Source organism: Salvia splendens, chromosome 6, assembly GCF_004379255.2.
Source record: "Salvia splendens isolate huo1 chromosome 6, SspV2, whole genome shotgun sequence".
Taxonomy (NCBI): domain Eukaryota; kingdom Viridiplantae; phylum Streptophyta; class Magnoliopsida; order Lamiales; family Lamiaceae; genus Salvia; species Salvia splendens.
In genome coordinates, this window is record NC_056037.1 from 13058645 (window position 1) to 13128959 (window position 70315).

At 37.9% G+C, this 70315-nt stretch overlaps 8 protein-coding genes and 2 pseudogenes across 12 annotated transcripts; 5 read left to right on the forward strand and 5 right to left on the reverse strand.

Moving 5' to 3' along the window:
- Window positions 1-1437: 1437 nt before the first annotated feature.
- Window positions 1438-4544, forward strand: LOC121809821. 2 transcript variants are annotated; one of them, XM_042210626.1, is made up of 5 exons: window positions 1438-2306; window positions 3140-3192; window positions 3391-3557; window positions 3649-3800; window positions 3884-4544. In XM_042210626.1, exons 1-5 carry the CDS (start codon window positions 1505-1507, stop codon window positions 4312-4314), a joined length of 1605 nt encoding a protein of 534 aa, XP_042066560.1. In that variant the 5' UTR covers window positions 1438-1504; the 3' UTR covers window positions 4315-4544. The 2 variants fall into 2 exon arrangements, with proteins under 2 accessions (XP_042066560.1, XP_042066561.1); XM_042210627.1 differs by having other exon boundaries at window positions 3140-3177.
- Window positions 4545-9402: 4858 nt separating this feature from the next.
- On the forward strand, window positions 9403-10727 carry LOC121806855. Its single transcript, XM_042207019.1, has one exon. The coding sequence runs from the start codon at window positions 9550-9552 to the stop codon at window positions 10552-10554; it is 1005 nt and encodes a 334-aa protein (XP_042062953.1). The 5' UTR covers window positions 9403-9549; the 3' UTR covers window positions 10555-10727.
- Window positions 10728-14520: 3793 nt separating this feature from the next.
- LOC121807432 (protein EFFECTOR OF TRANSCRIPTION 2-like) lies at window positions 14521-15879 on the reverse strand. Its single transcript, XM_042207664.1, has 2 exons — window positions 14947-15879; window positions 14521-14881 (listed from the first exon to the last, which is right to left on the reverse strand). Exons 1-2 carry the CDS (start codon window positions 15223-15225, stop codon window positions 14672-14674), a joined length of 489 nt encoding a protein of 162 aa, XP_042063598.1. The 5' UTR covers window positions 15226-15879; the 3' UTR covers window positions 14521-14671.
- A 2747-nt stretch (window positions 15880-18626) lies between these two features.
- LOC121806649 (inactive protein kinase SELMODRAFT_444075-like) lies at window positions 18627-22229 on the forward strand. The gene is made up of 8 exons (XM_042206765.1): window positions 18627-19232; window positions 19344-19498; window positions 19591-19685; window positions 19797-20737; window positions 20939-21099; window positions 21191-21418; window positions 21507-21656; window positions 21897-22229. The coding sequence occupies exons 1-8, from the start codon at window positions 19064-19066 to the stop codon at window positions 21933-21935; spliced, it is 1938 nt and encodes a 645-aa protein (XP_042062699.1). The 5' UTR covers window positions 18627-19063; the 3' UTR covers window positions 21936-22229.
- A 415-nt stretch (window positions 22230-22644) lies between these two features.
- LOC121806276 lies at window positions 22645-26946 on the forward strand. Of its 3 annotated transcripts, none has more exons than XM_042206264.1 (8): window positions 22645-22817; window positions 23712-23853; window positions 23930-24266; window positions 24591-24681; window positions 25185-25345; window positions 25996-26023; window positions 26226-26337; window positions 26685-26946. In XM_042206264.1, exons 3-8 carry the CDS (start codon window positions 24045-24047, stop codon window positions 26764-26766), a joined length of 696 nt encoding a protein of 231 aa, XP_042062198.1. In that variant the 5' UTR covers window positions 22645-22817; window positions 23712-23853; window positions 23930-24044; the 3' UTR covers window positions 26767-26946. The 3 variants fall into 3 exon arrangements, with proteins under 3 accessions (XP_042062198.1, XP_042062196.1, XP_042062197.1); XM_042206262.1 differs by having other exon boundaries at window positions 23950-24266; XM_042206263.1 differs by lacking the exon at window positions 23712-23853 and having other exon boundaries at window positions 23950-24266.
- Window positions 26947-27436: 490 nt separating this feature from the next.
- On the reverse strand, window positions 27437-38908 carry LOC121806680 (annotated as a pseudogene).
- Window positions 38909-40964: 2056 nt separating this feature from the next.
- On the reverse strand, window positions 40965-42235 carry LOC121808817 (annotated as a pseudogene).
- A 13191-nt stretch (window positions 42236-55426) lies between these two features.
- LOC121808818 lies at window positions 55427-56365 on the reverse strand. Its single transcript, XM_042209392.1, has 2 exons — window positions 55534-56365; window positions 55427-55476 (listed from the first exon to the last, which is right to left on the reverse strand). Exons 1-2 carry the CDS (start codon window positions 56363-56365, stop codon window positions 55427-55429), a joined length of 882 nt encoding a protein of 293 aa, XP_042065326.1.
- A 4581-nt stretch (window positions 56366-60946) lies between these two features.
- On the forward strand, window positions 60947-65323 carry LOC121806386 (potassium channel AKT1-like). Its single transcript, XM_042206404.1, has 11 exons — window positions 60947-61161; window positions 61368-61733; window positions 61817-61874; window positions 61957-62274; window positions 62357-62602; window positions 62696-62794; window positions 62899-62931; window positions 63003-63188; window positions 63322-63516; window positions 63616-63691; window positions 64392-65323. Exons 1-11 carry the CDS (start codon window positions 60947-60949, stop codon window positions 65273-65275), a joined length of 2676 nt encoding a protein of 891 aa, XP_042062338.1. The 3' UTR covers window positions 65276-65323.
- A 60-nt stretch (window positions 65324-65383) lies between these two features.
- Window positions 65384-68668, reverse strand: LOC121806387. Of its 2 annotated transcripts, none has more exons than XM_042206406.1 (12): window positions 68548-68668; window positions 68404-68460; window positions 68284-68335; window positions 68107-68180; window positions 67880-68010; window positions 67547-67643; window positions 67258-67409; window positions 66852-67154; window positions 66167-66766; window positions 65963-66079; window positions 65786-65853; window positions 65384-65715 (listed from the first exon to the last, which is right to left on the reverse strand). In XM_042206406.1, the coding sequence occupies exons 1-12, from the start codon at window positions 68570-68572 to the stop codon at window positions 65619-65621; spliced, it is 1773 nt and encodes a 590-aa protein (XP_042062340.1). In that variant the 5' UTR covers window positions 68573-68668; the 3' UTR covers window positions 65384-65618. The 2 variants fall into 2 exon arrangements, with proteins under 2 accessions (XP_042062340.1, XP_042062339.1); XM_042206405.1 differs by having other exon boundaries at window positions 65384-65718.
- Between the last annotated feature and the right edge of the window lie 1647 nt (window positions 68669-70315).

Consider the following 70315-nt stretch of genomic DNA (forward strand, 5'->3'; position numbering starts at 1 on the left):
ACGAACTCCCCCCTAGCCAAATTACTGAATACCTGCTGGGGCCAGAAGAGGTTCATATCCCTCAAATTCAGAAGCTGATGATTGAAGGACATGATCCTTCTTTACTGAAGGCTTTGCAACAAATTTGTAACCCCATAGAAACTAAAATAGGTAATAAACTGAAACCACTTATTCAAGTTCATGTTGCTTTTTATTTCTTTAGTCAATGCTTTTTCATAAATTTTCCCTGTTTCTAGTATTTGAATAGGAATATGAGTTTTTGTTGAAGATTGTTGTACACTTATCATTTGTTTAATAACTGAAACCACTCATTCAAGTTCATTTTACTTTTTTAGACATTGCTTTTTTGTAAAATTTTCCCTGTTTCTAGTATTTGAATAGGACTGTGAGTTTTTGTTGAAAATAGCTCTACAGTTTTCATTTTGCATAGCTAAATAAAAACTGTATGCAGGTGTGATGTAGATGCCATGGAGGACAGAATTAACAGCTGCACCAGTGAGACTTATATTGCAATGTTAGGTATATACCAATATTTATGTAGTATACTACAGTCTAACTTTCTAGTTTACAGTTAGCTTTGCATGCTTATGATCTGTTTCTGTTACATCTTTGTTAGACTCAGGTTTTAGTGAGGTTAGGGAATTGTCCCTCCAGCATCATGAATAATTATAACCTCACCCAGTGTCAACCAATACCAAAGTTTTAATGTATTAAACATTCATACTTTTTCAACACTTCCATAAATATGATTTTTAATTTCATAGCATGTTATTGTTAAATTTCTTAGATTGCATGAATAAAATACAATAGATTGCAGGGCTCCCACCACTGAACTAAAGGTGTATGTAGACTAGTTCAAGGATCCATTGGAAAGAAAAAATGCCCTAAAAGCCATCACTTTGATATCCAGGACGCAGAGAGTTATTTTAAATAAACATGCCATTTCTTCACTTAACTCTCTGTTGTAAAGTGAGATATACTAAGACATGATGCGCATCAAATGATTCAAAACAGATATCAATTCGTCTATATATTTGGGCTTCAACTTGGTGGTAAATTTGAGATGCCAGCTTCTCACATACTTGACATTTTATATATGGAATGTCTTCTTTTCTGGCAATTCCTACAGGTTTCTTGGCACTGTGCGATAATGGAATCAGTGAGCATACTATCATTAATAAGTATAACACTAGCAATAGTGATGAATTCATGGATTTCGTCATTGTTTCGCCCAACAGTTCTGGTTATGAGTTCAAAATTGCAGCTTTATTTGTTTCCTTCATTAATGTGCTATACGACGTCGTTAGTTAGCTGAAGTGAGTTACGTGTTACGTGGTTTTTGATTGGTTAATAGGAGCCACGTGTACCACCACGTGTTCACATTTTTTTCTAAACAGTAGACTGTGATGCAGAAGATCTCCGCCCAACTTCCTAAACCCTAATTTCTGTAGATGAAATTCAAATATAGGGGTTTAAGCATTTCTCCTTCTCTTCAACCTCAACCATGGCGTCAACCCCAACTGCAGCCCAATCTGACAATCTCCTCCGTTTCGTAGGCAAAAACTACGACGTTTCCCTGAACCAATCAATCGAAACTCTGTTAACCTCTTTACGAAAGTCCAATTTCCAGAATTCCGCTAATTTTGTAACCGAGTTTCAACAATTTATGCACTCCAAACCTGAGCCGCCTCTGGAAAGCATCTGGGTTTATGCAGCTCTGAGTTTTAGCTCGCAAAAAACCGAACCTTTTAGTCGTCTTTCAGAAATTAGAGACTTGCTTCAGCTTATAGTTTCTTGCTCCGCGTCTTGCAATTCGATAAAGTGCATAGCTTTAATTGCGCCGGTTATATACAATTTGCATAATTTTATTCTTGATTTGAAGGCCTTTCAGTTGGGATCCAAGAAAGAGAGGAAACTAAGTGGAGAAATCAAAAGTTTAGTGGACTCCGTTTTAGGGTATATAAATGTCTGCTGTAATGGGTTTGATCAAAACTTTGATGAGTTGGAGAGCTTGAATAGGCCGCTTGATGATTTGATTAGTGTTTGGTTGGTGGATAATGGTGACCAGGATATGAATGCAGAGTCTTTGCGGGTGTTTTTTCCACTCTTGAGTGATGACATTGCGAATATGGGTAGTGTTGAAGGATGCGAGATGATTGATCTTGCAGGTTTTGTGGTTGCCGAGGCTTTTCTCTTGGAGTTGTGCTGGAAAATTCGAGAAGAGGGTTTTGGGGAGAAGGTGCAAAGTGACCTCAGATATTGGATTGTTGGCTCAGTTACTGGATTGCACAGCTCATATTTATATGGTTAGCATTATCATTGGCATTGGAATTACTTGATTGTTCAATCTACGTGATTTATATATAAGTTTTATGTCTTGTTCTCTTCAAGTTTAATGTTATTCAGCCACATTCGTTTCAAAGGGGGTTTCATTTGATAGAGTTATAAACAACTTCAGGTTTAATGTTATTGAGCTGCATTCGTTTTTAAAAAAGGGGTTTTATTTGATAGAGTATGAACATGATGATGTCTGCTTCATTTCGAACTCATATCTTGTTCTGCTTGTGGACTGCCATCGGCTTATTTCTAGGGCCATTATGATAGTTTGTACGATAATCATTTATGCTAGAAATCCTTATGGTCCTTTACATCTGCATTTTGCGTATGCCCTGGCACACTAACTGAATGCTTGATGATGATAGCTTGGTGTCATGCTTTGCTATTTCATTTCTTACGTTGATGATAACCTTATTTCTTAGTACTTCATATTTTTTTGCCTATTTGACTGCTTGATAAGAGGATGAACTTTTCGCTTGCTGTCCAAATATTTGTATAGATGGACCAAGACAAAAGTTACAAGAATGGCTGAATATTTGTATACTGTATGGGAACCAAAAGATATAGCACTAGTATTTTAGTATGTTTGTGAATATTATTTACTAAAAAGATAGTGCTTATGTATAATATTGTTATCTTTCATTGTTGCATTTATAGTAGGGAATGTTTTTTAGATGTTTTATTAACTTGAAATCCTTTTATTCTGTATTTTTTTTCTAACTACTGCGATAATAGTATTTTCTAAATCTTTTTTTATGACGTGTTAAGTTAATAATCTGTCTTCTTTTTTTCTGTTCTGCAGGGACTCTTCTAAGAATGCTTTTGGAACCAGTTTTGCCAGTAAGCTCCCTCGTGGTCAGTTTGTTTATTCTTTATCTACTTTCTGCTTTATCACTTTGTAAATGCTAGTGTGGCATTCAGATGCTTTTCTAGTTACATTTAGAATCTTATATTATCTCTGACATCTATGCTCCAAAAATTGCCTTTCACAAACAGGAACTGTTGTTTCCTCTTGCTTCTCACTCCTTTAACTATATTGTTAAATTCATGCAGAACCTTGAACATCCGGATGATTTGAAGAAAGTTCTGTTTGATGCTCTTTTGCTGGTGGAGTATTCTTTCCTCAATCCGGAAAGCTTAGGTAAGCTGCCAGCAAAGCATGCCAAACGCGTCATGGTTGCCAAATTGATTGCCAATCACGAAGCAATTGAGTCTTTTAGGTGCGGGTTCATGATGTATACTGTCTTATTGCCAAGCAAGTCTTTTTCGCTGTATGAGCTTTACATGAACGTATTTGCTGCTATGCTGCAGGGAACAAGGAAACCAGATGAAAACTATCGCCTATCTGGATGCATTCACTAATTCTAGCTTGCCTAGCTTAATAATTAAATGGATCAGGAATGAGCTTGGCAGCGGCTTCAACACTAGCGAACCAACGGGAACATCACCACGGGCATTTCTAAGTAAGTAGTTACATTTTCATGGATCTCTCGTTTAAATGCAGGAAGTAACTTGTAATACTGAAAATGAGTTTGTTGATGTTCAGGATGGATGTTGAACATAGAGAACAAAGGAATAAAAATATTCGATGATGATATGTCGAAATTCCGTAGTGCTTTTAACTCTAAGGAGCTCTCGGAGCAGCTTGCAGACATGGAAGAAGGGAGGAAGCCTGATTCTGATCTGCTCTTTTATATGGACTACAAGGGCCGAGAAGAATGTGGAAGCGAGGAAGATGAAGCAATGGGCAGAAGAATGAACGCTGCGTTTACTTCTGCTGCACAGTCCATGGGGTCGTCTGAGCAAGGAGGAAGAAAACGGAAGACGGAAGACGGTAAAAAGAGAAAGAAGGTGAAGTTTGTGAAGTATAATGCTAGTGAACAGGCGCCCTCGTCACCAGGGGGAATTGGAAACGACGATTCAGACGGTGGGAGTGACCTTGAGAATCCATCCTCGGATGTGGAAATGACAGATTGAAGATTTCTAATCTGTTAGGAAGAAAATTGAACCTCAATTTTCAGCTTATGGATGCTATCTTAACTCCCTTGCCATTTGTATGTTGTTCACTGGCAATAGGAAGCTCATTTTTGGATTAAATTTACATGTGTTATAATCTTTTTTTTCTGAATTGGGAAGGATTGATTGTTGAAACGTGAAACTTGTGGAGAAGATGAAATTACATTCAACTTATTGATGTTTTATCACAACCACCAAAAGAATAAAAATGCAGCAAGAGAAGTATTAAGACATCAGCTTTGGATACAAAAGCAAAAAGTTAACAGACAGCTCGCAATACATTTTGGCAATATAGTTTCCCATTATAACAAACAAATGTACTTAAATCTGAGAGTTGCACCATCTTTATGTTTAGCATTTATTAATTGTTGTAATGAAAGTGAAAATAGTTGGTGAGTTGGTCATACATAAGATATTAAGATTAAAACATCATCATCACCTCTAATGATTCAAGGACACCATCATTCCCCACATCCACATTATATGCCATCCTATATTTTCCAACACTCTACCAACGTTGTCACTTTATTGGACTTTCTCAAAACGAAAAGGCGTTTTAGTTCAGGGCTGATTAAACACTCCTCAATTTAGGAGATAAATTAAAAAGTAAAGTGTGACGTCTATTACTAGAGGGAAGAGGGAGGGAGAACTATCAAAGTTAATTATCGCACATGACGGACCCAAAGCTGCAATTTTCACTTTAATAAAATTATCATATGTTATAAATTTTGATTAATAGGAGTTGACAGTATTTCATTCAAGAGTTTGTTTGTATTCTGTTTTGTGAATAAACTATGACGATTGGACAACCCCACGAGTAAAATCAATCACATGACATGGCCCATAATCCTCAGTCACTTTATTATTATTATTGTTACTATTATCATTATTAATACTGTTCTTAAATTGCAATGAAATTATACTGACAATTTAATATATATGCATAGTTGGAAAGTAGGACTGGTTAGAGCATGAATAACCCCGTCCCCATTTCCGATTCCAAGTCCCCTCCACGTCATCATTCCTCTACAGCTGCGGCCCAGGCCTCAACTGCTCTAACCCTGCAGGCCGCAACTAATAAATAACACTATTCACAACTTCAACATATTTAACTCGTAAACGCAATTCGTTGAACAATTTAAACCGGGAAAATGCATTGTTCATTAGAAATTAACATTACATTACTAGACGAAGCAAATTTAAAATACTAGAAACCCGGGCCACGACTACTACTTCTTCATTTGGGTGCGAAGGTAGGCGATCATCTCACGGTGCAACTCGAGATCGAACTCCGACATCGTCGAAGTATCCCACGATGCCAACTCCGTCAGCTGGCTCATCCGCCATGTAACACTCATCTCCGACAAAGATTCTGACATCTTATCCAGAGACGGATTGATCGGCGGTGGCACCATAGCGGAGTTGCTCGCAGTTGCCTTCCCCTTTGCTTTCCTCTTGGCCGCCTTTGTTCCCATCGGGCGGCTCTGAATGCTAGGAGAAGAGCCGAAGACGTCGTCGTCCGTCACATTGAGGTCGATCACCGGACCTCCTTCGCTCGAAGAGTAGTTTCCGGAGGCGGAAACTTTGGTTCTCTTCGCCGCCCAGTTGTTGTCGGCTCCGCACCGCTGGTGTACTTCGGGCTCTTCTCGACGAGCTTCCAAACCTCGAAGTACTTGAAGGCCTTCTTCCCATCAGTGAAGAAAGCATCCTTCGCCTTCTCGACGAGGTCCGCCTCGCTGTGCCCGCTCGGCCACATCCGGACTACGTTGGCCCACTTTCCATTCCACTTGCTCATATCCGCCTGGACCCGGTCCCAATGCTTGCACAACTTCACGTAGCTACGCTCGATTGACCCTTTAGGACGGCCAGCGTTATACTTCACGGCAATCCGCTCCCAGATAGCCTTGCCGGTCTGCTGGTTGCCGATGATAGGATCCTCGGCGACGTCGACGTAGTTCCTCGCAAGCCACATTGTCTCTTCCGGACTGTACTTCTTCGGCCCATCCTCCTCGCCGACCTTGCCCTTGCCCTGCTCTTGGGTGGCCTCCATCTCACAGAGCTCGAACTCTTCGGTGTTGACCGGTGATGTTACGTCGACGTTGCTACCGACTCCCGGACTAGGTGTCGGCTGCGATGGTGGCGACCCCGGTATGTACCAATTTTGCGAGTTAACGAACTCGTCCATCTGACGTTCATCGCTGTTGAACCAATCCATTGACGCCGAAACAAATGGTATAATAGAGGGTTGAAATGGAATGCACGTAAGAGTGATGCACAAAAGGCTCGTATTTATAGACATAAAATTTTGAATTAAAAAAAAATCGGTTTCGGCCCGGCCCGAACACAAATAACCCTGTGCCGGGCCGCAACGCGTCACGTCCCGCGCCGTGTAACGCGCGCCCAGGCCGGGCCGCGGGACGGTCACCAGGCCAGGATCGCGGCCCCGGGACCGGCCCAGGCCGTGCCGCTTCTCCGTTTAACGCGTGGCCGCGTGGGACGGGCCGGGACTCGCGAGTTGCGGCCTGGCCCGTAGCGTTATTCATGCTCTTACAAGCATGTGTGCCTCTCATTGTCATTATTATCCTCGATATAAAATCATGATTTATAGACACAAAAGGCTCGTATTTATAGACACAAAATTTCAAATTTAAAAAAAAAAATCGATTTCGGCCCGGCCCGAACACAAATAACCCTGTGCCGGGCCGCAACGCGTCACGTCCCACGCCGTGTAAGGCGCGCCCAGGCCGGGCCGCAGGACGGTCACCAGGCCGGGGTCGCGGCCACGGGACTGGCCCCAGGCCGTGCCGCTTCTCCGTGTAACGCGTGGGACGGGCTGGGACTCGCGAGTTGCGGCCCGGCCCGTAGCGTTATTCATGCTCTTACAAGCATGTGTGCCTCTCATTGTCATCATTAATCTCGATATAAAATCATGATAGTCCAATTAAGAAAAAATAAAAAATAAATAAATTTGATAAGCTGATGACCCACTAACTATTATGTAGTCCCTTCACTGTTCGTGCTTCTCATTTACTTCTTTTTTAGTATAACTAACAAATAATCTAATTAAAGAAATTTAAAAAGAATTTCAGTGCATGGAAGAATATATTTATCTGGTTAGTTCAATCTTAGTATATCAAAACTGAGGGGAAAGGGTGACTAAGCATCAAAATGACAACAAAAAAAAAGTAAAATACGTGCATGTTATTACCATGAAATTAAAAGCCACTAATTCTGTAAATTAATCTCATTTACAAATTGGTGTAATTTCATTTCTTTATCACATATCATCCCTACACCGACAACCATGATTTCATACATTTTAAGTGTGCCCTACATTAGTAGCGCGCCAAAAAAAAACATGCATTTATTAATCCTCATTAATAATTAATTATCTTAATTAAATCATTATCATTTTAATTAAAATCTAATTCCTATACTTAATGTGAGTTAATGGCAGCGCGCGCCCACACAAGTTTTGTTCAACTAAGAATTCTAAATCGCCACCCACGAATTTAATAAAAGAGCAATTCTCATATCTTGTTTTTGTTAACTATTGCGTTCCAATTCTAACTCTCCACTAAATTAAATTTATTGCAGCAAAAAAGGTGATTATGTCGCCATCGCGGTCCCCACATTTCTACCCGACATCATGTGAGGGGTTATTGGAATCATGCTTGGTCAAATGACTTTGACTAATAATAAATGTGACAAGACATTTAATTTTGTGAAATTAAATGTAATAGCATCGATCTACGTTCCGAGTAGATGACCGTAGTATATTCATTTTCTCAAATCCGATTCCCGGTGAATGAGAAATAATGTATTAAAGTTGGTCACAATAAAGCTAAAAATGAGCTATGAGAAAAACTAAGAGATTAATTAACTGAGTGTTAATTATCCCACATCGAGGATGATAAACTTCTTTGATAAAGTATTTAATAAGAAGAATTATTATGTGTAATAATTATCGTGGAATAAGACGGGTGACAGAGCCCCGCCCGCGAGTCACGCACCGCGACCTGTGACCCATGCACTGGGCGTCGGGTGCCGTGTGTCTTGGATCTTGGCAATTGATATTTGGGTGGTCTTTGGGCTGTTCTTTGGAGCTGGTCGTTGAGCTTGGTTCAAGCCCCGCTTATTCTTTTTAGACCATCTCAAACTCCACGCTATCCCCGACGGACCCCGACTCATGGTGGTCCTGGTCCACGTCATGTCCCCGACGGACCACGACGCATAACGGGAGACAAAAGGTCCCCGCTGGATCCCGACGCATAACGAGAGACAAAAGGTCCCCGACGGTCCACAGTGTATCCCGTCGTGTAGTGTGTCTAGATGCATCGTATCTCATCAGCTCCCAACGGCTAGTGCACCAGTCAGTAACCCACGGTAGTTACGGTCAATGGCCTTGATGACAGGCATTATGTCTGTTGACTCCAGCAACCCCTGTGGGTGGACTTGGCTTATAAATAGACATGCATCCATTGCATTTTTTACACAACAAACTCAAGCATTCTTGCATACACACGCTCTCCCTCTCTGCATAATCTTCCCGTCGAAGCTCTGCCCCCGCCTTACACCCGTTCGCCGGAGCTCTGCTGCTAGCGGTGCTGCTACTTCAGAGACGAAGCCGTTTTATCTTTGGGGACGACACGCCAAACCGAGAGCACTACCGGGGCGTATCTCGTCTTGCGGAAAGAGGACTCCTCGACTCGGCTTACCGTTTTCCACAAGTTTTCCGAGTAATTTTTCAGTTGTTTCCGTGTAATTTTCTCCTTATTTTTTCCATGTAATTTTCGCCCGGCAAGTTTGTATCTCAAATTCAACAAGGGTTCAATCAGGATATGCAATATCCCATTAAGGGGAGGTCTAATCCATTAGCTGCCAGAAGCCCATCTCTCAAGACCGCATACTTGTACCTGAGAGATGGAAGCAACTATACGGGATTTATCATTATATAAGTAGATTCTAATTAACATATACTGAAACACATATCTATATCCAAATAAGCAATATTAGTAGTAGTATATAGCAAGATTGATGATAGTACCCTTTATATACTAGTATGACGCAATTGTCGTTGAAGGAAATAGGCATTGAGCCACCTACCATTGTTCCATGTCCCTACTCCATTAAACATATAGTATAATCATACCACTTTAATATCTCCATATACCTTGACTCCTCATTCCATATTTGATGCCAACACTAATCCACAAAGCTACGATCATGCCTACCATCATCCCCTCCTCCTTCTCCAATCTCTTCCTCCTCTTCTTCCACTTAGCCTGCTTCTGCTTCTCCTTCTCTTCCCACCACCACCACTCCCCCTCCTCTCTCCTCCACAAAAAACGCTCCCCTCCCAATCCCAATCCAAAACCCACCCTCTTCTCCTACCTCAAACGCCTCTTCACCCCCTCCTCCGCCACCCACATTCCCCCACCCCCGCCTTCCATCCCCTCCCCCTCCTCCTCCACCCGCTCCCTCCGCCTCAACCCGCCCCTCCTCGCCCCCATCAACACAAGACCCCACCACCACACCCACGCCGTGGCCACCGCCGACATCCACCCATGTACCGTCTGCGGCGAGCTCTTCCAAACCCCGGCCTCCCTCCACAACCACCAGTCCTCCACCCACGGCGTCTCCCACCTCCCCGACGGCGACAACATCATCCGCATCATCTTCACCACCGCCTGGCCCCGCAAGCCCCCCTCCATCCACCGCATCCTCAAGATCCACAACACCCCCAGAGTCCTCGCCCGCTTCGAGGACCACCGCGACCGCGTCAAATCCGCCGCGGCCGCGAACGGGACCAAGAGCTCCAGGTGCGTAGCCGACGGCAACGAGCTTCTCAGATTCTACTGCACCACGTTCCTATGCAGCCTGGATTCCGCCATCTGCAGCCACCAGTTCTGCGGCGCGTGCGGGATCATCAGGTACGGCTTCTCGAAGAAGCTCAGCGGAATCCACACGCTTCCCACCGCCTGGAAAGCGCACGCCGCCGTGCCGGAGGACGTGGAGGAGGAGTTCAGCTTCATGCACGTCAAGCGGGCTATGCTCGTCTGCCGGGTCATCGCGGGTCGGGTCGGTAACGTCGACAAGGATCGCGCCTTCGATTCACTAGTGGGCCCCGGCGAAGACGATCTGTTGGTTTTCAGCCCGAAGGCAGTCCTTCCCTGCTTTGTCATAGTTTACACTCTATAATTAATTAATTAATGCAAACCAAAATTCTTCATTTTTGAGTTATTTTTAATGACACAATATATATGTGGATCGGTAAAGTATCGAATCTACGATCTGGTAGAAGTTTTGGGTTTTGGGAGTGGGATTAATTGTTAGAGAAGTTTTGAGGTGGAATAAGTGCTCTGTTGTCTAAAGTGGGAATCTCATCTGTGTGTTGAAGCTTTTGCTTTTCTTTTTGCCCCCACAAAGTGTGATTCTTAATTAGATGAAGAATCGACTTTTTGTAAAGCCGATCGATTATAATGTGTTTATTTATTTAATACTACTATGTAATTGTGATAAAAATAATAAAAAAGTTAATGTATTAGTAGTATAAATATAAAGAAGTGATAGATGGTGGATTTTTGATGATATGTGCGACGGATTTATGGTACTTATCGATGTTGATTTGATGCAGCTGGGGCACCATCATAAACTTACTTCAATATATAGAAATCGAACATAGAGTGAGTGAAAATAACTATTATGAATATCAATCGGGTCAATCAGTTCGGATTTAAGTCAATTCGTGTGGGTTACTGGACTATTCAGTTACCTGTCATTTTTGATACTAAAATTTTTTGGGTTGTATATTGTCAGTTATAAGTTATAACCCTAAATTTTTGTGTTTTAAAATAACCTTACTAATCAGACTCAGAAATTTTAGACTATTATTAATTTTTGTAGTCTAATTAAGTTGAGTTTGCTGGCATTAATATTAAGTCAAAATAAATAGAATTGCCAAACTTCAAAATTAATCGTTTAAGTCAAAATAGTTTTAGAATTTTCAACTTTGTATAAATAGTTATTTTGATAAAAAGAAACCTAATAAAATAAATTAGATACTTAAAAGAAACACATAAATATACTTTTTTCAGAGTCTGTTAATTATTTAAAACTCTCTACTGCCAATTTTGATTAGATTTTTGAAAAGTTCAAATAATGTGAATTTAGATGTTTTCAATATGGATAAACAAGTGGTTGAGTTCACTTGTCATCTCTTTTCATAAAAATAACAAGCAATATTGGTACTTTCCTTTACCAGAAGAGGGATTATTTAAGCAATCTTTTCAACTCATTAGCAACATAGTTTTTGTATGGTTAACATAAACACATGGAGCTTCTTATACGATGGAATGAAATGAGGAGGGAATGGAATGAAGATGAGAATGGAATGAAGGTGGAAATGGAATGGGGATTCCATTCCATTCTTGTGCTTGGTAAACACAAGGAATGCAAAAGGAATGGAATTGTTATTCCTTGATTGATTACATTCCTATATTTGATAACTAGTACAAATTAATATAGAAATAAGTTTAAAACTTCATACACTACACACATTTTACACACACTTCACACATTACACATATTACAAATGCTACACACAGTTCACACATTTCACACACCACACATTTAACACACTATACACACTACACACACTACACATTTCACACACTACACACTTCACACAATTCACACACTACAAACACTATTCACATTTCACACATTTCAAGCATCCTATTTTTGAATTTTTTTCAGCTTTTAGATTATTTTTTCGATCTAAACCAAACCGAATCGAAAAACTGAAATTTTTCAAAAGTTTAAACTGAATCAAACCGAAAAACTAAACTAAGTTTGAAATTTTAGATTGTGTGAAGTGTGCGTGTGTAGAGTGTGTATTTCGTGTAAAAATTGTAAGTGTGTGTAATGTGTGTACAATGTGTATATTTTGTGTAGTGTGTTTATTTTGTGTGCAATGTGTGTATATTTTGTGTATAGTGTGTGTGTAGTGTGTGAAGTCCATGTAGTGTGTGAAATGTGTGTAGTGTGTGAAATATGTGAAATGTGTAGTATGTGAAGTGTGTGAAATGTGTGAAGTGTGTGTAGTGTGTGAAATATGTGAAATATGTCAAATGTGTGTAGTCTGTAGTGTGTGAAGTGTGTGTGTTGATTTTTCAATTATTAAAATTTTAAAATTTTAATTTTATTATAAAATTGTGATGATATTAAATTTAAATATAATATAAAATAATATTTACATAATTTTGTTAAAATTTAAAATAAGAAGAAAGGAATATGAAATGGAATGAAATGATCATTCCTTAGCTAAATGGATGGAATGAAATGATCATTCCTTGGATGGAATGACTATTCTCGTGTGGAGTGGAATGGAATGGCCATTTTAAATGGAATAGTGATTCCTAAGAAAAAATTTTACAAATGAAGGAATTGAATGAAGGTAAGAATATCATTTCATTTCTCCATTCCATTTCATCATACCAAGTAGGGTAATAGCAAACACATAAAATGTATATATAGCAGAATAGTTGAATTTGAACAGTTATATGGTTGAATTTTAATGTTGTCCAGAATATCAATTTGTTTTATTTGTTTAATATACTCATGGTTAAGAAAGGTGGCTAATGTCCAAATAACAAAACCTATCTGCTTATTCCATCCTCACCACTTTCTCCTCCCTCTTATTTGCATACTACTGAGTACATGGTTATCTAACAAACACGGATTTTGCATGTTTTTAAGACCTTGATTTGGTTTGTTTTAAATGTCAATCATGCAAATTATGTTCTTAAATTGCATATATTATACATTTTGATATTTTGACGTGTTTGTTGAGAAATTACAGAAAAAGGTAGAAAAAGGTGCAAAAAGTCCAAGGTGCAGCATCCTCAGTTCAAGACGAGTTTCATTGCAGTTTTGGAGTCCAATCAGTGATTAATTCATACCATTATATTCCTCTTCGAAAGAGCTTCGCGTGGATACCTTGAACGTCTCAATCGGAGTTGTGTGCAGAAAGTTATGATCATTCTACGAATATTGCGCAATGCAGTCAAAGCTGACGGAAATTTGGGCGAAAATTCAAGGAATAAAATAAATTGTTGCCCAAATCTCTCCTATTTCTTGTAGGGCACGAAAAACATTGAAAATAAACCTTTCTTCAGCCTATAAATACCCGGACCTAATTCATAATTTCATGCCTCCAATCCTTCTCCTCTCTACACATTCTTCCATCCCATCTTCCACACATTATCTATCCACCTTCCATTGGAGCGGAGCTCTGTAGATCAAGAGAAGACTGAAGACTGAAGATTCAACCCTGTGTTTTATCAATTTCTTTCATGTCTCGTACTTTATTTGTAGTTTTTACTTGTCTATAAGTAGAACATCAATTGTGGAATTTTTGGCGAAGATATTCAATTGGTTTTCCTTGTCAGCTCTTGTGGTTATTTGATTTATCCTTGTGCCTTCTATATTCAATTGATTAGCTACCTCTTGGATGCATGTTAGAGTTGATTAGAGTACTCGGGAGACGAAATAATTGACTTGGAAAATGGATAATTCACACTTTAATTCAATAGAACTCGGGAGAGTTGAGGTTTCATGTGAGGTCGTTGGTCTTAACGATCTTTTGGGAGTTAGATGTTAGTAATTTAAAGGGGACTTTGGTTTCAACATCTAATCTACAGGTTTCTCGCATCGGGAGGGGGTTTAATCTAGTATTGTGACCGACTTAATAACTCTAGAGACCGTAATTCAAGGAAGTCGATTGGATAATAGCACGTGACTGTGTTTTTGGATCCTAAAATTCTACATTCTTACTCCTGTTTGTATCATTGTTTATATGCTTTCTTTTTATTTATTGATAATAGCACGTGACTGTTTCTTTTTATCATTGTATCATTCTTACTCCTGTTGTATCATTGTTTATATGTTTTTGTATCATTGATTAGTTTAATAAATCAAATTTAAACCTAACTGTCTCTAAATAGTATATGAAGCTTAGTATATGGTAGTCAGTTGTAATCTTATTCCGTGTGTTCGATATCTCGATACTGACCTTTAGCTATACTAGATCTAACATGTATAGATGCAAGTATTTATAGCACTAATAAATAATGCATCATTATCAAGTGTTTGTGCTTCAACGGGATTCCCTACTTATTTGAAGAAGGAACTACGGTAATTGGATAAGGGATTTACAAAATAATTTTCTATGGTTACAAAATTACAACACATAAGCTACAAACTTGTGAGTGTAAGACAGTAATATTATGAGTATAATGGGAGTGGAAGTATTCAGTTAGGTGGCCTGCAAAATCAAAAGTATAGAGCATTTAAAATATAGTAAAATAGCGAAAAAAGTGGAGAGTTGAAATTGTGATAGTTTGTGGGTGAGAAATAATTGTATATGGTGAGGGCGACGATCGCCATTGTTTCTCTTATTCCAGGCGTAGTCGTACGAGTGAAGCAGCTCAGCCTCCATCCTCTGCGCCGCCTCCTTGCTTTCCATCTACCAAAATTAATTATGAGCACAATTACCTTACCGTTATTAGAATTGCAATTGAAATTCCTTACAGGGGCCCAACGGTAAACGATTGAAAGGCCTCGAATGGCAAATAGCGAGGCTAAATGAGCGCCGCTGCGGCCGTAGCTCTGCAGCCTCGCCCTCACATTGTTGGCTTGTCCGGTGTAGATGGGGATCACGGAGGCGGAGTCGAGGTTGCGGGAAGCTGAGGTGGCGATGCCGAGCTCGTAGGCTCCAGGGCTTGTGCGGTTCGGGAGGTTTTGACTTCTGTATCTCTCTGCTCCTTTTCCCGATAACTGCTCTTTCCAGTCCGAACCTCTTATCATCATTCCCACTCTTTTAACTCATTCTCATAGATCATACTCCCTCCGTCCCGGGCTACTCGCCCCTTTCCTTTTCGGCACGGAGATTAAGGAATGAGTGTATATGAAAGTCAAAAATGACGGTTGTAGGTGAAAATTTTTACTAAAAATGGAAAGAGTGCAAGTAACTTGGGACGCCCAAAAAGGAAATAAGTGCGAGTAGTGCGGGACGGAGGGAGTATTTTTTTACATTACTATATTACTTAGTCGATAAAAGAGAAATATTTAAATATTTAGTAAGAGTGTTAGTATATTTTTAGATGAAAAACTGCCTATCATACTATACTTAGGAAACTAACTCAAAAAAAATAGGAGGGAATTTTGAAAGTACTTTTCATGAAAACCACCGCCCTCTTTAATTTGGATAGTGTTTTGACCATTCGTCAACTAAAGGAATTAAACAAATGAGATATGAGATCAAAAGAACTTCCACATTTACAAAATAATCAAGAAAAAAAATGTGTGTTGAGAGAGAGAGAGGGTGGTGACCTTCCATGGAGAGAAAGAGGAGTGGTGTAATATATATGGGAAATCTTCTCTCTTGAGGCGTGGAGTTGTGGAAGAAGATGATAAAAGCCTCTTGCATGTCAAACTCAAAATACATCCCTGTCCATGCCCATTGTAAACTATTTGCTTACACTTGAACCCCATCATTTTCATCTCCCTACATATTATATAAGTACTTATGTATTCAACTCTTATGCACAAGATTACAATATGAACAAACATTTTAAGACACAAGGTAATCATGCAGTCTCATCATCAATCACGTGTTACTTATACAAATATTCCAAACAAAATACTAGGAGTCACTACTAGTACTTAATTTATTTACAGGATAAAGTGAGACGGACAAACCACGATAATGTTGAGAAAGATAGAAATGGAAAGATTACTTTTGTGTTTGATGAGGAAGAAAGGGAAGAGAGTGAATGAAGAAGGATTTGACGAAAAGATAATATTTCTCTCAACACAAACAACCGTCCAAATTGAGATTCTCACGGACAGTTTTTTTTTCCTTCTTTTTTCCCTATTTATCTTTTAAATTTTATTTTATAGGATGCCACTATTCAAGCCTAACCAGTAACCACGAGTGATTTTCCCTACCTACCAAACAGATTTCGAATTTCATAATTTTTTCATTTCCTTATTTCCACATTTCAAAAAGAGAACGAAAAGAAATAAAATCTAGATCAATTCCTTTTTCCTTTCTTTCTTTCTTTCTAGATCAATTCCTTTTTCCTTTCTTTCTTTGGATTTCAACAAATTTCGGGTTTTAGGATTACTAGAACAATGAGTTAATATATTGTCTTCTTTTTTGAGGGAAAATATATTGTCTTCTTAAATAGTACTTATAAGTATATAATATAATCATCTAACCACTTTTAAGTCTTCCATAAATTAATATATCTCATTCGCATGTTTTCATAAATTATTAGAATATGTTGCGAGGGGAACGATAGTCTCACTTTTAAAATAATTTTAGAGTGTTGTTAATTTGGTTTAATGTAGGTCAAGTGCATATATTACATGTTACATTACTAGTTACTAAAAAGAATGAGATACTACTAATTTGTGGTCCACAAATCAAAAATAGCAAGATGAAAAACTAACGTGTGGATGGATGCTGCATAAAATCGATACTTACGCACTCAATTCAAAATTAACTTTGTTTGATCACGAATTGGCTATATTTTGTCTAAAATTCCCAACTAAAATAGTACTTGAATGAAATCATAATTTGTATACTCGTCAATATATTAAATGCTCTTTACTAGTAGTTCTGATTTGTGGACATTTCTTGCGCTGCTGTCTCTTCCATATACTAATATCGTTTTTCTTTATGCTTAGACATTACATGGAGAAAGGAGACGAAAGAGATAATGCTGATATATAAAGAGGGGGCTAAGTGTCGCAGTTAGAGCCCAACTCAGAAGGGTATATGGTCATGGCCCATGGGGAATTCCAATGATCCATGACAAGATTTGAAGTCAATTTTAAAAAAAATTTGCAGTTATTTCAACTAATTGATTGATTAACTGTAATAAAGTTTTGAAACTGATTTCAAATCTTGTCATGATGTAAGAAGTATTTAGTGAGTTAAATAAAATAAATTAAAGTAGATGAGAGAATAAAATAAAAGTAAAAATAAAATAGGTGTGATTAAATGTTTTTATTTTTAGTTACACAGATAACGACTTAAATAAAATTGGACAATGCAAAATGGAATACAACTCAAGTAACTTGGGACAAATGGAGTATGTTCATTATAAAAAACGATTAGGAAGATTTTTTTTTATTTAATTAAAGATGCTAATTGTGTTTGCTTGGAATAAAAAAATAAACTTGATTTTTGAGGAAGAAATATTTAGATATTATGTAATTGAAATATATAAATACTGGTTTTGATCTATGCAAAACTTATTCTTAATACAAAAATGCAAAACCAAGCATATGAAGGTCATTTATATGTCATCGTAAGCTTATTTTTACGTTATTATAGTAAGACAAAACACATCCTTAAGTCCTTGTACTTTGATCGTTTATTTCAATAGGTCCTTATACAATTTTTTCGTTTTAGTAAGTCCTTGTACTTTCTATATTCGATATATTTCAATCCTTATTTAACAGAACCGTTAACTTTTTTGTTATAAAATAACACATCATTTGTTAATTATTTAAATATATTCCGCCTAATATCTTAGTTGGAAAATATGAACATAACATAAACAAAAATAAAAATGATAAAAACAAAAATTAAAAAACTCAAGAATTCCAAATCGTTAAAAGAAATTTGTTGTTTGATTATTTGAAGTTTGTTGTTGTTTGATTATTTGAAGTTCCAAATATAAATTAATATTCGAACTTCAAATAATCAAAACAACAAATTTCTTTTAAAATTCTTTAGGTTTTTTTTGTTTTTATTTTTTCTCTTTTTTAATTTATTTATGTTATGTTTATATTTTCCAACTAGGATATTAGGTGGAATTTATTCAAATAATTAACGTATAATGTGTTATTTTATAATAGAAAAGTTAACGGTTCCGTCAAATAAAAATTGGAATATATCGAATATAAAAATATAAAAACTTACTAAAACTAAAAAACTTATATAATGATTTATTAAAATAAACAATTAAGTACAAAGACTTAAAAGATGGTCCTATAAATATCTATTATTACTCCGTATTTTGGATATATATGTTGATGGTCCTACACACAACTATGCCAAATAAGAGTTGTACTGTAATTAACAATATTAAAGATATGAAATAGTCAAAAACATGGACAAAATTGAAACATACGTAAGTAGCAGTGTTCTGTTTCAACATATACTACTATAGCTATACAGCTAATATTATGACAAAATATAAGCAATCATACCTGTCTGTCATCCGCTGTGGACTTCTCCCTCGCAAAGAATCATCATAAATTTCTTGAGTAAAGCTTTCATGATTACTGAATCTCCTTGTTGTTAATTAGGTAATTATTATAGAGGATTCATTTCTCCACATAATAGCAATCCTTGTGTTGCGCCACGCAAACCTGCAAAACCACAACTGCTCCAATTTCGCATCTTTTCAACTATACTCCAAATTCACTTTTTTCCTTCACTCTCACACTTCCTACATCATAAAAATCACTTTCTGTTATTGACTTTTTTGCATCATACTTCTCTCCTTGTTAGTCCGAGATAGGTTGATTTTTTTTTGCTGTTGGTTGGCCCTATTTCCGCCCACTTATCCTCTCTTAATCATTCAACAATCTCAAAGTGAGAGGAAATTAAGAACTTGATGAAATTGAGATGAGTGTGAGGCAAAAGAGTGGGATAGGTAGAAGCAGTGATGTTGTGGTGGTGGTTGTTAGGGCTGCTAAGGAAATTTCCACAACTGCTTTAACCTGGGCTTTGAAAAATGTAGTGCACCCAGGGGATTGTGTTAGGCTGCTCGTCGTCGTTCCAATTCAGACCTCAAGTAATGTTTCCCCTTTTGCTCCTTTTTTTTTAATTTAACCATCACTTTTTTCTATGATTGAGTTTGAGATCAATGTGCATTTATTGTGTTCTCATCTTAAATTTTTGATAGGTAAAAGGCTATGGGGATTTCCAAATTTCCATAGTGATTGCGCCACCGGATATTGGAGATTCATGTCAGGGAGCATTGTAGAACAGAAGGAATATATTACAGGTATATGCAGCCAGATGATGCACCAGCTACACCATATCTATGATCCTGAAAAGGTGTTTCTTCTATGCTTAATTTTTTTTTCTAGTGTTGTTATTGTTTCGTTGGCTTACATTGAGTTGTTGTCATAATGTTGGTTTCTGTGTAGGTAACTGTGAAGATGAAGGTTGTTTTTGAATCCAAAGATGGAATGGTGGCTGCTGAGGCCAAGAGAACTCAAGCACAGTGGGTTGTATTTGACAAGTAATAGCAATGCCCTTTTTTAGTTTCCTACCTATTCTTATTGCAAATGGAGTAGAATACATTCTTCATCATGTGTTCTGTTTCAGTACCTTTATATTAATCATTTGTTAGGAAAATGGAGAAAGAAGCTAGCTCTTGTACCGAGCAGCTCAACTGCAACGTTGTACTTGTTAAGAACTCAGAGACAAAGGTCCTTAGACTGAACCTGGTTGAGCCAAGAAGGTCGGATTCTGAGATGCTTAAGCATTCAAAATCAACTAAGAAACGTTTTAAGGTCCCAAACGTGACTCCAACGAGCAGCCCTGAGAGGCTCTCTTCAATGTCAAGCCTGGACAAATTTGCGTCTCAATCATTCATGTCCGACATTGATTGGGAGCCAACGGTGATGCAGGATTCACCATTAGTGCGGGGAGAGTGCTACTACTACTGTGATGGATCTGATTCTGAATCGGACAGCGACAACCTCAGCTCTGTCTCGACGAGCATAGGTTCCCAGCCATCCATGGAAGACAACCTTAGCTCAGCTGATGAAGGTGGGAAGCTCTTGAAAGTATGTCTGCAAAGATCCAGCTGCAACACAATGAATACAACGTCTGTAACGCGCCAACATAGTGGCTCGATGGATGTGAATCTTGATGTGTGCAGGAATGTGAGAGAGATGATATCACTGCACAGAAATGCACCTCCAGATCCCCCTCCGCTTTGCTCTGTGTGTCGCCACAAGTCACCCTCCGTTGGGAAACCTCCTAGGCTGTTCACATTCGCAGAGCTGGAACGAGCCACTGGGGGTTTTCAGCTGGCAAACTTTTTGGCTGAGGGCGGTTATGGCCCAGTGCACCGCGGTGTGTTGCCTGATGGCCAGGTTATAGCTGTGAAACAGCATAGATTGGGTAGCAGTCAAGGCGACCGTGAGTTTTGCTCTGAGGTGCAGGCATTGAGCTGTGCACAGCACCGGAATGTTGTGATGCTGATCGGATACTGTGTGGATGATGGGAGACGGCTCCTGGTTTACGAGTACATCTGCGATGGCTCTTTGGACTCACATCTATATGGTAAAGTTTCATGATTGAGTTCTTTGTTATTTTTTATCGTTTTACTTTTTACGCTGCAAATGAATGCTCTTCTCTTTCTATCTTCAAATCTTGTATTCTTGTTCAAACATATAAATAATCAAACCATATTGAAAGGTGGATAGTAACTTTTTTGAAGCATTTCTGTGTGAAAACTTGTCTTAGTTTGATTTGAAACTGCAGGAAAGAATCAAGTTCCACTTGATTGGGATGCACGTCAAAAAATTGCAGTTGGAGCTGCTCGAGGGCTGAGATACCTCCACGAGGAGTGTAGAGTTGGATGCATAGTCCATCGCGATTTGAGGCCAAACAACATTCTGCTCACACATGATTTCGAGGCATTAGTATGTTGACACCTCCTTTGATTCAGTTTCTCAGGGAATATATCAATCCATTTACACTTAACTCTGTTGTATGGGAAATTTGTTGAGAAAGGTTGGAGATTTTGGACTAGCAAGGCTGCAGGCGGCTGATGGAGATTCAGGTGCAGAGAGCAGAATCATCGGAACATTTGGGTACATAGCTCCAGAATATGCTCAGACTGGGCAAGTGAGTGAAAAAGCGGATGTGTATGCCTTTGGGGTGGTCTTGGTGGAGCTGCTCACGGGGCGGAAAGCTGTGGATATATACCGGCCTAAGGGAGAGCAGTGCCTCACAGAATGGGTACACATCTATCCATATTTTTGAAAGTTGACTTAGTATGTATTCTTTGATTACATTTTGTTACTACTACGGTATACATGTGGAGCAGGCACGTCCGTTGCTGGAAGAAAATGGCCTCTCCAAACACATGGATCCGTGGTTGAACAAGTGCTACTCGGAGAGGGAGGTAGACGGGATGCTGCATTGCGCTTCACTGTGCTTGCAACGAGACCCTCACTTGAGGCCTCCTATGTCTCAGGTAAAAGTAAAACAACTTTCTATGCAAACTTACAGATTTCTTTTTTTTCTTCTTAAATTTCAAGATGATTTATGGAGAGAAACTTCTGTTTATGCTCAGCTGCTCTAACTAATGTAGATGTGAACAATACTTGATTCAGTTTACAACTATTTAACTAATCTGCTATTGATATTAATGTTTTTATTTTGCTTTCTATTATCTGCTGCGCTTACTCATAATGCTTTTGCTTGTGTGCTGCAGCTACTTAGGTTGTTGGAAGGTGACATTTCTATGAGATGAATGAAAGCATTTTAATTGGAATTAGGATTTGGAGAAAGGATTCACTTCGCAGACAGAAAATAAGCTTATTGTTAAAATAGATAATGCTGGATGTTGAAAGGCCATTTCCCCTTAATTTGATTGGAATCTGGTAAATAGCTTTACAATTTTTTAATTAGATTTCCATTGGTGCTTCTTCGTGGGTTGTTAGTGTAGGATTTAATATGTAAATAGTAGTTGTCTAGAAATGACGTTGCCGAGTGATATATTTCCATTTTTTATTCAATTAGAACTAATAGTTTCCCTTTTCATAAATTCTCGTGTACACCAATTTCGAATAGTAGAATACATATGCATTTTCATATATCGTGATATAAATATATACAGTAAATTACAATATAACGTAATTTGCGGCATGCATGTAACATATCAACATTAATATATGAATTTTTATAGACAATAAAAAGGTAAAATCAAACAATAATAATCAATTAAATCAAAACCTTAGCTGCCCTATTTAAGAGGAAAACAAAAGTAAATTTCCCATGGAAATAAGGTTGTTGAAGAGAAAGTATAATCTCAATAGAATATTCTTTTAACAAACTAATCGCGTGTATATCATCATGGTAATGAAAAAACTGAATAAGTTCGCCACTTATAAGATTTTAAATACTACTAATAATGTTACTAATAATATAGACCCAAAATGTATATCTATATAAAGAAGTAATGAGGTCGCCCATCTCTTTGCTTGAAATCCCCCAAAGATCGTATTTTTTCAAGCCCGGAGCCTAAACCCGGCCCAGCCCAGCCCGATTAATTCATGACGGCACAACAACGGTAATTCACGCTTTTCCCGATCGCCTCCAAACCCCCCACTTGGCCACCGCCTGCCTTCGACAGGTAATTCTTTCGCAGTCTTCAGCTGTCGATATGTTAGATTTACTTTATTATAAAGTTTTACATATTAGTTGTGCTTATTTTTCTGTGAATTTATGATTGGAACTTGTGTTAGTTTTTATGAGAATTTTCCCGCTTTTCTTTTTGGAATTTTGTTTTAATTAGCTGAACTGAACTCGAGGATTTATACGAAGGGAAAGCGTTGAATTTCAGCTTAGAAAATTGTGATTTAGACTGATATGTTACCACGGATTGAACTATGTGCCATGAACTTAGGTAAACCCTCTAATCTGGAGACGGCGCATGATATTGCGCAGCTTTTGAATGTCAATTAAGTTATGAGGTTGCTAGTTTTGCCCATAAGAGCTAGTTTAAACAGAAGCTTGTTTTTTTATAACAATATGAACTGGCAAGCTCAAGTATGTAGTCATTTTTAGATTTGGCTCTCATGTCAGATGAGTTCAATTATAAAGAAAAAAGAAAGAACTGTCTAACCCGATTCGTAAAATGGGAAGGCGAAAACTACATACCGTGGTCAAGGTGGATCCATGTCTTCCAGTTGCTTCAAGTGATGATTTCTGAGCTTCCTATAACGAGAATTTTATGGATCCTTAGGGTGAAATTGCTTAAGCACTGTGTTGCGCTATAGAGATGGAAATGTGAAGGGACCATAAAAACTGGTGTTGACTGTTGATATTCTGCATTCAGAGGGCTATTTTGAAAGCTTAAATGCTAGTATTATGCTTATCCAGTTTGTGTGTAACTTTGTTTTACAATTTCTAATCTTGTCTAGTCCGTGTCTGTTGATTCAATTAAAAATGTAATATAGTTTCCTTTTGTTTTGGATGCTGATTTTACACTGTTAACTCTTACTTTTTTTTTTGGCCATATTGACAGGGTTCACTTTCAGTTTTTCTCTGACTAAATTTAATGAAGGACAAGTGTTATAAATTGGGAATGATGATGGCTAACAAGGACTTGGACAAGAATTTATGATTTTTATTTAGTTCTAGTAAAGTTTACTGCCATATCAAACAAAGTATATACTATTACTTTTAATAACTTCAAGCTAATGATGCAATTTATTTGAACTCAAATACATTTTCACTTATAAGCTTGCAATGGTGTGTTTCAGATTTCTATAACCCAAAGCCAGTGAATTTTATTGTAAAAGAGCCATCTGCTGGTTTCTACTTTTACACATCATTTTGAAGGATCACTTGCAAACGAATGGAGTCAGCAGAGGTGATGGGTGCCCAGAATGATAAAGTTCGGGTAAAGAGGAAAACCTTGGAAGCAGTACTGCAACAATGCCATTGGGCCCTCCAGCAGCTTGCCTCTGGATGTGATGATGACGATAACAGTGATGATAATGTTGATGGTGAACAAGAGGTTCCCCAAGACTCTGCGGAAACATCTGCTCCCACCAATTATGATACCGACACAACTGAGGTGGAGATTTTTCTCACTGCATTATATAGCTTTATGGTTTCTTTTCCAGTATTTATTACTATCATTAAGTGATATATGCAAATGCTCATACATGAGGCCTTTTCTGGAAAGGAATACTGAATGCTAGCTTGTTCAAAATATCTAACGACAGCAGGCATGAATTGGATGCTCTATCCAGATTCTAGTTAACATGGGCTCTAAATTTATGGTTATGATCTTTGGGAGAATTTACCTACTAAATGGTTTTTTATGTATTCATGCCTTAGAGGATACTCAGGATAAATCTTCACACTTGCTAAATCTCATTTGATTCAATTGTTGCAGTTATATAGCCTCTTAAAATCCGGAGTTGAATGTGCTGATTTCATCAAGAAACTAGAAAATGCCAAGGCATCTCTTCCAGGAAACATGGCTGGTATGATTTTTTAAGTACTGGTTACTTGAAACTTAAGTGCCGTGCGTTTCATGCTTCTTCAATAAGCAATGTAAAATTTTACTTTTTAGCAAGATTGTATGATAATTTCATAGTGACATATATATGCTTCTTATATATGGTCAGAAAGCTCACAGATTTCTTTTATACTATAAAAGTAATCTTATCTTAATAAAATATTCAAAATATTGAAATGGTTATGAGGTAAAAAAATTAAGCATACAATGAAGAAAGATTTCACTACAAAGTACAAATAGACCGATGAGGTTGAGTTCTCACTTCTCACACACATTAATTGTACGCTCATGGTGTGGATACTCAAAACTATATACATCTTTGCCTCTAGTTAATTCAATAGGATATTGGCTATGACAAATTGCTAAAAAGAAACACCTAGCATTTCACAATTCAGAAATTTGTATTAATACTCTCCACAAATACAGTTGGTACTGTCACCACCATTTTTAACATTTGAAAGAATGCAGAGGAACACAGTTCCTGGGACATGGTCAGTGAAAATGACCTCTGGGATGGTGAAAATGTTGATTTGGACTCAGAAGACTATGTTGTAGTCGGCCAAGAAGATATAATGGATGGTATAGCATCATTCATGGCTGCATACCTGTTATCCCTTAAGCAAACTAAGGTAAGAATTTTTATCTCTGTCAATTTCCTTCAGTTCAGATCTCCATAAGATTATTACTATTTGATCTGCTAGGTACCAGCTGAAACCTGTTCTCCTTAATGTTCAGTTTCCTGCATACGTGCCCAATACATGTGTGCTACAATTATTAAGATGTTATTTTGCTTAATTATAAATCCATTATGAGTGGATGGACCTTATTTCCGACTTCACTTGAGACTGGGAAATAGGGGTGTCCAACTGTCCATTCAGTAAAGCTGTACTTTCATTTAAAACTGTACATGGTTTGATTGAGTATTTCTTTAATTGAATCAATTCTATCAAAAAGATTGTGACTATATTTCCTTGGAAAAATAATATTTGGGTCATTTGCACATACCTTGACAAAACCTGATAGCTGAGAGGCAGTGTGATACATAATCCCTGACTGGACTAGTGTAAAGGGTTATGGTGGTGGACTGACTGCCAGTCGTTTATGTAAAATAATCTTTTAGAGGGAATACTTTCCAAATGTGAAGAATAAGCTCCTAATCTAGGTAGTTAAGACAATTGTTATGGTTTTTTCCTATGCATTTATTTCAACTTCATTAGGTATAGACTAAACGATTTGTATATATTGATTCCAGTGAAATATGTGTCCATCTGTTTTGCAGGATTTGTCACCCAACCAACTCCAAGCAGGTTAGTCCAACTATTTCAAGGCTTTAGTCACAATTTATACTTTCTATTAGTATATTTAAAGGATTAATATCAAGTACGTACAATAGAAATCGCTATATTTCCTCCAAATAATTAGCCTCTGTTGGTTCCAACTTGTGGCCTTCACTGGGTCTTTTAGTCTGGGACAGAACACAAGGGCTCTAGTAACTAAACATTGTTTCAGCTTTGAGCAAGACCTTCTCATTAAAGAAGAAGAAGAAGGGTAAGCTTCGGAAGGCATGGGATGGAAGCAAAGTGATCTATAATGTAGCATCATGGGGAGCTACAGCCATTGGGTGAGCTCTCTTAAACAATTCCAGCTCATCTAATTTGTGTGGCACAAACATATAATTCCTGATCATGTGTTACCACCTGCTACCTTCCATCTCGAGCGAATGGGATATATTTCATTTCATGCTGAAGTACAACTATAAGGCCTAGAGTGCGAGTATCACTAGCTCTGACATTGTTCTCCTCGTTCTTGCCCTTTTTGTGTTTCTTATTCTCACAAGTACGTGGTGATTAATGGTCTTTTAGCCTTGTTATAGACGATTTAGGTTTATGATTCCATCTCTTTGGTACAATTCCTTGTACCTGGTATAATGAAGTTCTCACATACCTGAAATATTGTTGTGTTGAACAGAATTTATCAAAACCCAGCCCTCTTTAGGGTTGCCTCCACCGCATTCTGGACTTCATGCCATGTTATCTCAAAGCTCTTCTGAGCTGCATCAGGGACTCGCTCGTATGATATGATGATTGCATTCGACTATTGCATCGAGGCCAAATTGTGTGCAGTTTGCTACTTGTGTGACCTGTTCGTGCCACACGGCTTTCTAATCTTGTAAATATGTATACGATGTACATGTTTCTTCAGCTAGTTGAAATTGTTTAATTGGGTTTAACGTATTATTGTTAAATGTCGTCTATATCTATGGTGTTGACATCTGCAGAGTCTTCAGTCATGACAACACTCAACAAATGCATTTGAAAATTGGTGTAGAATTAAGTATACACAAGGTTTTCACAACACAAATATGTCTGCTTTTCAAACTCCTCATAAGCCATAAAATGACATACAGACCAACATTTCCATCGGTGCAGTGCAGTGGTCACTTCCTACTTAACCACTCTCCTTTAACCGATCATTTCTTTTTGGAAATATAATCTATGATGATTTAGGTTTAGTTTTTCCCACTAGCAAACTCACGTTTTTCGTAGTACAACTTTAGCTTTAATTTACGACATTGAACTGATCAATTATGTGTGTGTGTGTGTGTGTGTGAGAGAGAGAGAGGAGAAGAAGAGCTAGCAAAAGTGCAATCAGCTCCATCAAGTTTCAAAACAAAATTTGTACGCCCATAAATCCAAGATATATAACAATAATAGCAAATCTAGAGGCAAAATTGGGCATCTATACATTTAACAACTAGAATACAAGATGTACAGATATCCACTTTACAAGCTGCTGATTTATAATTTCCCGTGTAATGTAGTATGGTGGTAAAAATAATAAACGAATTGCTATTATTAATATGTAGAAAACTGTATTCAAACCTGCCGCATCAACACCAAACTGGAAAAAAGTTCCAGCACATGAGAAATCGCAGTAGATAACAGCACGGCACACTAAGGGAAGGAGCGGTGGGGAGTCAATCAGCCTTCTTAATCACGTATCCCCCAACCACAAGACCGTCCATCAGGTCAAGTCCAATATTGGCATTCTGGCTAAAATATGAGTATTTATTATCAAGAATCATGAGGGCTGTTGACCATCAAAGATACATGCTTAGCACTGTCCGCACGCAAGATCTCCCCTTTAATCTGGAACAAAAACCACATTCAACAAACCCATAAACTCTATACAGACAGGCATTGAAAACTATGCACACTGTGATGAATCTGTAGTACAGTACCTCATGGATGGAATCAGGAGAAAACCATCGTAATAGCACTCCAAGATGTACCATGGCAGGTATTAGCTTAAACAGTAATGGTGTGGTTACCTGTGTATACTATTTGTAAGATAAAGAAAGGAATCGAGCACATATTTGGAAAACTAATATAAGAGTACCAATGTATCTAGAACACTTAAGTGAAAAATACAGTTCTCTTAATTTCTTTCCTAGAGTTTCAAACACACCCATGAAAATTGAAACCACATCTCTACTTGCTTTATTAGAGGATCAACAAATGGGATACTGCATCTTCTTGGGACTTCTAAATTAATATAGGTAAGTTCTTGGCTACTGTTATCCAATATATTTCATACACAGAAATATTTACTTGCTATTTCATTTTATTCCTCCCCAAGTAAATAGATCCTATACCAACCTATGTAAGCTATGTATATAAGCATAACATATAACATATGTTTGAAATCTTCTGAGACGTGCTTCATGAAATATCAAAGGCAATGAAAACATGAAGCTAATAAGAAGTAGAGACCCTAACACAGATCATTTGTCTCTGAATGAGAAGTAATACAATTCAGGGAATAAGGGGATATTGCAAAGGCATACCAGACTGAGTGCTGTTGTCCCAAGAAGCAGCATGTATAGTTTACCCTGCGATTCATCACTTATGTTAGTGATGGCTCAAAGAAGGACGATATAACAAAATCAGGACCACCACCGAAAGTTGATAATACAGAAAATAAGTACTGAGCAATAGACCACAAATTTCTTATCAAGAAAAAAACACAATTGTTCAAGGTTAACATATAATGGTACATTGACACAACAATTAAAAAACTCAGAAGATAAAGCAACACCTCAATCAACTTGAGGTTTGACGCTTGACTAAGAAGAACAAAAGCAAATTCTCCAATTTGTGCAAGAGACATCCCAACCTGCAAATTGATATATTGACAAAACAATTTGCAGATCAAACATTGATTACCAAAATTTCAGAAAATAGCGCTGGAAAGTTGCATACGAGAAGGGAAGTCTTGTTGTTGTAGCCAAATCCCCTCACAACCAAACTAAAAGCAATTGTTTTGATAACAATCACCAAGATAACTGCTGCCAGCAAAAAATCAATGTGATTCCAGAGAAACTGGACATGAATAAGCATTCCAATACTGGCTAGAAAAAGAGCAGCAAAAAAGTTCCGTATCGGCTCCACCTACATGACAAGGAGTCAGATTGAAAAGCTCTCTGCATAGTGACAAGTAAGAGCACAATTTGATACAACTCTAAATGAAAAAAAGTCAGAGCTGAGGAAGCGTGAAAAAATTAGCTCAACTTGACATCACGTTGAACCCAATTAACATGACCCATTAAGCTAGGGTTCACAGATACTGAAAGTTTGAATAGCAAAGTTATTTTCTTACAGGATAACATTCTAAATTTCCAGGTAAATCTAAACTAACTTAAGGTTAGGGAAAGACCCATTGGAGGATCTCCAATAAAAGAGCAGCAACAGATCAATAATTAGCTTTAAGTTAATTATTAGGTGCACAACAACCTAAACGGCCTCAGCCATTCTGACAAAAGGGGAAAAAGTGTGATATTCTCTCAATCAATTATGTAAATATACAGGAAGTCAAATTAAGAAATAGTTCTATGGCCATTTAGAACTAACTTAGTCCAATTTCCAGTTGGTGATAAGTTCTGAACCTAAGGGACAAAATGCTTGTTGGCACTCTTCTTTCAGGAAAAAAAGAAAATATCCAATCAAAAAAAAGCAATTAGTAAAGTTCAAAGAGAGATACTGATACAGCTATACCTAACCATTTTTATGCATGGTTTACTATTATTTGAAATTCATTCATTCCTCCCAGATAATAGAAAATGTAAGAAAAGCATAAAGGTAAGAAACTCAATAAAAATAAGAAAGACGGCCATAATAAACCAACCATACAGCAAATCACAGCTCAGTAATCAATCAATACCACATTAGCTCTGTGTGTGAGACTCACACAGACATGCAGGAAGATACGTATGGTAGAATAGAATACCATGCCACAATAGAAAAGGCATACCTGTTCCAGAGTATGATGAGCAAGATCAGTTGTTGATATCATCAGTCCAGCAGCAAAGGAGCCTAACTCAAGACTCAAACCCAACTTATCGCTACACTGGAAAAACATAGTTTATGTTAGATACATATATTCAATAACTTTGCTGTCAAAAGGCACATTCTCAGGACTATTAACTGATTTTAGGAAGTGCGACTAACCCAAGCAACTAGCAAGCAGAGCGCAACAGATGCCAATTGGTAGAGTTCATTAGTCTGCAAAGATGACTAAGTCAAATATCCAAACAAAGTGCATGCAACCTATTTTATCAAGCACAAAGGAACCTGCGAGGATAGACTAATCATCAACTTCAGTAACCGAGGTATAAGAGTGTGGGACAATAATGCCAAAATGGTCAGGAATGTAACTAACACCACCAGCCTGTACAAGTAAAGTAGGATCCCATTAATGACAATAGAGATCACTGAAAAGAAACCCTGGTTTCATACAGACTTCAAGTCAATTGTTTCTAAGAATAACAAAAAAATAGTCGAAATATATCCATGCCACTAAAGGAGTAAGAGAAATTTTAGATTTCATCACTCACAGCTGATAAGTATTTAATATTATTGATTTTAAAAAGACCAAAGTCCAAATTTAGTCCCTTCCTTACATTTGCTCTGAAAAACTTTTTGGTCTTATACAAGTGTGTTACCTTTTGGTCCCAAACAATATGTTTTGGTCCAGAATTAACATATCAGTTAAAACTTATTGGTCAAACGTATTTTTAGCCAGATTAACCTAATTAAATTAATATTAAAATTTATAAAATATTTTTTACCTATAAAAAAATTAAATTAGATTAAAGTTTATAAACTATTTTATAAAATTAAATTAAATTAAAATTGATGAAATATTTTACATATAATAAAAATTACATTTCTAAATATTTTACAAAATTTTTAATTAAATTTAATTTTTACTATAGTTAAAAGAATATTTATAAATTTTAATATTTTTATTATGTAAAAAAAATTATGAATTTTAGTAATATTTTTTATTATAAGTAAAAAACATTTTATAAATTTTAATATAAAATTTATTAGGTTAATCTAGTTAATTAGATTTATAATTAAATCACTAATTTGGTCAAAACATGTTTGATAGTTAAATTTAATGGAAATGTTAATTTTGGATCAAAATATATTGTTTGAGACCAAAAGGTAATACACTTAATGTATAGGACCAAAAAATTTTTTAGGGCAATTGTGAGAGACCAAAAAAATTTGGACTTTAGTCTTAATAAAAGAAGTAAATAATTGTGGGCTGACAGAATATCAGAATGTCAGCAGGTAGCTTCATCATATTCCTACTCATAATATATTAGAGCATCCACAATAGTTATAGCTCAGCAATAGCCCAGCCATAGCCCAGCCACAAACTCCTCCTGTCACATCATCAATACTAAAAATCCTCCTGCCACATCAGAAATAGCCCAGCCATAGCCTAGCCATATCATAAATAGCCCAGCCACATCAATAGCCACATCACTAATAACACAATATACGAAATTTAATTTACGAGACATATACGAGAAACATTAATAATACTATTTTAATTTTACAAAAAAGTACAATAAATTAAAAAAAGTACAAAAATTTTTAAAAAGTACATTAATAAAAAAAATTACATTCGTAATCGAAAAAGTACATTGCTTAAAAAAAAATCACACGTCAGCTCCCTCGCCTCCGTCGTCGCCGTCGCCACCGCCACCGCCACCGCCGCCTCCGTCGCCACTGTCACCGCCGCCTCCGCTGCCACCGCCGCTGCCGCCTCCACACAGATCGTCATTCATGCTCTCGAGCAATGTGAAGAGAAATCTCTTCTCCCGGGGGTCAGTCGCCGCTCGCCATTCGGCTAACGTCTTCACCACCATCTGGCATTTGTTGACGCGCGAAGTACTTGAGATCCTCTGTAGACTGGCGGTCAAAGGGGGATGCCGACTGGACCTCCTGGGAACCCCCGGCGACCCCCCTCGCCTCCCGTTGCGCCCGCTTTTGCTCAGCGGGGCGAGGTCGGCGGCCGAACGAACGAGGGTTGGGGAGCACCTGGTCCGTCTCGGGGAGGTCGTGGGAACCACCGCTGCTGCCGCTGTAATCCCCGGTATAGTTCAATCGTTGCTTCTTCGGCCAGCCAGCATCGACACCTACTCGGAATTTCTCGGAGTCGTTCAGCACAAGATAGCAGTTCCAGTAGGTGAAGTCCTTATACAACCTGGGCTGGGGGAAGGCTTTCTCTGCTATCCTCTTGCAGTCGTCCTCCGTTTGGCCACTACTCTGCAAGCGGAGGGCGTTGGCGTACAAACTCGAAAATCGGGAGACGGCAGCCCTGATTCGGTTCCACGCCTTCCGGCAATCCTCCCCGTTGTGTGGCCTCCCCTCCGGGCAAAATAGCTGGTAGGCTGCTGCTACCTTGCCCCACACGTTGACGATCCTCTGGTTATTAGAAACAAGAGGATCGTCGCAAACACTCACCCACGCCTTTGACAGCGCAACATTCTCCTCGTCCGTCCACCTTCTCCGTACCGTGGGGTCATCCCCACCCGGCTGCGACGACTCCCCGACCTTCTTTCCCTTGCCCTTCTTCTTTGGGGCGCCACTACCCTGCACTGCTCCCCCCGTTTGAACGGGAGTTTCCGGAACTCCGAGACTATCAAACCCCAAATCCGACAACGCAAAATCATCAAAACCGCTCGGCGTGAACTGCGCATCCGTTGGGGTCGATGTGTGCGACGAAGCAGTCAAAAAATCAAAACTGGGGTGATAGACGTCCCCCCGCGTCACCTGCGTCGCCGGTACGCCCCCCGGCGTCCCCTGCGTCGCCGAACCTCCCCCGGGTATCATCTGCATATTGGGTGCCCACCCCGGCATCATCTGCATATTGGGTGCCCAACCCCGCATCGCCGGGAACCCCCCCGGCGGACTCCCTCCGGTCGGCATCCCGGGTAGCATCTGCTGCCACGGGTACATGTTGTAGTACCCGGGCATCTGATTCCATCCGCTTCCAACGGGGATTGGGGGAGTTTGAGAACCGCTCGTCCCTGAACTAGGCTCGTTGTTCAGATCCATTTCTCGGCGTTGATCTTGTACAGAAATTAAGATAGAGAGAGTACTCGTTAATACAAGTGGTGCGAATGAAAATGAAGTGCAAATTGCGTATATATAGTGTTTTGAAAATTTAAAAAAAAAAAAATCCGCTGGGCTATGCGCTGGGCGATCCGGGCGCTGCAATGGAGCCGAGCGGATCGCCCAGCGCATAGCCCAGCGGTTTTCGACCGCCTAGCGCTAGGCGAAATTGATTTCCGAAAAATCGCTCGGCGGTTTTCGGATTCTCCAATGGTTCGCCTAGCGACCGCCTAGCGCCGGCGCTCGGCTAGGCGGTGCGCTAGGCGCCATTGTGGATGCTCTTATACCAACACCTTTTCAAAACATCAGTCCAGAAGTTGTCAAGTAAACAGGAAAAATAGTAGCATCAATGTTTAAGTTAGAGACAAACTAGATACGTTGCATGCAAATCGTGAAAACAGGAAAAAACATTCTGTAAGGTATACTGTCTTACAGTTTTGTCATGGAAACCATTCCTTGAAGAGCACCAGAAGTACCACCAAGGATAGGGAGAAGAGCAAACAGCAATCCCACAGTACAGTCCTGGAGAACAAGTGTGGTTCCGACTTCGGCAAAGCTAAATTCATGCAAAATATAAACTTATTTACAAGAGCTGTTATGAAAATCTGTCAGTATTATTTATGTGCAACAATCAGATTTCAGAGCATTAGGCTTCAACTTCAAATATCAAAGGAACAATCTTAAGCAGACACAAACCTGCAGAACAAGGGTTCCAACAGTGACCTGTCCATATAATGTATTGATACTATTCTTTTCCATCAAGAATTTCAAAACCTGTAAGCAAGATAGAATCAGACACTGTTGTCCAGATTATTTAAGCCGAAAACAGACACCAACCACACACTCATTATCAATACACATTTCCACATGTAAAAAGTTAAGCCTCATTATGCGAATGCAAGTATCAAGAGCACTCTATACTCATTTGCTTCTGCCCTCTTGGAGCAAATTAAGTGGTTTGATAGGGTGAATTTTAGTGCTGCAAAAGATCCCTTTTTTCATCATACACAACCACAATATATTTGAGCTCAATAAGATAAAATCCATATTCATAAGGGCTAGAGGCACAATTTGAATATTTTTATCATCGGAAGATGTAATCTGATTGCAGCAGCAATGTATTGATATGTATAGTAAGGAACACCGGTTAAGGGAATTACTTTGTGCAAGAACATGGATGCCCTTTAAAGGTGCCTTACAGTGTCTAAGAAGCTAACCAATGGGAGGAGGATCATCCATGTACAATAACATGGACCTCTCTTAAAGGTTCCTTAGGTAAATGCTACAAGATCTCTAGCATTGGAACACATGGTTATGGACCCGAATCATTAGTATGGATCATTTTCTTTTCCAAGTGAAATCCCCTAGTATATGAAAGAGTGAAAAAGTGCTTTCATTGAGGTGGAATATGAAGCCTTCGTATCTTAATGCACGTATTTAGCTCCACTTAGCCGTACACCCCTCTAAATGGAGTTTAGTGATAGGTTCTATACGAAATGAGCGACCCGATTTGGTTGAATATCTAGTGACAAACTCCTTTGTTCCTTTCATTACGGTATTTTTGAACAAGCTCCTGGATAAGAAGATGAAGTTTCCTTATACCACATTATAAAAGTCAACTCCACTTCTGACATAAAAAACATAGTGACAGCTTCCTCCCTAATGAAGTTAATCTCTTTACATCCACATTCTAATTATTGTCTCAGGGAAAGAATTAACCCCCTTGTCTTCGAGGGTTGTTTGTTAATAGTGATTGCATATACAAATTACAGTTCTTCTACCTTGAATATAGCTTCAAGATTGGTCCTCTAAGCTAAAAAAAGAAACTCCCTCCGTCCCCCAAAAGTCACAATTACAAGATCCGGTGTCCCCCAAATGTACAGCACTTTCCAATTAAGAACATGACCCGACACCCTACTTTACATTTCAACCTTCCAAACACCTCTTATTTACCAAAAAAAAACATTTTTCTATACAGTGGGACCCCTAGAAATACCTTTTATCCACTCAAACCACATCTACCAATCATTTTCTTAAAACCCTTGCAAGTCAAATGTGCTATATTATGAGATTTAGAGAGCCTGAAAATAAATTATTCCCTGAAATTAATGTTTTAAACCATAGAGAGGAAAAAGAACTCAAGTCGGGACTCAATAGCTGAATCATCTTCACTGTAACAAATTAGATTAAGCTGAGATTCAAAAATCAGATGGATGTTGTACCACTGCGGTTGAAGACATAGACAGGAACACACCAACAAAGACACCTTCAGATGCTTCCCCACCACATAACTGCCAAGATATTATTTCAAAATATTAAAAGATAGAACTAAATGAAAGGACTAGACACGAAAGATTATTTTATGAATGGAACTGGACCATAAAGGAAACCTTAAAGATCAGGTCAATGTCATCCTCTAAAATTTGAAGGTTAGCACTAAAGATATGGCAGGACAAGGTGATTCACCTTGATTATGCATTTTCCCATACAACTCCTAGCATCACAAAATGACCTTCCAAACATATTTGACATCTAACGTAAAAAGTGATAAAATTCAATTCTTAACCTACAGCTAGTGAATGAATCAATTTAAAATTTTCCAGTTTACATCAATACCTTTTATGGCAATCTGGCGGTTAAGAAAGTCAATAAAATCTAAGGAATTTAGCCCTGATCAACATTTCATATAACGGAGGTGTGATTTCATACGTGCAAATATCTAAGAAGCAGAGAATAGAGAGTAGTATACCAGGGCTGTTATCCCACACAAACACATAAACAGCAGTATTTGAAGCAACCCGCCGAAAAAAGCAACTGCTCGCACAACACGAATCTGCATTATCAGTTAAATTTACTATCAATCTTTCAAGTTCTCGATTCCTTTTATTATTATTTCTTTTAATAACACATAACAAGATTAGAGAGAATGTAAATTTAGACAAAAATATGACGAACCTTCACAACAGAGAATTCAAGTCCCAGTGCAAAAAGAAGAAAATAACTCCAAACTGTGCCACAGTTTCAACCTGCAAGGGCATACTATGAGTAATTAGGCATAAATTTTATCTTTGAGACATGACAAACATTTCTCAAGAAATAGGTCACATTCATACAGGAGTAAGAAATCAGTAAAGAAGCAACAATATTATGCTCAAACATAGAGGTGATGCAAAAAGGCAACATACTTGAACCATTTCACTGACAATACTAAAACCTCCAGGTGCTATAAGGGATCCCGCTAGTAAATATCCAGTTATAACCTGTAAAGTTAAAATTGAAGATCATCACAGAAATTCTGAGATCAGAAATACATCCAGAATAACTAAAACAAGGACAATCAATGAATAGGAAGTTGCTAAAATCAGCAAAAATAGCAGAAAGCCTCTTTGGAAGCTTACTGGTTGTCCAGCACAAGCAAAGGCAATTCCACCACAAGTTGCAGACACAATTACAACAACTAAATCCGATATGAACCTGTGGAACAAAAAGAAATCATAATGTTTGATTGCTTGTGTAAGATTTGAATGACGAATACTGGTACCTTGGGAAGAAACTCAGAAGTCTAACCTTAAGTCCAACTGTAAGATAGGAAATTTCGACTTGCGGTTGGAAATAATGAAGACATTGTCCTGCGAATAAATTTCAGTGGCTGAAATCAACTAATTCAAACATTTCAAGAAAGCAGAACTTGAAATGATTGAAAACAAACTTATTTCATCCCCACAGTAATATAACTAAAACAATATTGTTAGTGGCTGAAAAAATGTACTACCTTGCTATCTATCAAGGTAATATAACTAAAACAATATTGTTAGTGGCTGAAAAAATGTACTACCTTGCTATCTATCAAGGTTGGAGTTTCTTCGGGTTGATTCTCACTATCAAGCTTAAAAACATCATTAAACTGAAATGACCTAATATAAAGTTAAAGTCAGAAAAAGTATCAACCAAAAAATCCAACTTTAAGTTTGTTGTAGTCACATAAATAAAAAAATTAGTCAAATTAACATAACACGGAAGACTGTTGAATTCGGAGGATACAGGTTTAAGAAGCATACTTTTCATCTTTTGTCTCATTCTTCTTGGGCTTAACCCTCGCAACAGTTTCCAGAACTGCCTGAGAATTTTAGAAGTTTCAATTGGGGGCACAGAGACATCCAAATTGAAATTGAAGGCAAGAAGAAAGGGGGAATAGTAGCAAAGAAAACATGTTTCAGATAATGCTCTTGATGTTTAGTCAAGTTTAGATATTTGAGTAATGAACTTGATTGAAGTTGTTTTTAATTTTACGTACAACTCAATAATTTATACTATGACAAAAATACCATTGAACTCGTGTTATTTTGCTTTAACTTCAAATAAACGTGATCAATTCAATGCCCTATAAGAGAAAACCTGATTTGTATAAAGGCACATTATCATCCAAAATACCCTCAAGCAAAAGAAAATTAAACCCTCAGGCTTTGGCTGCAGATTTTCAGCATATCACCTAGCACCTAAAAATCTAATTCTTGAGATGCCAGAAATACAGTGCTTGCCCAATTTAGTTCATGAAAGCATATAGTAATAATCTTTACAAGCATTCACCCTTTCCGAATAGCTAAGATGTCTGAATTACAAGTATTATTAGCATGTTCCGACATAAGAAGAAATGATAAGGAAAGAAAGAAACCTGCTGTTCGTTAACACTGTTGTTGAAGCTTCCGTGATCTTTGACTGCAAATGTCAAGAGAGATAGAGTGCGATCACAAACTCAAGTTACATGTTCCTTTCCAACTAGAAATGCATATTCTCTACTTTACTAGTATATTAAATCAACTCCAGTGACTAAAAATACATCAATCAACTTCTTGTTGGTTCTCATTTCATGAAGCTTAACGACTCAACGTCATATAGGGATACACTTTCCCCAATCACCAAATTAACCAAGATTTTTTACCAGTTCATCAAAGAGAAGCCACATGTCATGTCTCCAACTTCTATTAATTCAGTCGCTGCGTCCTTAAGCTTATTAATGTGCACCTAAAACCATTCTAACTATATTCAATTGAAACTCTAGCATATTCTATAGTACATTTTTTGTAAACGTTGGCATCAAAATATCATTAACTTTAAGGCCTCAAAGAATCTTTAACTGCCATTTCTTTTGACATGAATCTACTGCAAAAAAGCATATACACATCACTGAATTATTGAAGATTATCACGAAAATTTAAATGCATTAAAATAAACAAGCCAGAAATGGAAAAGGGCTCCATTAGTCCACGCAACACAGAACACATAAGTCAAGGAAAAGGAAAAGCGTGTAGAAAGGTAGCATTAATTGACAATGTACAACGAAGCAAAAGCACGGAGTACAATCATCACTTATCAGCGATCAGCACTAACCGTCGGCGAGTTCATCCGTTTCATTGAACTCTTTCTCCAATGCGTGATCAATGATATCTGCAAGAGTGTTTTCCTTTAGCGAGGAGGTATCGTTTGAGGCAGTAGCATTAAGTCCGCCGGTTTCAGGCATGAGGTCGCCGGCGATAAGCGGCGACAAAATGAAATAGAATAGAATTAGGAGAGCAACAAATGGTCGCATCTTTTCTATCTACTCCTTGGAATTGGAGAGGGAGAAATTAGAGCGGTAGATAAGTGTTCTCTCCGAGCAGAGACGGCGGAGGTAGAGGTGGTGGCGGTGGAGTAAATTACAGAGTTTCTCAACTTTTACTCAACCCAGATACTCGGCGGTTGAGATATGCGAAATGGAATAGTAGATTGGAAGCCACGCGCCCAAAAGAGCGTCGGAGCCACGCGCCGTAGTTCTATTCTAAACTTGTTAAATAAAGTCAAATTTCCTATCTAATTTATGTAATAACTATTTTTATAATGTGAATTGATGAAGAAAATATAATAAAACTATAAGTTGGCATTAGGACTAACTTGATCTCCCATTCATCCTATATTTAACCTCAATAAGTATAAACAAAAAGCAGAAAACAGCAATGGCATTGACATGTTTAATATAAAAAGATACTATTAACTGATTATTATTTTCATTGTTTATATTAAATATTTAAATTTTCATGTATTGTATTTTTTTCTCTTCTAATCATTATTATTTTCACTATCAATTATTTTAGGTTGTAATATCTGTGTTAAAGATTGAAGATGTTATGAAATTACATGGGGTATTTTAATTAAAGAAATGCTATCTTAATACAGGTGTATTACTGGTGTTACCATAGTGTTAGAGACACTCCTACTCATTTATTTACTCATTTATTTGTATATTTGTTCTGCTTTATTTCTAGCACTCAGAACTATAAGAAAATATAATATTCAATACTAAAGAGACAGAAAAATATCATGCTTAATACCTAGATATGAAAGCCCGATCTTCATACCTTGAGGAGTATTTTTGATGCAAAATTGTAATGAATAATGAAAAAGTACCATAAATATGATTATACCTTAGTCCACGGACTACCCATGATATTTAAAGTTTAGAGACCGTTTGCGTACAAAACGCATAGTTTAGGAACCATTTGCGTAATTGACTCTTTATTTTATTATCAACTTTGAATGTTTCTTTTATTTCTATTTCATAAATGAAGTTGAGTCGGTTACCTTGATTTAAATGTTATTTTCATTCTTTAAAATCAATTTGACTTTTGTAAAATTAAAATATATGAATAACATTTTTTTAATATATTGAAATCAAACTAATTATATAAAAACAGAACAAGTTAAAGCATGAAACAAGGGTGAGCTTACCTAAAATAGGTAGCATAAATAAAATCGTCTTCGGTTTGGATTGAAACTTTGAAAAGGTTTCATGGAAATATCATCCTCTTGTCTTGTGCATCGCACGCAACACAATAGTTGGTCGGTCAAAAATTTAAAATTTTTTAAAAACATTGATGAATTTAAGAGTTAAATGAAATCGATACAGGAGTAATAGTTAAAGGTGGGATGCAAAAACACCTCATTATAACAGCAGCATCAACTCTTCCTCCTCCAAAAAAGGTTTAGTATCAACTTAAAATAATGTACTACTACTACTACTATATAAAGGAATACAAGTATATAGGGATAATGTGAAATCTATATTCTGGAGTTGTAGAGAGGCTATACAACCAGAGGCTGTAAAACCTTTCACCATGATTCACAGCAACTACTTGTGTACACATAACAAACTCCTCAGTTTCCAGACATTATAAACATCGTAACATTCAATTCAATTTTGATCAAGTAGATGAATGTATCTACAAAAGGCATCATTACTTGTAAGAATTAGTTCAAACCTATGGAATCGATCAGAAAATCACCGATCAGATCAAGATTCAGTAATCGAAACAGCTTTTGAAGTGAAGCACGATCTTCGCCAGTTGCTGTAGAGCTTCATATCATTTCAGATTGCTATATCACTTCAGCAAGTATAAAAATGCTCCTCCATGAAAAAAAAAACTAAACTTTAAAAGTGCTGGCGAGGCTGAGGACCGTCAAGTGACAATGTGGCATGACTTGAGTCAAGCATCTAGATCGAACAACAAATCTCAAGTTAGACTCGAGGATTAATTGATACAATGCCACCAAAATTTTTTGAATATCTTCTGCAGGCACGGCACATTACGAACAATAACCACCTTAGTATTTCATAAGCTTCACGCGTCCAGCTCTGCAAACAAAAAAAGACTAACCTAACCTAACCCAACCCATATCTCTCTCTTGGAAAAACTCCATTCTATCATTTGAATCAGCAGCCATTCCCCATAAGGAACAATACTCATCACTGCACATGGCATGATTTGCCACTCTGGCACCAGGATACAGCTAAATGATCACAATGGATAGGCAGAAGAACATTCGAGGGAAATGACTCTGTTCCATTATTTGGAGCTCTATCAATGTTCAAAATGCTCGTAACCAAATTGTATATCTGAACATTCTCAAATGACCTTCCTCCCCCTACCAAAACGAGGCCCATGAGAAATGAAAACACTCCTCATGCAGAAGATTGCATTGTCATATCCATGCGATCCTCCACATTCTTGCCTCTTCAACCTCGTCTGCTCCACCTTAAATCCTTCATCAACCAACCCTATGACTGGAGGGATACGATCACTATCTGCATAATGCAGCCTCCTTGAGATAAACCCTCAAATACTCATCATTCCCAACACTCCCTGACTTCAAAGCCTCATTCATCTTCGCCACAACTTCCTTAGGCGAATGGTCAGATGGCGGACGGATGGCAAGCAACGGGCTATATGACTGAATCCAATCCTTGGGTATCCCAAGATCATCTAGGTATATCAGTTTCTTATCACATGTCCCAACCATTCCATGATCACCAACCAAAATGATATTCACATCATCAAAACCCCCATCTTTTCTAAACCACTAATCATGGCCTCTGTGATCTTCGGATCATCGGAGCCAACCTTATGGCCCTGATGATCGGGATCCTCGAAATACAATGTCATAAACGAAGGAATCTCACTACTGTTCAAATCAAAGTATCTCAAAACAGTATCAACTCTATCTTCATAAGGCACAGAGCTATTATAAATCATGCAGTATTCTTTAGAACAGTTCCAAGAGCCTTTGACTACCTCAGAGCCAGGCCAAAAATAGGTTGATGCTTTCAAGCCGCGAATCGCCAAAGTCTCCCCCAGAGGCTCACCGAGCCACCACTTAGGCTCGTGGCTGGACATCGTGAAGAAGTCGCCGGTGGCGGGATCGGTGAAGAAATTGTTGACAATTCCGTGATAAGCAGGGTACAATCCTGTGATGATGGAGTAATGGTTTGGGAAAGTAGGGGTTGGGAACACAGGAATCAAACCTGTTAGAAGTCGCAAGATTGGCTTGATCAACCAAGAAGGAGATGGCTTGATCAAGCCATCGATCAAGTGTGTTGAACGAGATGGCGACCAAGAAGGAGATGGCTTGATCAAGCCATCGACCAAGTGTGTTGAACGAGATGGATTGATCACGCCATCGATCAAGCGTGTTGATCGTGGTCGTAATGGCGGCCAACTTGATCAAGCCATGAATCATGGTCGTAATGGCCAAGTTGATCAGACCTCACTGTACGTTGCATCGATGCGAATGCGACAAAGAAGATTGAAGCATGTGCTGTGCAAGGAGAGCCACGAGCTGAAGCCAAGGACAAGCCAAACAAGACAGCTAAGATGGAGGACCACACTTGTACTTGGAGAAACGTGTTGATACGTGGATTAAAGAAGAAGGAATCGTTGCAGAGTTAGTTTTGATTAACAGAGTTAGTTTTGATTAACGTTGTTAAAGTATGGAGACTAAGGATTCTAGATCTTTCCAATATGCAGTATATGTAATAGGATCTGGCTGTAAGTTCATCGATCAATGAAACAGTAGCCTTGAGATCTCATTCTATTTTTCGGATATGTTACTTCTTATTTTCACAAACATGGTTTTGTGTGTTTCTTTACATGGTATCATAGCAGGATCTTCTTGATCTTGTCTCTAGACAACCTTTTTCTTCCTTTTTGTTTGTTTTCGAAGAATGGCAAGCTCCAACTCATCGCTTGGAGGGGTTACTCAGAGTCAAGGGACTCAGCCCGTTTATGCACAATTGCCACCAATTTCAGTAAAGCTAACTGATGCCAACTTCTTGATATGGCAACAACAAGTGGATGTCACGGCCTATGGATATGGGCTCGAGGGCTATCTAAATGGTGAGAAATAACCTCCACCTCAGACAATATTTGTTGCTGAAGGAGAAGAAGGATCCATCACTCCAAATGAAGATTTCATTGCCTGGCAAAGGCAGGATAGAAGAGTAGCTGCTTGGCTTCTTTCTTCTCTATCAGAAGGAGCTCTTGGCTTAGTTGTGGGGCTGAGATCTGCAAGGGATATCTGGAGTGCCCTTGAAACCAATTTTACTAGCAGATCTACTGCCAAAATAATGCAGCATAGACAGATGATGCAAAATCAGAGAAAAGACTCACTCACCATGAGTGAGTATATTGGAAAAATGAGAAATTACTTTGATCTACTGGGATCAGTGGGATGTAGAGTGTCAGAGGATGAGCAAGTCATGCATATACTTGGAGGCCTTGGGCAAGAATATGATTATGCAGTATGTGCTATAAGCTCAAGGTCAGATTCATGGAGCCTAGGAGATGCTACTGTCTTCCTCCTTACTTTTGAATCCAGAATGGAGACTACAAGGTCTTATTCTTCCCGCACATAAGGATCACAACATGTGCTCAATCTGATGCAACAAACAAATCAGAAAAGGGATTTCAACTCCAATAACTCCAAATTTGATCCAGGAAATGGTAGAGGAGGTTCAAGGAGTCAGAGAGGAGGTAGAGGTGGTAGAGGCTTTGGTAGAGGAGGCAACAAGATGGTTTGTCAACTGTGTGATAAGCCAGGCCATACTGCTGCCAAATGTTGGCACAGGTTTGAGCAAAACTACACACCTCCACAATCACAGCCTCAATTTAGAGGGAGTGCTCCAAGTCAGCAGCATCAAGGATATTTTAATCCCTCTGCTCATCTGGTGCAGACAGCAACGGCAAGACCTTCTCCTTCTCTCAACTCTGCAGCAACGTCAGAATTTGGTTTTGAATCAAATGCATTAACTAGCTGGTATCTAGACTCTGGAGCCACTCATCATGTCTCTAGTGACCTAAGCAACCTCAACATTAGCTCAGAATATACTAGAGGTAAGAAACTCTTACTTGGAAATGGTTCTGCATTTGTTATTTCTAATGTTGGTGAGTCAGAGTTAAAGCATCACTCTAGTTTCTCAAGAAAGCTCATGTTAAAGAACCTCTTACATGTACCTAGCATAACCAAGAATCTCCTTAGTGTATCTAAGTTTGCTAGAGATAACTCTGTCTTCTTCGAGTTTCATCCTGACTTTTGTTTGGTCAAGGATATGGAACCCGGGAAACCGTGCTCAAGGGAGTTTTTGACAAGGGATTGTACCACTTTCTAGTAGACCACTCACCAATCAAGATAAGCTCTAGCTCCACCACCTCTTTTCCTGCTCCATTCAATCAAGGCAGCCCAGCTATATACTCTGTTAGCTCAGGCATTTCAGCATCTAGTGCTAGTTCAAATCATGATGTTAATCTTGACTTAGCCTTATGGCATAATAGATTAGGACACCCTACTCTAGACATTGTTAAGAGTGTCCTCAAGAGCTGTAATATTTCTGTTAATACAATGAATGAAGCTCAACTTTGTCACTCTTGCTGCATTTCTAAGGCTCATAGGCTGCCATATAGTGCCTCTGAATCTGTGGCTCATTCTCCCCTTGAGCTTGTGTATTCTGATCTCTGGGGTCCGTCCCCAGTCACTTCAAGAAATGGTTACAAATATTACGTCTCTTTTGTGGATCATTTTACAAGGATATACTTGTTAAAGACTAAGAGTGATGTTATAGATGTTTTCAAACTTTTCAAATCATCATCTGAAAATATATTACAAACTAAAGTTAAGTGCTTGCGGTCTGATTGGGGAGGAGAATTCCAAGCTTTGACTTCCTTTCTCAAGGAGAATGGGATTTTTCACAGGATTTCCTGCCCTTACACTCTCCCCAGCAAAATGGCTTAGCAGAGAGAAAGCATAGACACATAGTTGAGACTGGACTTGCACTTTTAGCACAGTCTTCTCTTCCAACTATTTTTTTGGATGATGCCTTTGCTTCTGCAGTGTTTCTGATCAACAGGATGCCATCCAAGGTGATAGATAATATCTCTCCATTTCAGAAATTTTACTCTAAGAAACCTGATTATTCAGCATTAAGAGTTTTTGGATACTTGTGTTATCCTTTGATCAGACCATACAACAATCATAAGCTAGAGAGCAGATCTGTGAAGTCAGTATTTTTAAGATACAGTGGATCTGATAAGGCTCATTTCATGCATCGGTTTAAGGGTAAAATGTACTCTACTTGATCGGTTTATCGTGAAAAGCAAGTGTTAAATGTGCAGGAATGCCGCTTGACCAAGGCAACAAGGCCAAACTGATCAAGCGAGTACAATAGGCGAAAAAGGTCAGATTTCGGGAGAAGTTGATCAAGGGGAGTAATCAAGCAGTTAAGGAGGGGACCACTGGATGTCAGAAGAAGGACACGCAAGGTTATGAGCTGGATGGTGCGCAGCATTCTGTTATCAAGGACAACGTTCTAGAAGGGGACACGTGCTGAAATATGAGACGCAAGGACGGAGCTGAGTCACAATTTTGTTGCTGAAAAGCGCCGTCATTCTAGAAGAAGAGCACGTAGCAATCAATGAGTCGCTCACTCTCAGCATGAGCGAATATTCCCTGCCAAGATCGTTATCCAGCTGGAGGTCGTGCCGAGCCTATAAATAGAGGATGTGCCACCACATGAAAAGAGGATCCTTTACTTTTCGTCTTAGTTTAGCCTAGTTCAGTTCTCTAGCTTAGTCCAGTTTTCTAGATAGTTTAGTTTAGCTTAGATAAAGTGTCACTTAGTTAGAGAGGGCGATTGAAGAAGCGCTGCAGAATACTTGTTATCTGTCGGCGTATTCTTAAGTTTCCCGCCGAGGATCTTCTCGGTTTATTTGCTTTCTTATTTTTCGAAGTGCTAGCCTAGTTTAAATTTCACGATGTACTGTTCTAGTTTAATCAAAGTTGTTTTCGTTTTCATCCTCGCATTTACTGCTTTAGTTTCAGTTTCGTTACGATGCACTTGACCCAGTAGTTAAAGTTACCTTGATCAAGTTAGCAAGTTTAATCCTGCCTAGAGTAAAATCAGTAGTTAAAAACTCCCAAGTTAAAGCGTGGCAGCAGCCAACCCCTGTTCACTATTCACACACTTGATACACCAACTTCTCTGTGAGATCGACCCCGAACTTGCCGTTTTACTGTTAAAGTAGTGCAAAATTGGGAGTTTACAAATTACATTGGTAGGAAACGAGTGAGAACGAGTTTGCATCGATCAAGTGGCAACGATATTTGCTAACTGATCCAATCGGTTCGGTTATCTTCAATATAACTTGGTCCGAATTCGCGCCCCTCTCGAGGCCTTCCAAGTTCGCATAAAGGGTATAAAGCCCATCTTCCAGATGGAATGGTGATAGTCTCTAGGGATGTTGTTTTTAATGAGCAAGTTTTCCCTTATCCTTCAATTTTTTCCCCTGATGCATCAGATAATTCCACTTTATCTCCACATGTTATGATTCCTTCAGTTCTATCTGATCAAAATACTGCTGCTCTTTCACCTTCACTTTCAGCTCCAGTGTCTCACTCTGATGATATTCCTCCTCAATCTCCTCCATCCCCTGGACTCTTTCATGACACGAATAATGGCCAAGACTCATATTCTGCATCTGAGTCAGCCTCTAGTGCTCAGCATGCTGCTGCAATTCCAGTTATTTCTACAGATGATGCTCAGGCTTCTAGCAGACATCACATGCCTACAAGGTCTAAGGCATGTATTTTCAAGCCTAAGCTTTATAATCTTCTACTTTCTCCACATTACACTCCCAAGTCTGCTCCAGAGGCACTTCTCATACCTGCTTGGAAGGTAGCTATGCAAGCTGAATTTTTTGCTCTTCTTAAGAACAAGACCTGGATATTGACAACTCTCCCCCTGGCAAAAATCTTGTGGGATGCACTTGGATATTTAAACTTAAGCTTCACATCTCTGGAGAGATTGCTAGACACAAGGCTAGGCTTGTTGCACAAGGGTTTTCACAACAACCTGGTTTTGATTTTACTGAGACCTTTAGTCCAGTAGTGAAGCCTGCTACTATCAGGCTCATACTCACCATCGCTGTGAGTTATGGTTGGGAAATCACTCACCTAGATGTGAATAATGCTTTCCTCAATGGAGAATTGAAGGAGGACATCTACATGAAGCAGCCTCTAGGTTTTGAACAGGAAGGTCCCCATCTGGTCTGCAAACTAAGTAAGGCTATCTATGGGCTCAAACAAGCTTCCAGAGCTTGGTTCTACACCATACACTATGTTCTTATATCTCTGGGGTTCGTTCAATCTAGAGCAGATGTCTCCATGTTCATTAGAAAGATAAACTAGAACTCCCTATAAGTGGGATTGATGGTGGGGAGTCTTCTCCTTCAATCTCTTTAGAGGAGAAGCTCCTTGGCCTTCAAATCCTCTTCATTCTCTTGTTTCAGCTCTTGATTTGGTAGGGTGGGAGTTAGGGCTCAAATGTGTGGAGTCCCCTCTTATATCCGGAGCGAAAATCAGCAAAATAAAGAGTCTGTGTAAAACGCCCGACCAGGCGATCCACAAATAACAAAACGCCCGACCGGGCGTTCTCTCTGGAACCCGCAATCTCTGCAAAACGCCCGCTCGGGTGAACTCTCTGGAATCACCCCGTTCGCTCCGTTTTGCCTGTTTTAACTTGTTTTTACTTCAAAACTCCAACAAACTCATTACTTCATCTAATTGATGACTAAATGAGTGAAACCCTATAATAAACACATTAATTCAACAAAAACATAGATTAATCACCTCTCAAACCATCATAAACTATGAGTTTGTCACTTTGGGTCGAGGGAGAAGCAAGGGTGAAGATCGGGTGACGTCGAAGATAGAGACATGAGACGATACAGAGGGGCGAAGCAGACCGCTCAGCCCCTGAGCAGGAGCCGAGCGACCTCGGGTGGTTCGCGCACAGCAGAGGGAACAGAGCGAACCACTCTGAGCCTACACCGAAGTGGAACGACCCTCTCCATAGTGGTTGTTGAGGGACCGAGAGTCAGAAGATCTGGGTGGACAGCTCAGCTTAGCTTCCGAGCATGAGTTGCCCGCTCCTTGGTCGGCTCAACTGCGGAGTAGTATTGTTAGGGTTTGTATTTAGGGTTTAGGAACTAATTATATGTTGTTGATGTGTGTTTGCAAATTTTGTCTAAATGAATTTAATATATATGGAATAATTATATTAAAATGATTTTTCATTTGATATTTATGATGCATAATAATTTGATATTATATACATTATAGAAGAAAATACAGGTTGTGCATCGTTATCATGTCATATTAAACTAAATTGTATTGTAAGGTATTTACGTTAAATGTAGGGGTGAATTTTTTTGACATAACACGAACAAGCACAAGGCTAATGGGTTCTGACCCAATAAGAACCCAATTGTTTTTTTATTGAGTTAGGATTTTGGTTTAGGATTTTTTTTCTAGTTAGGGTTTAGGTTTTTTTCTGGTTAGGGTTGGGTTTTTTTCGGGTCTGGGTTTGGGTTTAGGATTTAATGTTAGGGTTTAATGCTTAGAATCTAATTATACATTGTTGATGTGGGTTTGTAGTTTTTGTCTAAATTATTGTAATTAATATATATGAATTAATTATAATAAATGATTTTTCATTCTATATTTTATGATGCATAATAATTTGATAGTATTATATAGAGTATAATTTAGAAAAAATACAATGTGTCGTGCATCATGCTGGTGAGACACTAGTTATCATTAGTTTGAGGGTTCTAGTATATACTTTCTATCGTTTCTTGTCCACTATCTGTCTAGTACAATAATCTCTCCGTCCAAAAAAGGATTATCACATTTTGCTCTTTTTGTATATCCACCAAAAATAGTTCCATCTCCAAAAAAAAGAAACACGATGTACTTAGAAAAGGTCAGATTGTACTAATTTGTAGAACTACTCTTAACTATTGGACATTTTAAAAAAATCAAATTCACATACGTATACTATAAATATAATTCAACACTATTGGAGTATGATTCACTCTTACACATGAGATGGATTAGGCCCATTGGAACCGGATTGGGCTTTTATGCTTTCCTGCCGTCCAATTTAACATCCTCAACTCTTGTGAAATAATTACTGCATGGTGTTTCTATGCATAGTCATTATATATTCATCTTGGCTCCACCTTTCTAATAATCATAGTGCTTGTTCTTTTTGGTTAGTGACCTAGGATCCATGATTTATTGTTTGATTGGGCAAATTCGGTCTGAAAATTAATCATTGATTAGTATGTTGAAAATTACTGATTAAATTGTTGTTAAGCAGACTATTCTCCACTAGACAATTTAATCTAATCAAAACAAAACAAAAATAGAAACAAGAAATCAGAAAAGCAACCGATCGAGAACAAAATGAAATTGAAGCAAAGACTGTAACCATGCACGAATTGACGTATTGTCCCCACATCACGTAAAATAATTTCCTCCTAACATGAAGAAGCATCTCAAATTGTCCATCTCCTTTAAAAAATGACATCTCAAATGCGCTAGCAACAACAGACTTAATGAAATTATGAGGATGAGCTAACTATGTACCTAGCTAACAATTAAAAGTACGAATTACGTATAATGAGTACTTCAAGAGTGAAAAAACTTTCAATATCACATCTCATGTCGATTTATATGCTACAGTAAGAATTGCATGAATTAGTTTGTCTTTCACTCTAAAAAACCCACGTCTATTTATAGTATTTGTGAGATTTGAAAGTCTCGATATCCATTACAAATAAATAAAAAAAACATCAACCGTTACAATGACGGAAATGTCGATATATGGAAAGTCTCATTGTTTATTACAAATCATAAAAACATCACGGTTACCATAGTGCAAAAGTCGAATGCATCTCGGTTGGAAAACTAAAAAGAAATCGACCTTTGACTTATATGAATTATTATACTAAAATGTTGATAATAATTTTTAATATATTAGAATCAAACTATTATACAATAAAGAAATCTAAATATGCATTAAGCAATTGTGGTGCTCCCGGATGATGCTCACATATCATATGTAACATATCATTTTTCGATAATAGTGCACTTAATAGTTATTGATGCAGTTCTCATTTCTACATCAGTTATATAATGTCATTGACGCTCATTGACCCTTATATTTCCGATTTGATTTTTTTTTGTAGATATAACCCTTAGCAATTGGAAGTATTAACAACCTAATTTTCTTCAAAGATTAGTAGATACTATAACTTACTAATTGGTAATGACTTACATTTAGCATTTGGAAGTATTATCAACCTTTTCTTTAAAGATTATCAGATAACTTACTATTGGGTAGTCCTGTGCATTCAAATAAGCATTTGGAAGTAATATGTCACTAATATTTGTATTGAGATAGTATTGTGCTGACTTCCTTTATCAACACAGAAGGAAGAACAAACAGTCATAACAAACTGAGTATAAAAAATTTGGTTTCAGCTGTTGAGTTTTTAAAATGTTGATTGCTTCCACTTTTTATATTCCATCACAATATAATACGGTAAATTCAAATATTCTATAGTTTGTCCATTTTAGAGTATTCAATCAAATAAACATACATAGGCCCTATAAATAGAGGAGGAGGTTAGTTAAATCTTCACATTTTAAGTCCAACCAAATTTGTGGATCACTGAAACTTGTTTACTAAAAAATGAATATTGTTGTTTAAGATTGTGACTCTTGGCAACATAATTAATGGAGAATCACATATCTCTTGATATGTTATATCACCGACGTAAAAATATGACTAATAAAAGTTAAAAAAGAAGAAGAAACAGGAAATGAGCAAAATTGATCAAACGAAGTAGTCTTAATTCTAATCATGACCCCTAAGCAGTTCCTGTTAGGAATTCTTATGTTCATCTAATGAGCGCAGCAGAAATTGCATACAAGAATAACAGATCTAGATTCATAATCATATTGCAAGTTGAGCACGTAATACACAACGGAACTAAATCTTACTTGTTGTTGTGTTTTCTTCTACGATTGTGTCCTGCAAGTTGAATCCACTACTATCGAGGTCCACGTGTATTCTGATCCGATGCAGGAACAATTCCTCGGTACAATCGCTCTATAGAGAAAGCTAGGAATTCTCTACAAAGCTTTACGTATTTTCTCTCTAATGTTACGATATTTCTCATCCCCCACAATGGAGAATAAATAACCATTATATAGACAAAGAGTCATTAGGGTTTCATGATTGTTGGGCTTATGGACTAATTATAATTGTAGCCCAACTATAATTATTTAATCCATATTAATCTAATCTAGCCCATATCCTTTCAATCTCTCACTTGGACTAGCATTAGATATAACACGCAGTTCCAACTTTGTACCCTTGAGCGGATCAAAATACACTTATAGTGTGACCCTTTAGGCCCTCATTATCGACGACGATCTAATCGAAGTCTGCACAAAACTCCTAGACTGCGTTGGCAGCGTAGCTCGATATATGAAGGACGTTTACGTGAATTCGGTAAATAAGCCTTTACACAAAGTTTATAGTAACATCCTTTCATTCACGAACCACCCGATTGAGCCTAAGATTTGTCATGTGTCATCCAAATAGCTCAATCACTTTATCTCATCTTTATTAAATGACCCATTCGATCATATTCAATTACTTTAATTGAATATATCTTTGCATTGGCCAATGACTTAATGGTCAAGTAATATAGAGAATTTGAGTGTTCTCTCGAAATTCTAATCGAGGAATGAATCTCATTCTTGGCTCAACTACCATTTCCATTTATCTTATGATGTACCCAACACAAGTCCGTGTCTTAATCCTCCGAGGGGAGGCAAAGCGTTGTACAAGGTCAAAGCACACCACTCAACAAACAAAATGTGTAATGACCTCAGATCTAAGGACTATTACATACTTCATGTACTAATAAACTGTAGACACTCAACAAAACAGTTTAATAGTAGGGTATACCAATACTCTCCACAGTATACCATGTGTTCATCACGAGTATCTAATATCTCATAGTTGTGAGAACAACTACATTCTCGAAGAATGTGATGCAAACCCCATGCTAACCTATAACATATCACCAATATCTCATTCTTGATGATCATTGGTTAGGGCTATTTTAGAATTATACTATATCATTAATGTCTCACACCATTAACGACAGTCACAATTCAAGTGAACAAATATTTAGAATAAAATCAAACATTTAAAACAATTATTCCAATAAGTGCACAAAACCCATAGGAAATAAAATTTTCATATAATGTGATCAAGTAATATTGTCTCAACACAAAATGTTTCTAAGACATATAAAACTGTAACTCCCACTGATTCAAAGCCATCTACCAACATGCATAACACCTAAGCTCTCAAAGCGCTTGTTGTGTTTTGCTATACATAACGGTTTGGTGAAAGGATCAGCCAAGTTATCATCAATGGGTACTCTTTCTAATTTTATGTCGCCTCTTTCAATTATTTCTCTGATCAGATGATATCTTCTGGCAACATGCTAGTTCCTGTTCGTAGCTCTGGGTTCTTGTGCTTGCGCAACAGCACCAGTGTTGTCACAATACAAAGGTATTGTACTATTGGCACTCGGAATGACACCCAGTTCTTTAACGAACTCTAACAAAGCAACAGCTTCTTTGGCAGCTTCAGATGCAGCAATATACTCGGCTTCGGTGGTGGAATCGGCAGTTGTACCTTGTTTGGAACTATTCCAACTCACTGCTCCACCATTGAGGACAAAAACATATCCAGACTGAGACTTATAGTCGCCATGGTCTGTTTGGAAACTAGCATCAGTGTACCCAGTAACTGATCACTCTGGTTGTCCACCATAGACTAAGAAATATTCTTTAGTCCTTCCAAGGTACTTAAGAATAGTCTTAACAGTTTTCCAATGTTACTCACCGAGATTTTGCTGAAATCTGTCTGTCATGCTAAGCGCATAGGAAACATCTGGCCTAGTAGAAATCATGGCATACATAATAGATCATATCGCCGAAGCATACGGGATCCTTTTCATGTTGTCTCTTTCTTTGTCATTAGAAGGACAATCCTTCTTTGACAATACAATGCCATGTCCCATAGGAAGAAAACCTTTCTTAGAATTCTCCATTGAGAAGCGCCTTAGCAACTTGTCTATGTAAGTGGATTGTGATAATCCCAACATCCTATTCGGTCTATCTCGATAGATCTTGATTCCAATGATGTAGGAAGCATCACCCAGATCCTTCATCATGAAGGAACTAGACAACCACTCTTTCACGGATTGCATCATGGAATGATCTCTTCCCATAATCAAGATGTCATCAACATATATGATGAGGAAGACAACGTTTCCATTCTCACGTTTACTATAAACACATGGGTCCTCTTTGCTTCTGACAAAACCAAACGATTTGATTGTTCTGTCAAAACAAATATTCCAACTCCTCGAAGCTTGCTTAAGTCCATAGATGGACTTCTTTAGCTTGCACACTGCATTCGGCCTTTCTTTTGATACAAAACCTTCTGGTTGTGTCATATAGACATCGCCTTCTAATTCTCCATTGAGAAATGCGGTTTTGACATCCATTTGCCAAATGTCGAAATTGTAGTATGCAGCAATTGCAAGTAATATCCTAATGGACTTGATCTTAGCAACTGGCGAAAAGGTTTCATCATAGTCAATGCCTTCGCGCTGACTATAACCCTTTGCCACTAACCTAGCCTCGTAGGTTTGTACTTTGCTATCTGCATCTCTCTTCTTTTTGAAGATCCATTTGCAACCTATGGGGTAAACCCCATCTGGCAAGTCAACTAGTTCCCAGACTAAGTTGAAGTACATCGAGTCCATTTCAGATATCAAGGCTTCAAGCCACTTCTCTCGATCGGTGTCCGACACCGCCTCGGTATAGGTCTTAGGCTCATCATCATCTAAATCAACCTCATCATCTTGGTTCCCAACCATTAGATTCAGTCTCTCAGGTGCACGACAAATCCTTCTAGGCCTATTGAGTTGGTTTTGCTCTGGTTCAGGCTGTTCATTCTGTATGTGAGAAGGTTCAGGAATATCACTATGATCTTCTTGAGGTAGAGGTGATGCAACTATTGTATCATCTTGTCTTTGATGCATCTCATTGTCTTGAGGTGGTCCTTCGAGAGTCTCTCTAAGGTCCTCTCTAAGAGTAATTTCCCCTCCCAATAGATCATCAAAAACTCTCACTGAGTTATTGTCCAATCCAGTGGATAATACCTCATCCTCATTGTTAACTTGTGATTCTTGAATTTCTTCAAGATCTACTGTATTTTGACCTTGTTCCTTGCAGACATAACTGTCTTCAAGGAACGTCACATTCCTTGATGTTATCACCTTGTGATTTTCAGGACAGTAGAAATCGTATCCCATAGTTTGTTTAGGATATCCCACAAAGTAACACTTCTCACTTTTAGATTCCAACTTATCAGTCATTTGTTTCTTAACAAAAGCTGGACAACCCCAGGTCCGCATATAGTTAAGACAAGGCTTTTTGCCATACCATAACTCATATGGTGTTTTCTCAACTGATTTAGAAGGAACCCTATTTAGAATGTAAATAGCCGTTAGTAAGGCATGACCCCATAGGAATAAAGGAAGACTAGCGAAGCTCATCATGGATCGAACCATATCTAATAATGTTTGATTTCTCCTTTCAGATACTCCATTCATTTGAGGTGTACCAGGAGGTGTTCAGTCCGACTGGATTCCATGTGACTTCAAGTAATCAAGAAATTCTAGGCTCAAGTATTCCCCTCCTCGATCTGATCGAAGAGTCTTGATACTTTTCCCAAGTTGTTTCTCAACTCCACACTTAAACTCTTTTAAATTTATCGAAGGCCTCCGATTTATTTTTCATAAGATACACATATCCATACCTTGATAAATCATCAGTAAAAGTTATGAAGTACGAATAACCACCTCTTGCTTGAGTTGGAAACGGTCCACACACATCAGTGTGAATCAACTCTAGCAAATCTTTGGCACGCACCCCTTTCCCAGAAAATGGTTTACTTGTCATTTTTCCTTTGAGATAGAATTCACAAGCTCCATAGGATTTTAAATCAAATGAAGTGAGATAGTCTAACTTTCTCAATCTTGCTATTCTTTTCTCATTAATATGACCAAGTCTGCAATGCCAAAGATAAGTTGCATTATTCGTATTACTCAGCTTAGGTCTTTTGTTTTGCACATTGAGAATATTTCGTTTGTATTCAAGTATATATAATCCATTTTCAAGAGTGGCATTTCCATAAAACAATCCGTTAAAAGAAAACGAGCATCTGCTGTTTGCAAAATGGAAGGAAAAACCTTCAATGTCTAACATCGGAATGGAAATAATATTCTTTGAAATAACTGGAACAAAATAACAATTATGTAAATCTAGTCTATGTCCTGAGGGAAGATCTAATCTATAAGTTCCCACGCATTTGGCAGCAACTCTTGCTCCATTTCCAACACGCAAATCAACTTCCCCAGGTCTCACTTCTTGCAGTCACTTAGACCCTTGCACGTTATTACAAATGTGTGAGGCACAAGCTGTATCTAATACCCAAGATTATGAATTATTCATAGACATATTTATCTCAATGACAAACATACCTGAGCTCCCACTTTCTGCACCTTGTGCCTTGAATTTTGGGCAGTCTCTCTTCCAGTGTTCCTTCTCATGACAGAAAAGACACTCATCCTTTGATAATTTCGACTTCTTATTGGCCCCTCCACTCTTAGGCTTTAGAACAGCATCCTTAGATGCTTTCTTCTTCTGTTGCTGCTTATTCTTCCATTTCGAAGACTTCGCAGAAGAGCTCACCATCAGCACAGATTTTACCTTAGCAGTGGAAGACTCATAAGTCTTAAGCTTATTGTGCAGCTCTGGCAGCCCAACCTTCGTGTTGTTCATGTTGAAATTCACAATGAAATTCTCAAAACTACTAGGAAGAGACTGCAAAATTAGATTTGTTGAGACATTTGCGGGGAGCACCGTTCCAATCGATGCTAACCTCTCAATCAAACCAATCATTTTCAGCACATGCTCAGAAACCTTGCTTCCATCATGAAGCTTGCAGTTGAAGAGATCGCAAAGTATCTCATACTCCATAGTTTGAGCTTGTGAAGCATACAAACTCTTCAAGTGCTTTAGCATTTCATATGGAAGCATGTGTTCATGTTGTCTTTGCAGTTCCAAACTCATAGATGACAACATGACACACTGAGCATCAGAAGCATTATCAATGTGTTTCTGATGAGCTTCAACGTCAAACGTAGCAAACTCAAGAGATTCCTTATCGGGGATGACACCGATTGGTTTGTCCAGGACATACTCAACCTTGTCATGTCTTAGCACCAAGCGCAAACAACGGAGCCAATCCGTGAAATTTGACCCAGTCAACTTGTTTGTTTCCATCAAACATTTGTAAGCCAAGTTTGACATTTTATCTGAACAGAAATTAAAATGAAAGCAAATCAGAAAAGTATACAAAGATCACATTCGCATCACTAATCAAACAAGGGTTTATTGTATTGATTAGCTCCCACTAATTTTAACATATATTATGCCCCCAAACATAAAATATGAATTTATATCAAATATAAATTTTAGTGGTGCAAGATCCAAGTCTATATTATTGCAGCCTCTGCGAGGGCTGATGACTACAATAATATCACCAGGTAGAGGCCTCCAAGCCAATTGTAACAACAATTTTACAATTCTTGGTTTATTAATCTAATTAATATACGTCCATAAATTATTCTGGTTGCGAGGGCTACTCAAAATAATTTAAGCAAGTCAACCCCATCACACGATGCCAACCATGCATCTATGAATGAGCCTAAACCTTGTAGATTTAGAGTAAACGTGAGGGCGTAAAACTCGTGGTCGAAAAGGCTAGGAGCATCAAACAATTGTGATGGACGACGCGTTTGTTTCAAAACAAGACTTATATTTTGTGGGGAATAATTTTGTGATACTAATTTTGTGAATATAATATCCAATATTAAATTTCAAACAATTACTGGGCGCCGCCTACCCAGACATAGTATAACACAGACTACAAATACTGGGCGCCGCCTACCCAGACATAGTATAACACGGACTACACATACTGGGCGCCGCCTACCCAGATAATAAAACGGTCTCTAACTACTATAGTTAAATAAATAAGCATAAATCAAATAGCATGCTTATCACATAGGATATCAAATAATGCTCAATGAATAAAATCAAATTTTATTCTCTAATTAAATGTGGATTTAACTAATTGTATTAATTCTAAATTAATATAATTATACATATTTAATATCAATTCCAAATCAATATCAATTATGGTGATCGAAACCATGATTTATTAATCAAACTAATAAATCAGTAATTGATTCCATTTTTGCAAAATTGTTTTCAAGAACAAATCTTCCAAAGATATCTATAATCCTAATTTCAAACTCACTATTGGTTCCCAAAACTTTTACCGTGAGACTAATTTCAAGAGTTAAATGCAAGAAATCAAATTTCAATTCCAGCGACATAGTTGAAATCCGATTTCCATTCCATGCGAAAACCAATTACATAGGTTTAATTTCAAAACTAATCCACAAATAATTCGCAAACAAAATAATTATGAATCGAGCCCTGAGCTCTGATACCACTGTTAAGAATTCTTGTGTTCATCTAATGAGCGCAGCGGAAATTGCATACAAGAATAACAGATCTAGATTCATAATCATATTGCAAGTTGAGCACGTAATACACAACGGAACTAAATCTTACTTGTTGTTGTGTTTTCTTCTACGATTGTGTCCTGCAAGTTGAATCCACTACTATCGAGGTCCACGTGTATTCTGATCCGATGCAGGAACAATTCCTCGGTACAATCGCTCTATAGAGAAAGCTAGAAATTCTCTACAAAGCTTTACGTATTTTCTCTCTAATGTTACGATATTTCTCATCCCCCACAATGGAGAATAAATAACCATTATATAGACAAAGAGTCATTAGAGTTTCATGATTGTTGGGCTTATGGAATAATTATAATTGTAGCCCAACTATAATTATTTAATCCATATTAATCTAATCTAGCCCATATCCTTTCAGTTGCCATCAACAAGGGAATAATTAAAGTTAGTTTGAATGGTCTCATACATTCTAAAATACTTTAAAAACTTAAAATAAATCAATCCCAAAAATTGAACGCCTGCAACCGAACACACAAAACATCAAAACGAATACAATCTCAATACACACAGGAAAACTTTAAAATCAACCATCTAGTAAAAGACCTAGAAGAGAGAGAGATGCTTTTTGATGATTCTTGCTAACATAAATGTTTTACTAAAAATCAGCTTTACAAAGAAGAAAATATTTAAGTAAGAGGCTCTAAGCCACCGTTTCTTCATTCTTCTGTCAGTGTGTTAATTTGTGACAATAATTGTTAATCGTCTGACAAATATTCTTGTGGTGAATGTCTACATGCTTGATTGGAGCTGTAAACTAGTATAACCACTCAAATCTTCGTTGATTAATGGTAGTACCTAGTTTGAGTGCATCTAGTGAAGGTCTATATATATTGTTCAAGCTTTAGATCGAAACTAATTATAAATGGCGTTGTAATCTATGCAAAAGTCAATCTTAATATAAAACATAATCAAAATACGGAGATCATTTTAAATGTAATGGAGGTCATTGTAAGTTACTCCTTTAGATTCTTAGAGCATCCACATCCTTGCTCTTGCCAACGAGCACGGATGTGGGCCCGGACCCACTTTTACTCTCTGCTCTTAGGCAAAAGCACAACACCCACATCCGTACACTTCCGCAAGGACAAGGATCCCACCATTCTATTACTCAATTTAAATAAAAATATTTTCACAATATTAAAATTCATTAAAAATAACTGAAATAATATTACAAATTACAAAAAAATTAAAATTTACATAATTAGAATCCTAAAAAATAAAAATTACATAATTAAAATCCTAAAATTTAAAAAGTACATAATTAAAATTACATAGGCTTCATAGGCGGCACGATGTTGTTCAGAGTATTCTTGTTCTTCGTACTCCGCTTCTGCAATGAGATGGGTGAAATCCATTTGAGGGTTTGAGTGAGGGATGAAGGTGTAGATAAGTTGTATGAAAAAATATGAATGAGAGATGAATGAGAGAGATGATTTGATGTGAAAAATGGATGATGAATGTGTGTATTTATAGATGATTTTGGAGATAAAATAAAATTTTAAAAAACGGTCAAAGAAACGGCCATTTTTTGGGATTGTGAAAATAAATTTTTTTTGGTATTATTTTCAATTTTTTTAAAAAAATTGAATTTCCAACGGAAATGTCGTTGGCCAATCAGAACGCGCCACGTTGGCTGCTCGCTGGCACGGACGTGCTCGATGCATCGAGCAGCGCCGCGCCAGCGGCAAGAGCACAGCGGCGGACAGCGGTGCCGTGCCGCTGGCACGGACGGACGGACAGCATTGTACTCTCCGCTGTGGATGCTCTTAAATGATCTAAAAATGACCTCAAATTCGAAAAATAACTTAAAAACTAATTAATAATCACATCCGCATAAGATGCATTTTTATTGACCGTCACATTGACAAAATCTCATATTTTTGATCAAAATCCTGAGCTCATATATATATATAAGATGAACTAATTAAATAAACTATACGAGATTTAATATAAAATAGTAAAATAAGAGAGAAATGGAGAGAAAATTTGGTTGAAACTATTAGATAAAAGTGACTCATTTTATAAATAGATAATGATTATTTTTGGTAGATGGACCAAAAAAAATGACTATTCAAAGATGGTAGAAATGGACAAACAATTCTTCATTTGAGCAACAGCGGTGTGTTCTTTGATATTTATCACAGTTAGCATTAATACCCCATTATTATTGACAGAACTGCAGTTATAGTTTCTGGACATTGCACTTATATTATTCGCGGTTTTTATCTTTTAAAAATATCAATAAATGTTGTTGGATATCGATATAATATCGTCAGAAGAACTTTTGTATTTTTTTTTATCAAAATATCCTCCAAACTTAAGGGTTATTTATGTCTTTTTATGAGAGAGAACCATCACTTTGATTATTTCATTCCCCTTCATGCAGTTACGAGCAATTAATTTGTCACATACTTTGACTAACTTCTCATGGGGGAATACTAGAAATGAATACACAAAGTGCAGTAAAAGTAGCAGTTTTCTCTCTCATAATTTTTTAAAATAAAATACATATATCTTGTAATATGAAGGTATTATGTTTGCTTACATATCTTATAATATGAAGGTATTATGTTTGCCTGCAAGGCTGCAATATATGCATAAAATTGAATAGTTAATAAGAGAATTATATTTTTAGTATTTAAATATTGGATCAATATAAGCAAATATCTCTCTAGACATTAATATAGTACAATTGTTCGGGTTAGAATAGAATTTTGGAAAATAAAAACTTTCTAAACGTAGTGGAAGTATAGTATTCTGCCGGATCTTATAATATAATGCAACCAATATATACATAAAAGTTAAAACATACCATCTACACATCCACAATTACTATTGAAATATAGATTCTGTCATGTTCTGTTTCCAATTTAACACTTCCTTATGAATTTGTATGCAAATATAGATTCTGCCATCCCTTTTAGTTTAACGCACCATTATATGCATTATAATATTAAAAAAAATCGATTTTCAGTTTTTTCGTATTTTTACCTTAATTGGAAAAATAGAAAAACTGCCAAAAATTGAAATCAAACCGAATCTGTAATCGAATCAAATTTTAAAATTCACCCAAAAATGAGGTGAGACTTACTATGACCTGTGACTGAATTGCGTGGGACCCAAAATATCATTTCTAGAAAATAATGATATTATAAAAACCCCATATTTATTTATGCATAAACCTCAGTCACCTATATAACTGTCCAAATTCAACGTGAGCACAGAGCCCAGGAACAGCAGCGAAGAATAGAATTAAACCTTCCAAATTTGGTTGCAGAAAACAATGGCGGCTGCATATGGCAACAGCAGAGGCGGCGGCCTGCTCAGGGTTTCAATGTGCGGCGGCGGCGACGCTCATGCACGTGAAATTGAGCAGCTCTCGCGCGAAGGCAGCCGATACAGCCTCTCCACCGGAATTCTCCCTTCACTTGGCGCCAGAAGCAATCGCAGGGTCACGCTTAGTTCCTTCATCGTTTCCCCTTCCAATCGCCGCTACAGGTTCCTTTGTTTTTTTATTTGCATTTAAATACTTACATTTCTTTTATTTTTTTTCAATTTGTGTTAATTGTTGAGAGTTTTCTAATAGTACTACTTTGCATGTCTCATTTAACTGCTTGTTTCAATACAATTATGTGTTTGCTGCAAATATCTTTTGTGTTTTTGTATGATGCTAAAATCACCTCAGATTGAATTGAATCTTGCAGAGTATGGCAGAACTTTCTTGTTGTGCTGGTTCTTTACACTGCTTGGGTGTCACCATTCGAATTGGGATTCATCGATACACCGGCAAGGCCTCTCTCCGTTGTTGACAATATTGTCAACGGATTTTTCTTTGTCGACATCGTCCTTACATTCTTTGTTGCTTATCTGGATAGAAGCACGTATGTCCTTGTGGATGACCGCAAGGAGATTGCTAAGAAGTATTTATTCTCGTGGTTCATATTTGATTTTGTATCCACGATCCCATCTGAACTTGCTCGTAAGATGCTTCCCAAACCGTTTCAGTTTTATGGAGCATTCAATATGCTTCGTCTCTGGCGTCTTAGAAGAGTTGGATCCTTATTTGCACGGTAGCGCATTCTGAATTTTGTTATGTGTATATTCTCGAGTATAGGGGAGCAAACATGATCTTTTTATTCTTTCTTCAATGCAGATTGGAGAAGGATAAGTACTTCAACTACTTTTGGGTTAGGTGTGCCAAACTCGTCTGTGTAAGTTAAATCTTGAGCTTTTGGAACACTCTGGTGATACTATTGTTTTCGTTGTATTGACTTTAGCTTTGCTTGTGTATAGGTTACTTTGTTCGCAGTTCATTGTGCTGGTTGCTTCTATTATCTACTTGCTGACCATTATCCTAATCCAGACAAGACATGGATCGGAGCATCTATAGAGAATTTTCATGACAAAAGCATATGGCTTTGCTATGTGACTTCAATTTATTGGGCCATTACAACGATGACAACGGTTGGCTATGGAGATTTACATGCTGAAAATACAAGGGAGATGATATTTGCTATATTTTACATGCTATTTAACTTGGGGCTAACAGCATATTTGATAGGAAATATGACCAATTTGGTTGTCGATGGGACTAGTAAGACCAGACAATTTGTGAGTAACTATTGATATTGTGTTGAAAATTTCTTTGGTGGTTCTACATGCCTCAAATTAATTGCTGTGTTGCATACATTAGAGAGACACGATTCAAGCCGCTTCAAGTTTTGCACAAAGGAATCAATTGGCTCCTCGTCTTCAAGAACAGATGCTTTCACATTTGTGCTTAAAGTTCCGAACTGACAATGAGAGGCTTCAGCAGCAAGAGACTCTTGATTCTCTTCCAAAAGCCATTCGATCAAGCATTTCCCACTTCCTTTTCTATGCTTTAGTAGAAAAGGCATACTTGTTTCGTGATGTGTCCAATGATTTACTTTTCCAGCTGGTGATTTCTTGAAACCATATTTCATTTTTCTTCCTATTTACTATACACTGAACTTTTCTAATCCTCATTTATCATCATCTTTTTGTATGAAAGGTATCTGAGATGAAGGCCGAGTATTACCCTCCCAAGGAAGACGTGATCTTGCAGAATGAAGCTCCAACTGACTTTTATATCCTTGTCTCAGGAGTAGTGGTAAAAATTGGCCTTAAAACCTCGCCTCTAATATTTTCGTGTGCTGCATAATCATGTTGTAACTGATTTTTCTGCTGATGTCATAATGTGTAATTTCTTTGTAGGATTTACTGGTCCTTAAAAATGGAGTAGAACATGTAAGTCCGATTTTCACTGGTCACATATTTTTGTATAGAAAACCAGACTAAAAGTGGAACAAAATTTCTAGGTTGTTGGAGAGGCCAAAAATGGTGATCTATGTGGCGAGATTGGTGTCCTTTGTTATAGGCCCCAACCGTTCACAGTGCGTACAAAAAAATTGTGCCAGCTTTTGCGCCTGAACCGTACCACATTTATGAACATTATTCAGGCTAACATTGGAGATGGAACGATAATCATGAATAACATTCTTCAGGTCTGTTTCCATACAATTATCCTTTATTCAGGCTAGAGTTGGATATAAGATTCCTTCACTGTATTTTTAAATTTCTAACTTACCCATTTAAGCTTTGGAGAATACTGATATACACTTGTTTTCCTTATGCCAGCATTTGAAGCAATCGAAGGACCCAATAATGGAGGGAGTTCTTGTAGAGACTGAGAACATGCTTGCTCGAGGAAGATTGGATCTACCTCTCACACTGTGTTTTGCAGCACTTAGGGGAGATGACTTGCTATTGCATCAGCTGCTGAAGAGGGGTCTTGATCCAAATGAATCCGATAATAACGGAAGAACAGCTCTGGTCAGTACATCTCAGCTACTGTTATTGCACTTTAAATATAGTGGAAAATCTTCATTTTTGTTTCTTAATATTATTGTCTTTATGTATATATTTATTCAGCATATAGCCGCAGCACAAGGAAATGAGAACTGTGTGCTTCTTTTGCTGGATTATGGGGCAGAGGTCAACTGCAGAGGTCCGTTATACTTACATAACTATACTTTTCCCAAAACTACATTATTATTCGGCTCAAGTTAGATTTGCGTGTTGCATGTAGGATAGCCGTAAACACCCAAATATAAATCCACAATTCTTCTTCGCTGTCAGATACATACTATTATAGCTAACAGATGTGATTTCGTGCATGTCATTGCTAATTTGCTATTGACATATTGGTGCTACTAGGGGTATAACTCCAATATGTCCATTGCTTGCAACATGAGCTGGGGTTGCATTAACTAAGCCTTCTATTATCATGTTGAGTTGACTTCATAACTCACTCTACAATTCCTCCATGCTGTGTTCTATAACCGACTTCCGGATTTTTTCGCATTTAATGTCACATAATGGTCAGAAATACTCATTTATTCGTATTTAATCTCAAATAATATGACTTTCACAAGTCAATGTCATTGTCAAAGAATCACACAACTACCTGTCATCTTTCCATATTAGATGCATTGATCATCATCAGCTGACTTTACTTCAAATGAACTTTTTTCTTGCTGGATCTATTTTAGAAAGTCAAAAGTGTATTATTTGACTAGCCCCCGCCTATTCACGGGACAGACTGATAATACATGTTCAGTAATGCTATTATTATTATTTCGTTTTTAATTTTATTGTGTTTACTGTTACCTGTTCCTAAGAAAGTGGTTGTTTTGCTGAACTAGCAGATTCAGAGGGAAATATACCACTATGGGAGGCGATGCTTGGCATGCACAAGAAAGTTGTTAAACTATTGTTGGATAATGGCACTACAATAGCGACCAGCGATGTTGGTCTTTTTGCTTGTACTGCTGCTGAACAAAATGATCTGGATTTACTCAAGGAAATTGTTCGACGTGGAGGGGATGTTAATCAATCCAAGAGCAGCGGCTGTACGACTCTCCATGTTGCAGTTTGTCAAGGCAACATCGAAATGGTCAGGTTCCTCCTGGACCAAGGTGCTGATGTTTATAAGGTGGATGAAAATGGTTGGACAGCAAGGAACCTTGCTGAGCATCAAGGGCACAAAGAGATTGAGGAGCTCTTTGATTCTTATAAAGGGTCTAAGCCTGAAGAATCCGCTGTCACAATCCCTGAGGAGCGCCACGGAGTTCGTTTCATGGAAAAGTTTAGAAGTGAACCCACTATTTCACCCGTTTACCATGACTCGTTGTTTCCAGCGCCTGATGCATCATGGGGAAGGTCTCGTCCTAGGCGCAGGACCACTGATTTTGATAATTCTCTGTTTGGAATAATGTCAGCAGCACGACAGGGAGACGTCAGCTCACATTTTCCTCTCGACAACAATGCTGCAGGTGCAGCACCGGCAGTTAGACGAACTTATGCTGCCAGGGTGACTGTGAGCTGTCCCGAGAAAGGGGATGTAGCAGGAAAGCTCGTCCTACTTCCACAAAGCTTTCAAGAACTACTTGAAATTGGGGAGAAGAAGTATGGATTCATTCCTGCAAAAATTTTGAGCAAAGATGGTGCTGCAATTGATGATATACAGCTAATCAGAGATGGTGATCAATTAGTCCTAGTGAGTGATGGTAGGAACTATGGAACACATTGATGTTTGCTTTCATTCACTGCAAGTCACTTTTTTTATTAAAATCTCTTATGTTATTCGCTGCCATTTCTTTTGATTGGAAATGTAAATTAGACCCAGCTTACATATATATATTTATAATATATACTATATCATCAATAAATTTTCAAGCAAATTGAAATTGAAGATGTGTGTATCAGTTGGTTCTTTCACCAACATTGGTGTTCTAGTAAAAATGCTCATATGCTCAAGGGCATGTATGCTTCCAAATTAGATCAACGTTACAAGAAAAAAGGACATCATTTAACTGCATCTATATGTTGTCTATGGAGCAATGCAGAAGTAAACCTCACAGTTTATTGATCTTTTATTGTTTTCCGGTCCACGGCTTCAATGTTCCGTCATCAACATAATCTGGTATATGGAAGATATTGTCTTTATCTTTATCTTCTTTATGATTCCTCCTGCTAAACATTATGCTGTTAGACACAAACCTAGTTTGTGTATGTTCTAATAGCAGTTCACTAAACCTACCGCGGTTCCTTTTGTCTGGTCAGAAGAACTAGTACTCCAAAGCCTACAATCGCTGCAACTTTTATCACCTGAGATGTAAACATGCCCCATTGCCCCGTTGAAGTTTAATGAAAACAGAAGGAAAATATGCTGGCCAGGAGTTAGATAGTTTAACATAAACAACAGTTAGGAATTTACTTGTCCAACTAGTCCATTAAACGAGTCACTTGGAGAGCCAGAAGATCCTGATTCTGGCTGGTGATTGAGTTTTTTCGAATTCTTTCCCATCTGTCGCTCCTTTTCATGCATTGAGTTCTGCAGACACACGTCTTAACAAACAGAAACGGCAAGAACGATATAAAGCAGTGCAAAGTTTAGTTGAATATCTTTCAGAAATCTTACCTTCTGTGTCTCTGAAGAAATGCTGTTGGCTTGATGGGTTTTCGCTTTGTTGTTATAATGTCCTACTATTTTTATGTCCTGCTCACCTGCAGTTGTGATACGCAAACGACTCGTGTTATCTGGGAATATCCACATACCAGAGGTTTGAGCCGAATCATATTCTTCTTTGTTATAATAATCTAGTTTTTTCCATTTCAGGTTTGAATCCACTTTAGCGTTAATCGTGCTTGAGCTCTTCAAGCCGGTTCCTCTTCCTCTCCCACTTCCTTCTGCGGCTGATGATTTCACCAATCTTGAGGAATCTTGAGATTGTTCCTCGTCAGTTCTTTCAGAACTAGTTGCTGTTTCTGAAGCTAATTGCCTCCTTATATCAACTGAAGAATTTTCAACTTGAGATGGTTCACATTTGCTCAAAACTTTTCCACTGACCATAGTTGGCAGTTTGTGCAAGTTTCTCAGGTTGGGATCCTTAGAATCAGTTGAAGTTTGGTCAGCAGGAGAGACTACACTCTTTGTTGCGCGGTCTTCCAAGAACCGTTCCTTACTAGATATGTTCAGTTGAGACGGTACAGATGCTGCTCTCTTCATTGATTTCACTTCCTGATTTTCCCAAGTTTTCATAGTCAATGATCAGATTGTAACAATTCCTTTTTATGGTAAGTGAAAGTATACGAAATCAAACTACCTGAACTTGGACAGTTTCAAAGGCACTAATCATTTTTCTCACATTGCTGGGAGTTTTCCTCACATGGCCTTGTTTCTGAGGTTTTTGAACGAGACGATCATCCTGCAACTTGGACGCAATCATACTATTCTTTTCCGATATGGATGATCTTGGCAAGTCAGACGAAGGTCCATCCTTACTGTCGGATCTTACACTAGCAATTCGAGGAGCTTCAATTTTCTCATCCGGTACTTGAGCAGATTCTATGTTGATTTCATGTTCAACAGGAGAAGATGGAGTGTCTTGAATTCCATCTGTAGCATTCTAAAACAGGTAACTTTTTTTTGTTAGGACAACAAAGAAATTTCTTCTACATTATTTTTTCTCATGAAAAATGTGAATTTAGCACAACTGATAACTCCTTAACTGGGATTGCAATATCAACGACGGGCTCTTTACCCGTCTGGTGACTAAAGAGTGAGGCAGAAGAGGAAGCAGCAGCGGTCAGAGACGAACCAGCTTGAGAAGCTTCAACTTTTGGGGTAGTTATATCTATTTCAACAAATCCTTTTGTGGAAGCTTAAGACATACAACATTGATACTACAATTACTAAAATTCTCTCTGACAAAAGGGAGACTTAAGCAACATTAAAACTATACATTCCAATGCAAAACTACTCAAATGTTCACTTTTCATGACAGCAGAGAGTTCTGACCTGAGACTTGCAGTTCATCTTTCATGGATGACGAGTCCAGAAATCGAAGATTAATGCTTGGATTCGCTTCGAGTTTCTTTTTCATCGCAGATTCTCTCTGCAAAGCATGGAATGTAAACAAGAATCAGAGTTACACATTCAACTGCATATTGAAATTACTTTAGAATTCGAATCCTTCAAGTAATGATCATAAGCTGGAATTTTTCATGTTTCTCGAGCCAAGTAATGTTACAAAACTAAGCAATCCATAAATCGTTATAATTTGATCCATGATTCGAGAAAACTTCCTGCACTACAAGAACTAGATAAAAATATTTGGATTGAAAACAATACCATAACACGAATGCGGTTGCGATCATCCTCACTGAGAGTGAAGTCCAGCTTCAAGTGCACATGCCCACCTCCATTGATGGAGAAAACCTCATCCCAAGATCCCTTCTCGATGATCTGCATTGTCTGAATATCTACCCCACGAAACACGACAAATTTGTATAAAAAAAAAGTAAAAGAGACTTATACAAAGAGCACAATGCTGCTTAGTATGTTGGAACATGACAAACCTTGATGAGCTATCTCATTGCCCCCAGCATCAAGAAGAGCAACAACTATGTTTTCGCGAATTCTCGTTATGGGGCTGTCAAAATATCATCAATTTCCTCTTTACTTAGCTGCATATATACATGTTACATGATAATTTACAAGATTCTTCAAGTGAAGTTGAGAGTCAGAATCATTACAATGAGAAGTCCCCCTTGTCCCAAGTCTGATACTGCTTCTTCCCCATTGAAACTGCTCAAAAGATTCAAGTTCAAATACAGAAAGAAAAGTAGAAAACTAGCAAGTCTTGACTCATTTACCTTTGAGGGATTTTGCAGAAGACTTTGGTGAAGATGAGACTCCCTTGTATTCAAGAACTACAGTGTTTCATCATTGAAAGAGTGTGAAATCAGAGCTGGTGTCATAAACAGAGAATTATCAGTTGCAAAGGCAGCTCAACACACCTGTAACATGTATGGTTCCTGGCATTGGAGAGTATTAAGCTCAAGAAATTAAGTTGTGAACAATTAATTTGAGCCAAATCAGCAAGAAATTGGGAGATAGAGGATTGGTTGTGACTTTGTGAGGGTATGGGTGGATGGATTTAAACATGATGGGGTCCATAAATTTGCTAATCACCTCAAAAGGGCATAGTCAAAATCTCTCCTCTTGTCTCACTCACCTCAATGTAAACTAGGAAAAATCTACTTCTTGAATTTGCATTGTAAGCAATTGAGGAACGATTTGAGTAGCAAGATCAATCGGTTAAAGATTGGAATGAAATTGTAAAGGAAATTTTATTCACTGGAATGAGAAAAAACGAGAGCGAGAAGATGAGCTACAGTATATCAAACTAACTACTGAAAAAGCTATTTAACAGAAACTAAAACTAACGGCTAGTTTCAATCCTACGGCTAGGATTAAAACTTGACTAACAAACAGATCTAACGGCTGCCGGAAACGAGTTGTCATAACAGCCGATCTGCCGAGCTGCCGAGCTTGACGAGCTTGACGAGCTTGCCGATCTTGACGAGCTTGCCGAACTTGCCGAGCTTGACGAGCTTACCGAATTTGGCGAACTTGAACGAGCTTGCCGAACTTGCCGAGCTTGGCGAGCCCGAACTTGCCGAACTTGGACGAGCTTGCCGAACTTGGTGCTTGAGCCATCACAATCTACCAACAAACTCCACCTTGATTGCTCAATCACCAACCAAACTCTTCCTTTCCAGTCCCACTAGTTTCAAACATAGCAGAAACTTTTCCTTAGGCAATGGTTTAGTTAACATGTCTGCCGGGTTCTCTGAAGTATGAACTTTGAAGACTTTCACATTGCCTCTTTCAATCTCCTCCCTGATGAAGTGATACCGCACATCAATGTGCTTTGATCTCTCGTGATAAGCTTGATGCTTGGCCAGAAATAGGGCACTATTATTGTCACAGCCAACTGCTATCGCCCCTTGCTCAATCCCAAGATCAGACAACATTCCTTTCAACCAGAAACTTTCTTTGATTGCAGCAGCAAGTGAGATAAATTCTGCTTCCGTTGTGGAAAGTGCCACCACACTTTGGAGACTTGATTTCCAGCTAATAGCAGACCCAAACATTGTGAATATGTATGCCGACTGAGACTTCCTGTTGTCTAAGTTACCAGCAAAGTCCGAGTCACAATATCCCACAATAGCATCAGCTCCACCTCCATCATTTACTCCATATAGAATGCCTACATCCCCAGCACCCCTTAGATACCTCATCAACCATTTGAGAGCAATCCAATGTTCTCTTCCATGATTTGCCATAAACCGGCTGACAACACTTGTGGCTTGTGCTATATCTGCTCTGGTGCTGATCATAGCATACATAATGCTCCCTACTATATTAGCATAGGGTATCTTCATCATTTCTCTGGACTCAGCCTCACTGTTGGGCCTCTGATCAGCCTTGAGCTTGAAGTGCATTGCTAGTGGAGTAGCCACTGCCTTCATATTCTCCACCTTGAACCTTTTCAGCAACTTTGATATATAATCAGATTGTGTGAGCCATAATTGCCTTTTAGCTCTATCTCTGATAATGTTCATGCCTAAGATTCTCCTTGCTGGCCCGAGGTCTTTCATTTCAAACGCAGCATTGAGTTCATCCTTCACTTCTTGCACTGCCTTCCTGCTAGCTCCAGCAACAAGCATGTCATCTACATAAAGTAGAAGATATGTAGGTTGTATGCCCCTTTTTCTGACA

Bases quoted from the DNA above. Each gene is read 5' to 3' on its own strand.
- LOC121809821 (XM_042210626.1), top strand. From the start codon at position 1,505: ATGGCGTCAACCCCAACTGCAGCCCAATCTGACAATCTCCTCCGTTTC. The intron at 2,307-3,139 runs GTTAGCATTATC...TCTGTTCTGCAG, and splicing joins GCACAGCTCATATTTATATG to GGACTCTTCTAAGAATGCTT. The intron at 3,193-3,390 runs GTCAGTTTGTTT...AAATTCATGCAG, and splicing joins TGCCAGTAAGCTCCCTCGTG to AACCTTGAACATCCGGATGA.
- LOC121806649 (XM_042206765.1), top strand. From the start codon at position 19,064: ATGAGTGTGAGGCAAAAGAGTGGGATAGGTAGAAGCAGTGATGTTGTG. The intron at 19,499-19,590 runs GTGTTTCTTCTA...GTTTCTGTGTAG, and splicing joins ATATCTATGATCCTGAAAAG to GTAACTGTGAAGATGAAGGT. The intron at 20,738-20,938 runs GTAAAGTTTCAT...TTGAAACTGCAG, and splicing joins TTTGGACTCACATCTATATG to GAAAGAATCAAGTTCCACTT.
- LOC121807432 (XM_042207664.1), bottom strand. From the start codon at position 15,225: ATGATGATAAGAGGTTCGGACTGGAAAGAGCAGTTATCGGGAAAAGGA. The intron at 14,882-14,946 runs GTAAGGAATTTC...TAATTTTGGTAG, and splicing joins TCGTTTACCGTTGGGCCCCT to ATGGAAAGCAAGGAGGCGGC.
- LOC121806386 (XM_042206404.1), top strand. From the start codon at position 60,947: ATGGCGGCTGCATATGGCAACAGCAGAGGCGGCGGCCTGCTCAGGGTT. The intron at 62,932-63,002 runs GTAAGTCCGATT...CAAAATTTCTAG, and splicing joins TTAAAAATGGAGTAGAACAT to GTTGTTGGAGAGGCCAAAAA. The intron at 63,189-63,321 runs GTCTGTTTCCAT...TCCTTATGCCAG, and splicing joins TCATGAATAACATTCTTCAG to CATTTGAAGCAATCGAAGGA.
- LOC121808818 (XM_042209392.1), bottom strand. From the start codon at position 56,365: ATGTCAAACTTGGCTTACAAATGTTTGATGGAAACAAACAAGTTGACT. The intron at 55,477-55,533 runs GTATGTTTGTCA...CTTGGGTATTAG, and splicing joins TGCAGAAAGTGGGAGCTCAG to ATACAGCTTGTGCCTCACAC.
- LOC121806276 (XM_042206264.1), top strand. From the start codon at position 24,045: ATGGAGTCAGCAGAGGTGATGGGTGCCCAGAATGATAAAGTTCGGGTA. The intron at 25,346-25,995 runs GTAAGAATTTTT...TCTGTTTTGCAG, and splicing joins TATCCCTTAAGCAAACTAAG to GATTTGTCACCCAACCAACT. The intron at 26,338-26,684 runs GTGAGCTCTCTT...TGTGTTGAACAG, and splicing joins TGGGGAGCTACAGCCATTGG to AATTTATCAAAACCCAGCCC.
- LOC121806855 (XM_042207019.1), top strand. From the start codon at position 9,550: ATGCCAACACTAATCCACAAAGCTACGATCATGCCTACCATCATCCCC.
- LOC121806387 (XM_042206405.1), bottom strand. From the start codon at position 68,572: ATGCCAGGAACCATACATGTTACAG. The intron at 68,181-68,283 runs GTAATGATTCTG...ATATTTTGACAG, and splicing joins GACAAGGGGGACTTCTCATT to CCCCATAACGAGAATTCGCG. The intron at 65,854-65,962 runs GTAAATTCCTAA...TTTACATCTCAG, and splicing joins TTAATGGACTAGTTGGACAA to GTGATAAAAGTTGCAGCGAT.